This window comes from Euprymna scolopes, chromosome 3 (assembly GCF_053919585.1).
Source record: "Euprymna scolopes isolate OS-2025 chromosome 3, ASM5391958v1, whole genome shotgun sequence".
In the NCBI taxonomy this organism is placed as follows: domain Eukaryota; kingdom Metazoa; phylum Mollusca; class Cephalopoda; order Sepiida; family Sepiolidae; genus Euprymna; species Euprymna scolopes.
The window spans coordinates 118,400,325-118,472,413 of record NC_136484.1 but is presented as its reverse complement, the minus strand read 5'-3'; the positions used below and the strand labels follow the sequence as shown (position 1 = coordinate 118,472,413).

The 72,089-nt window shown below is 35.1% G+C and overlaps 1 pseudogene; it reads right to left on the bottom strand.

Moving 5' to 3' along the window:
- Positions 1–59,430: 59,430 nt before the first annotated feature.
- LOC145263739 (5S ribosomal RNA) lies at positions 59,431–59,547 on the bottom strand (annotated as a pseudogene).
- Between the last annotated feature and the right edge of the window lie 12,542 nt (positions 59,548–72,089).

Here is a 72,089-nt window from a genome sequence, read left to right as displayed (position 1 = left end):
ATATATATATATATATATATATATATATATATATATATATATATATATATATATATATATATATATCCCATCAGGAGAGTACCATGGCATTTAATTTAATAAAAAAAAGAAATGGTAAGAAGTTTAAATTAGGATGAAAATGAAAGGGACATATTTACAATTACCTTAAAATTATCAAATATGTACAGGAAAGTGCATATACAATTATGATTATCCCTTTATAGTCAGCCAGAAGGTCTAATGTATTTAGGAACTTTTTACTGTCGGCAAAGAGATAAAGAGGGGCTGAGTCGTGGGATGGAGACCGATTTTTCTCAGTTTTTTTCTGGAGCCGATTGAGTAATCATTTAAAATTTCTCGAGGGGTAGGTTCGGCAGCTGCCGAAGTGATGCGGGCAGCGATAATTGAAGAATCGTACAGCCCGTGGAATTTTCCCGATAGTTTTAGTGAAAAAGAAAGATGGTAGTAGGAAATGCTGTATAGATTTTAGGGTTCTGAATGAAATCACGGAGATGTATGCCCGGGCATTACCAGTTATTTATGATATATTAGCTTCTATTGGGTCAACAAAATACTTCTCGAAATTAGATTTGATTTAGGTTACAAGCAGGTAAAACAGAGAACGATAAAAAGAAAACTGCATTCACCTGTCACTTAAATGTAATGCTGTTTGAACTCGCAAACGTCCGTAGGATCTTCCAGGAATTAAGGTCCATAATATTACAGGGGAAAGAAGCGTATGCGTTAGTGTATTTAGATGATATTCTATAATTCTATGATAGACCATATAAACCACATAGATAATCTATTAAGTATTTTGGAAAAATATAATCTCAGGTTTAAAGGTTTGAGTTCTTCAAAAAAGAATTCAGTATCTGTGATTCAAAGTTAGTGAGAGAAGTATACAAGCAGACTTGGACAAAGTCAAATCTATAAAACCACTCTGAGGCAATTGATGGATTTCATCGGTATGCCTTCCTAGACATTTTTCCGATATTGGCGAGACTCTAGTTCGTTTAACAAGAAAGCATACAGGTTTACAATGGGACGACGCATGTTAGTCTGCTTTTTATAGCCTAAAAACGAAGTCTAAAGTGGTGATAATACTGTATTATCCTGGTCTAGATAAGGACTACGGATTGTATACAGATGACTCCGATCATTCGATTCGGACATGTTTGTCACAAATGATCTATGATCAGAGAGAGCGAAAAGATTTAGAACAATTTCCTTTCACACGCATACTGGTTCAGAAATTAAGGACACTACATGAAAGGCGTATTCAAAACATGGAAATACGTATCTACGAAGCAGAAATGTCAAAATGGATAATGAAAGGACAACCACACTGGTATAAAACACATGGAAAAGGCAACCGCAACAAGAAAGTCAAACCCCATAACACGCTTTCCTACAATGTGGAAATACAAGCAGCACAACTGAGAGAACAAATTTACAACTCCCTTTATAATCGTGGACTACTTTCCGATGGAATCAAAAAGTCATGCTAAACAGTAAAGTGAGGATCACATGATCTGCTATGCATAAATGAAAACGTCTTGAAGTAAAAAGTAGAAACATGAATATACCTTGGAATTAATCGACTACATGGCTATAGAAAATAAAATATAAACAGAGAAACTGGAACCCTAATAACAGCCGCACAAGATATCGTGCTTAGCACCATCATCATATGAAAGTAACCAATAATCCGATTTTTTGTGATCGGAAAGAAGTTATATATTTACAAGATGCTAATAAGTAACAATCTTCTTAATTTTAAGCATGAGATTTACGAAATCGACGATTGGGGGGACTTAGTAGGATAGGATTACTGCTGGTCTCGTAGTTATATTGTGTTTTGGGTTTGTTTTACTGTTTTATTTTCTAAAAAACTATTGTCTATCTAATAAAAAATGAAATAGATTTCTCACTTTTGACCATGCCATTTGTTATGCTAGAATTAAATCATGGGATTATCCACAATGATCGTTTCACAATATTTCTTTATTGTTCTTCATAGAAAACTGAATATTTTTTATCACTGAACATTTACTCGCTACGTTAATAGCGCAACACGATCGTTTGTATAGAAACGTTCTTGGCAACATTTTTAATTTGTGCATTTTATTTTATTCGTTTTTCATTTGTCTTTACTCATACATTTCTAAAGATTCTTCATAATCTTGCTTTACCGAAATGTTGGTCATCGGCAAATATTTTTGTGTATTTCGCCATCAGCAAACATATTTAATGAATGGAAAATGAAAATAGAAGAGCAGCCGCAAAAAAAATGAGAAGGGGGAAAAGGAAAAGAAAAAGAAACTTTGCTTTAATAATAATAATAACATTAATAATAATAATAATAATAATAATAATAATAATAATAATAATAATAATTAGCAGAAATTGGAATAAGAGGAATACCTGCAAAAGTACAACGACTATCGATAATGAAAACGACTGAAATATTAAGGAAAACCCTAGAATGCGGTGAATAATACAAGAAGACAATATAACGAATAAGCGTTACAGGGAATGAGAACACCGAAGCTGCATATCTACAAGTTCTACACCCCCATTATGTATCCCCCCCATTGTTTTATCACTGCCCCCCAATAGAAAAGTGATACCAAAGAGCCGAGAAGAGTCAAGGAGGATGGAAGGACCGAGGAGAGAGCGCTGGGCAGACCTCCGCTGGACAAGCGCGAAGAAAAATGGGATCTTGGGGAAGCTTAGTGCCACTCAAATTCTAGTATAAACCAATGGCCACTACCAGCGAGAAATCAATGGTAAGCGGCTGTTGCGATGACGCAAATTTACTTGCAAATGTTATCGAAGGAGATGGAGAGAGCTAGACGTCTGGGGAGATTTGTTGTTAATCAGTTTCCAGAGAACACCACATGTCTCCAATCAGATCGTTTGTTGACTTGTGTGAAAGCGCCATGTGAGCTAATAATAATAATAATAATAATAATAATAATAATAATAATAATAATAATAATAATAATAATGGAACGTGCGAAATTGCTTAACACAACCCTAATATACATGCAGGCTATTGGAATATAATTTGAAATGGGAAATGTGCACTACTAGAGCTGAAAAGGGCAAAAATAAGAACATCAAACGAAATTAAACTGTCCAACTAACCAACTAAAAGAAGATGCGAGCGCTCGGTAAACATGAGACTTCCGAATATGTGGGGTTCTGGAAGCCGACACAATCAAATCTACGGAAATAAAAAAAGAAGATTGGATAAGAATACTTGAGGAAAACAAGGAACCTCTTAGAAACAAAATTTTAGAGTAGAATTCTAATTAAAGGAATAAACATTTTAATAGTATCACTAGTAAGCTACTCTGGACCATTCAGGCTGGACGAAAGAAGAATTTAGAAAATGGCCATGCATAATGTATTACACTCGAAAGTGAAAAAATGTGTAGTGGAACGAAAGCGGATAAATGTAGAAAATTGATAGAAAACCAAAATAAACTTGGAAAAATGCATAACGCGGAACACAGAGATTAATCACCGCAATGATAAATACCGGTAAGATTAACAATACAGGAAACGATGAAGCTAGAAACAATCAGAGAAAAGAAATGTGGGAAGAGAAAGAGCTAGATGGACGATTACTAAAAGTGACAAAAGAAGTGCATTACGAAGCAACTTTAAAAGCGAAAACCGCAAATTTTGGGGAAACAGAGAGGAACAAACTCATCCACGCTTGAAGAGCATACGTAATACTAACCAACAAGAAAGAAAGAAACTTGAATTGCAGATTTTTCTGTTCCGGGAGACCACATGGTTTAGATCTTAAGAGACGGGAAAGCGACACAAAGATGCGGAAATTGCCAGAGAACTGAAAGGAATAATAAACACGAAGAAAATCAATATAATACGAATTATTGTGATCCCAGAGAATTTGGAATAAGGACTAAGAGAAATCGGAATTAAGGAGAAAACCGAGATTATACAACAGACGATAATCTATCTATATATCTATAAAAGTGAACGTGTCTGTGTATCTGTCTGTGTGTCTTCTGTCTGTGTACATTTTCCTACGCAATAACTCTGTCAATTTTTAGTCTACAGATTCAAATTTTGATATATAGGGTACTGAGATTTGAGAAAATTTATGTGATCGGTTTTCGGCCAGAAATTTGGCTGTTAATTGACCATTTTTTTTTTTTTTTTTTGCTCAACATACACTTCCAAACACCCGGGTAACGCCGGGCACCTATGCTAGTATATATATATATATATATATATATATATATATATATATATATATATATATATATATATATATAAGTGAACGTGTCTGTGTGTTTGTCTGTGTATCTGTGTATATTTTCCAACTCAATAACTCTGTCAACTTTCAGTCTACAGACGCAAAATTTGATATACAGGGTACTGAGATTTGGGAAAATCTATGTGATCGGTTTTTTGCCTGAAATTAGGCAGTTAAGGGGTCAAAATTCAACGATTTTACCTTTGAGAAATCTACTAAACTCCTCCGCTAATTTTGGGTCTAAACCCTTGAAATTTTAGATATAGGTTCTTTGGACATGGATCTAACTTAATAACTTGATTTGAGCCAATAACAATAAATGTAAAGGGGGCATAATAAGGGTCAAATTTAAAACCAAATTGACCTCTGCGATCTCTATCAAATTACTCAGACAATTTGTGATTAAAACATTTGAAATTTGACATAAAGGGTATTCTGAGATAGGGCAAGCTTTTTAATCGGTTTAGGTCGAAAATTTTTAGTTACCAATATATAAATGTATGCATGCATGTATGTTTGCATGACAGCCTAAATCTTTTCTAAAACGGATTTTACCAAGATCAGTATCGTTTTGAAGTCCGACCTTTCAGACGAAAAATATCGAAAAATTAGCTAAAAGCATTAATATCTTCACCTTCAACTGAGCAGTTTTCTACAGGGGGGTTTCTTTTTCGCCGATATTTTTCGAAGTCATCCTCTCCTTTCGATTGTCTAGCCTTAATTTAAATATAAATACCTTCCGGTTTGGCGATGGTCGTAACAGCAAGGCGTCAGGTTTTGTCCCCGTTCTTTTCCTCCTTCGCGGTACGGGTTCGAGCCTGCCTTCCTACTACCACCCCTTTTTTTTTTTTTTGCTCAGCATACACATCCAAACACACGGGTAACGCCGGGCTGAAATGCTAGTACTGAAAACAACTGAAATTTTAAGTTGAACCATCCAAAGCGGAAACTAACCCAAATGGGCTACAAACGCTAACCATCTATATAGAAACTGCAACAGAAATAAAACAAAGAGATAAAGTAACATTGCATGGAATTAAAAACCTGAAACTACAGAATTATAAGTTCACTACGTCCCCGCTCCTCCTCTCCTTAGAAATTGACAGTGTCGTCATAGACTGACGTCACAGCAAATAGTCTTTAAGGGTCAAGGAGAATAGAAAAAAGTCAACAAAAGAAAGTATCGACCAAGCATCTACTGGATGAGTACGAAGAGGACTGGAACATCGGGGAGGCTTGTTACAATTAAAATTCTAATGAAGACAAATGGTCGTTGCTAGCGAGTAGTGAATTGTAAGGTGTTGTGTCGATAACGCAAAAACGCTTGCAAGCTTGTGATTAAAAAAGGTGGAAATTATTGGAAATTAGGGGAGACTTGCGGTCACGAAGATTCCAAGGAATACTACCGGCTGTGAGTGAGTAATACCTAATGATCCAGTGAGTACTAGTACTACTACCACTACTACTACTACTACTACCAATAATAATAATAATAATAATAATAATAATAATAAAGGAAGAAGAAGAAGAAAGAGAAGGAGGAGGAGGAGGATTTTCGGGATGTTGAGAAAAGGACAATTCGTTTCCCTCTGAATAAAAGAGTTCTTTTAAAGGGACCTGTGGGACGTATGTTAACGTATACTTCGGAAGCTTCGTCTCGAAGATATGACAAGAAAAGTTTCAACTTGGTGCTCATATTTTAAAATTAAATTGTTATTTTAGTTTTTGTCGAATTTTGTTTGGTATTTTTATTTTGTTTCTGATGAAAGATAGTTTGGAGCATTTGATTGCTGACTGCGGAAGGAGCAGAGGAAAATGCGTATATATATATATATATATATATATATATATATACTTTTTACTTATTTTAAATAAGCACGTATATGTCGCTACACATTCAGGAGCATGTTTCAGTCAGCCAGTTACGAGTAACTAGAGATCTCTTCAGGATATATTACTTATACAAAATTGGTAATATTTTTAAATACTGGACAATAATCCACACAAGTGACGATTTTTATTTAGATTCGTAATAGTATTGCATCTGGCATCCTAAAGGGTCTACATGTGAAATTAATGTAATGGAGAAGTTTTTACCGACACTTTTTCTTCTTTTTCTTCTTCTTCTTCTTCTTATTATTATTATTATTATTATTCTTCTTATTATTATTATTATTATTATTATTATTATTATTATATGCATGCATTCATGTCATGGATATAAAAACAAGAAAAGTTTTAGCAATGTTTGGTATATTTCACATTCGAAGTAGCGTAGCAAGACTGTATCAAAAGAGGAAAGACGATGGGCGATGATTAAAAAGTGTAAAAGATTGTGTTAGAACTGAGATTTCATTGAAGGAGCATGTGGTTAGAAGTGAAGAGTGGATGCCTAAGGTTGTGGCCAATGAACTGGAGGTATGTGAGACCAAGGCTGATTATGTGAAATGTATGGATAGAGAAAAGGCAGAGGAAGTGACTAGGAAGAAAATGCATGGAAGGTTTTTCCAGGATATAGCAGAAGTGGCTGATGAAAGGTCATGGCAATGGCTTTGAGCTGGTTATCTCACTAAGAGTGCTGACGCTTTTGTTTGTGCAGCACAAGAGCAGGCATTAGGAACACGATTGTTCAAAAAAGTGGTTCTAGGAGAGGAAGTTGCTGCAGAATGCTGGATTTGTGTTAAGACCTTAGAGTCAATTGCGCACCTTGCAGCAGAGTGTAGTGAACTGGCCCAGAGAGAGTACCGCAAAAAACACGATCGCATAGGGCTGCTGATATATTAGGAGGGGTGTAAGAAGGTTGGGGTGAAGTGTGCTGAAAAATGGTTTGAGGAGGTGGCTGATGAAGTGAGAATAAGTGAGGATAGCAAGGTAGGGGTATAGTGGGACAAAAGTATCATAACGACCAAGCAATTGAAAGATAATCGTCCAGATTTGGTCGTCATTGACAAAGTCTCAAAAACTTGCAGATTGTAGACTTTTCAGTACCCTGGGACAGGAATATGAGAGAGAAAAAGAATGAGAAGTGGAGCAATTATGCTCCATTGGCCTTGGAGATAAGACGTATACACGGAGTTAAAACACAAATAATACCGGTCGTAGTTGGTACACTAGGAGTAGTATCAAGTCGTCTGGAAGGACAATTAAAAAAACTATAAACCGCCGATGTTTTAGGTGGACTTCAGACCTCTGTAATTGTAGGTACCACCAACATCCTCAGAAAAACCCTTGATCTTTGATGCTCCTGGTTTGGAACCGGGATTGAAGGAAATCCTCTGGAAATGAGTCCCATCCCTTTCCAGAGAGATGTTGATAAACGAAATCAGAACTATTATTATCAATAGGGTGAGTCACGGGAAACGGATATTTTTAAGGAAAACAAATTGCGAATATTTAAACAAAGCAGGTTTTAAACTACCTTCCTCACTCCCTATCCCTTACTCAAAGAGAACAAGGAGTGTTCTAAAAGCATTAGTTACTCGTGACTCATCCTGTATAACATTGGTCTTCAACAGTGCTGCAGGCGAAAATTAGTGGAATATTATCCTAATTATTGCGAACTAATAGATGCTTGCTTCTGACTCACTGGGATTTCTCACACAAATGATAACCCGGTGGTGTTCTCTGGTTCTGAGTGACAGCAGGTTTTTTTTTTACACAGGTATCAACACATTATCAAGGCCAAGAGGTCACTCAAAGATAAGGGTTAAAGAGTGTACAGCAGAAACTGGAAAATATAGTAATAATTAGTAATGAAAATTCGGTAAATTTGTTAACTTATATGGAACAGCTCATCAAGAACTTATTTATGTTAGACTTGAAGACAACCATATTGTACTCAGCCGGAAAGCAGGAAAACGGAAGACAATTCCACAGGCGTGCAGTTCTAAGAAAGAAGCTTTGTTCATGGAATCTACGTTTAGGTTTAGGCACAGATAAAGCGTGGGAGGAATTATTGATAGTGTTTTCAACTAGACGAGTGTTTCTTGTGAAAGCTTAGCGTGGGGGACCATAGACTGAAGCTCAGTCGAACACTTTCCATGAAAATAACGATAAAGCAGAGACAAACTCGCAACATATCTACTGTGAGAAAGAGGTTGCAGGGAAGAGAAAAAGACATCTCCTATGGGGCAACGAAGTCTATTTTGAACTCTATCAAGGCAGGACAAGTTCTTTCTAGCAGCTCCTGCCTAGATGTGGCAACAGTATTCCATCCTTGGACGTACCTGGCTCTTATATAGATAGAGAATTGCATCAGCAGTGAGGTATCTACTGGATCGATAGAAAGATCCCACCATTTTTCCAGCAGCCTTGGCAACAGATTTGATGCACGTATTCCATTTAAGATCAGGAGTAATTGTCAAACCCAGAAGCTTGTCAAAACTTGAGGCCTCCTGAAGACGATAGCCATTCATTTCAATTGATGCCAGATGTGGATCAGATTGTTGATGATGTACAGAGAGAAGCTTGGTTTTAGATGCATTAAAAGTCACCAGCCACTCCTTTCCCCATTGTATCACGTGCTAAAGATCAGAGTAGAGAGAATCAGAGAACTTGATCGTTTACTGTCTTAGATGTGCTACCATAAATGGTAGTCTCATCAGCATAAATGTCTACAAATGATGTAAGGATGTGATTTGGAAGATCATTATGTAGATCAGGAAAAGAGTTGGGCCCAGGATGTACCCTTGAGGGACACCAGCATTAATACTGTGAGCTTCTGATTTTTGCCGCTCAAATACTACTCTTATGAACCTATCAGAAAAGAAATGATTTAATAATTGAGAAAACATTTCCAGCTATTCCATAGCTAGAGATCTTGTGAAGTAAATCTTTATGCCATAACCTATCAAAGGCCTTTGATATTTCAAGAGCAATTGCCCTAGAAAGGTTGCCTCCGTCGAGAGATTTGCTAATCCTATGAGATATAACTGTAAGCATATCTGTAGATCTAGCAGAACGGAAACCATATTGAGCGTCACTAAGAAGGTTATTTTTGTTGAGATGGTTGATTACTTCTGTATTTAACACAGATTCCAGCAACTTACTCATATCGCACAGGAGACTTATTGGCCTGTACTGGGAGGGGGATGAGCGATCACCTGAATTCTTAAATACAGGGCATACTGATGAGATTTTCCAGGGTGATGGGAAGCTATTCTCCTTAAGACAACGTTTAAACAGTTTTGTAAGTATGGGCGCTAGTTCTGGTTGAAGTTTTTTGAGTACTATAATTGGAATTCTGTCAGGGCCAGTTGCTTTACTGGAATCAATATTTTTGATTAGCTTGGCAACATCACGTACAGATATATGTATATCACATAGCGTGTTTTCTGATACAGGAGGAAATATTGGGGGTTGGCGGCCTTGGTCGCAAAGTGTAGTATTAGCTGCAAAGTTCTTGGTCCATTGATAATACCAAGTCTACCAAGATTGCATGTATTTTCATAGTTCTTTCAATACCCTTTAAAAATTATTTTGGGTTCTCACACTAGTCGCCTACCATTGGGTTCTCGCTGATAACGGCTGCTGGCTTTCTCTAAATTTTGAGCCTCCCTAGGATACAGTACTCTTCATTCTCTTCTGCTTGAAGTCTGGATATTGATCTTCATTTCCATTGGTGCCTTTATATGGACAGCCAGATGATGGTAGTGTTTTTTATATATCGATAATGGCAGTTTCAGTTCTCTTTGTTTCCTGTAATGCTCTGTCTATATTTCTAGTGTACACGCAGCGTTATTCAATTTAAATCATGGTTATTCGGTGTTATCTGGCTATAAAGTTTTGCTTCCACACTCAAGAATTTTACTTAGCATTCTATTTTGTTCGTTGGTAGAGCTTTGTATGGTCTCAATCCTCCTTTCAATTTCAATTTCTCTTAGTCATTTTTGTCAGGTGTTCGTAGCTTTTCCTAGCATATTTTTATCCATTGATAATACGCTAGTTATCTTTATCTTCCATACCCACATCTACTCCTTGATGTGTTCCGTGTATTTGTTTAGATTTTCTGCCTCCTTCAGTTTCACCCTATCTTGAGATAGCAAAATATTGTATCGGCTCGTTTTTTATTTAATACTTAATGATTATAATTACTCCCGGTCCTACTAAAAGTATGAGATTGTCCGTTTTATCTCTATGTTTCAGAGTAATGCATTTTCCCAAAAAAGATTTACCCAGTTTTTACCTCTTCCATTTATTTGCATGTTCAATTTACGATCCTTTTCACTGTTCCTTGTGGACTACTTTTTCAACCGATCATGTTTATCTTTATATTCCACTAGCCTGGGTGCCCGGCGTTGCCCAAGTGTTTGGAGGTGTGTCTTAAGCAAAAAAAAAGTGGTAGTAGGCAGGCAGGCTCGAACCCGTACCATAAAGGAGGAAAATACGGAAAAAAAAACGTGACGTTGCGCCCATCGCCAAACTGGAAGAGAAGAATGTTTAAATTAAGGCTAGTCAACTGTAATTAGGGGATGACTTTCGAAAATATTGGCGAAAAGAGCGACCCTTCCTTGTAGAAAAGTGTCCAGTTGAGGGTGAAGGAATTAATGTCTTTAGCCAATTTTTCGATATTTGTTGTCCGAAGGGTCGGCTTCATAACGATACTGATCTCATGAAAATTAGTCCCCTTTGTCGAATGTTTTAGGCAGACATACAAACATACATATATTCATTTAAACAGACAGGTGAGATTTATATTATAGACGGCGTTGCTCGGGACCCTATAAACAATGAGAAAATTGAAGCTGATTTTGAACATATTTGTTATTCTACGCATACAGGATTTTTTAATGCCTATGTATCATTAGCTTTTTTGAGCAAAAGAATATTTTACCTACCTATGACGGGAATTACTGTTCTATGATAAGTAATTTATACCATATATATGAAGTAATGTTTCCTTTGCGGGTATGAGTAATATACAACATATATTTAAAATAACTTTATCTACGGGTAATTAAAAAACATACATGAAACAATTTCACATACTATCGACAGGTATTGTACAACATGTTAAATAATTTCTCTTACCACCAAGGCTACCATAATTTTAAGAAAACTGAAACAATTTTTAGAAAGTAGATCATTAGACTTTCCAAATTAGTACATAAATACATCATCTTGGTTAAGAATTAGGCAACCATTGTTTCATCATAAATTTCAATATTACTGGGGGGTTTTTCCTTCGTCACTGTCGACACTAAAATTGTAAGAAAAATTATGACATTTTTAGCAATGTCGCAGTAGGATTTTCAAATTAATGCATAAATACATTGACACAGTTAGTGATTAGACAACCCTTGCTTCATTATCAAATTCCACATTCCTGTGTTTCATTTTAATTCCCCACTCCCGAGGCCAATTTTTTTTAAAATACTTCATTTTCTGAAGCTTACTCAGTAGGTTTTACAAACAAATACACAAATGTGTTAAATTTAGTGATTAGACAACCCTTGCTTCACTACAAAATTCCACATTACTGTGTTCTATTCCTCACGACTACTGATGCCATATTTTTAAGTGAAATGATATCATTTCTGGAACATAACTGAGCAAGTGTTCCTAGTAAGTATAGAAATGCATTGACACAGATTGTAATTAGGCAACTTTTACTTTATCACGAATTTCAATATCAATGTAGTTACTCCCTCCCATATACCAACAACATAATAGTAAGAGAAATTATGTCTTTTCTGGAATATGATTCCACAGATATTCTATATTTTTGGAATATGACATTGTGGGACATTGCTTTGTAACCCCAAAACGGACATTACTCTCTCCAAAACAACCCTAAAAGAGAACTCAAGAACTTGTTTAAAATTAACATAAATTGTTTAAGCCATTTCCAGGACAAACTTTCTACTACCCTCATAAAATGCAAGCGACGCTGCGTATTCTGCTAGTATATATATGACTTGGTGATCTACATAAAGCATTTCGTATTCCCAAGTAGTCACCCATCTGATAATGACAAAGACAATGTTGCTTAACATTTGTGATCTACATAAAGCATTTGGTACTCCCAAGTAGTCAGTCATCCGATAATGACCAAGACAATGTTGCTTAACTTTGCTGATCTACATAAAGCATTTGGTATTCCCAAGTAGTCACCCATCTGATAATGACCAGAGTACATGTTGCTTAACTTCGGTGATCTACATAAAATATTTGGTATTCCACAGTAGTCACCAATCTAATAATGACCAAGAAAATGTAGCTTATCTATGGTGATCTACATAAAGCATTTTGCATTCCCAAGTATTAATCCATCTTAAAATTATCACGACAATGTTGCTTAACTGTGGTGATCTACACAAAGCATTTTGTATTCCGAAGTATCACCCATCTGATAATGACCAAGACAATGTTGCTTAACTTTAGTGATCTATAAAATTATTTGGTATTCCCAAGTAGTAACCCACCTGATAATGACCAAGAACATGTTGCTTAACTTTGGTGATCTATATAAGGCATTTTGTATACCCAAGTAGTCACCCATCTGATAATGGCCAGGTTCCATGTTGCTTAACTTTAGCGATCTATACAAAGCATTTGGTATTCCCAAGTAATGACACATGTTATAATGACCAAGACAATGTTGCTTAACTTTGGTGATTTACATAAAGCATTTTGCCTTCCCAAGTAGTCACCCATCTGATAATGACAAGACTCCATGTCGATTAACTTTGTTGATCTACATAAAGCATTTGTTATTTCCAAGTAGTCACCCATCTGATAATGACCAAGACAATGTTGCTTAACTTTGTTGATCTACATAAAGCATTTGTTATTCCTAAGTAGTCACCAATCTGATAATGACCAAGACAATGTTGCTTAACTTTGTTGATCTACATAAAGCATTTGTTATTCCTAAGTAGTCACCAATCTGATAATGACCAGACTCCGTGTTGCTTAACTTTGATGATCTTCGTCACGCATTTGGTATTCCCAAGTAATCACAAATCTGATAATGACAAAGAGAATGTTGTTTAACTTTGGTGAACTACATAAAGCATTTGGTATTTCCAAGTAGTCACACATTTGAAAATGACCAAGACAATGTTGCTTGATTTGCTAATCTACAGAAAGCATTTAGTATTCCTAAATAGCTACCCATCAGATAATACCCAAGACAATGTTGATTTACTTTGGTGATCTACACAAAACATTTTGTATTTCCTAGTAGTCACCTATTTGTTCATGACCAAGATAATGTTGCTTAACTTTAGAGATCTATACAAAGCATTTGTTATTCCCAAGTAGTCACCCATCTGATAATGATAAGGCTACACGTTGCTTAACTTTGATGATCTTCGTAATGCATTTGGAATCCCAAGTAGTAACCCATCTGATTATGACCTGACTACATGTTACTTAATTTTGGTGATCTACATAAAGCATTTTGTATTCCCAAGTAGTCACCCATCTGATATAGACCAGGCTACATGTTGCTTAACTTTAGATATATACGTAAAGCATTTGGTATTCCCAAGTAGTCAAACATCTGATAATGTCGCTTAACTTTGGTGATCTACGTTAAGCATTTTGTATGTCCAAGTAGTCACCCATCTGATAATGACACAGATAATGTTGTTTAACTTTGGTGAACTACATAAAGCATTTGGTATTCCATAGTAGTCACCCATCTAAAAATAACCAAGACAATGTTGCTTACATATGGTGATCTACATGAAGCATTTGGTATTCCCAAATAGTCATCCATCTGATATGACCAAGACAATGTTGCTTAACTTTGGTGATATACATAAAGCATTTGGTATTTCCAAGTAGTCACCCATTTGTTATTTGCCAAGACAATGTTGCTAAACTTTAGAGGTCTATACAAAGCATTTGGTATTCCCAAGTAGTCACCTATCTAATAATGAGCTAGAACATGTCGCTAACTTTGGTGATCGACATTAAGCATTTTGTATTTCCAAGTAGTCACCCATCTGATAATGACACAGATAATGTTGCTTAACTTTGGTGAATTACATAAAGTATTTGGTATTCCCAAGTAGTCACCAATCTGATAATGACCAAGACAATGTTGCATTTTGTATTCCCAAGTAGTCACCTATCTTCAAAATTGTCAAATTGTACCTGCAGTGCAGAAGGACCTTAAAAATTATCAAGTCAGAGCCATACTGCACAAACACGTTTACAATTGTCAAATTGGACCTATCCTGCACAAGCACTTTCAAAATTGTCGAGTCGGACCTATACTACACAACCACATTCAAAATATCAAATCAGACCTATACTGCACAAGCACCTTCGAAATTGTAAAATTTGACCTATACTGTACAAAGACATTAATTTTTTTCAAATCGGATCTAAAATGCACAAGCACCTTCAGAATTTTTCAAAAAAAACCAATACTGCACAAGCACCTTCAAAATGTTTCAAATCGGATCTATACCGCAGAAGTACCTTACAAAATTGTCAAATCGGATCTATATTACACAAGCACCTTCAACATTTTTCAAGTCGGACCTATACTGCACAAGCATCATAAAATTTTTCAAATCGGTCCTATACTGCACAAGCACCTTTTAAAATTTTTCAAATCCGACCTATACTGAACAAGCACCTGCAAAGTTTTTCAAATCTGACCTATACTGTACAAGGGCCTTCAAAATTGGAAAATCGGACCTATATGCACAAGGACCTTCAAAATTGGAACATCGGAACTATACTGCACAAGCGCCTTTGAACTTGTCCAATCGGACGTGTACTGAACAAGCTATTTCAAAATTGTCATATCAGACTGATACTGCACAAGTACATCAAGATTTTCCAAATCAGACCCATACAGAACAAGTACCTTCAAAATTGCAAATAGGACCTATACTGCACAAGAATCATCAAAATTGTCAAATAGGACCTATACTGCACAAGCACTTTAAAAATTGTCAAAGTGCACATATACTGCGCAAGCACCTTCAAAGTTTTTCAAATCGAACCTATACTGCACACGCACCTTACATTTTTTCAAATTGGACGTATATGTACAAGTACCTTCAAAATTTTTGAAATCGGATCTATACTGCACAAGGACTTTAAAAAATTGTCAAATCGGATCTATACTGCACAAGGACATTCAGAATTGTCAAATAGGACCTATAGTGCACAAGTACCTTCAAAATTGTCAAATTGGACCTATACTGCACAAGCACCTTCAAAGTTTTTCAAATCCGGTCTATACTGCACAAGCACCTCTTAAAATTTTTCACATCCGACCTATAAGCACCTTTAAATATTTCAAATCTGACCCATAGTGCACAAGCATCTTAAAAAATTTTTAAATCGGAGATATGCTGCCCAAGCACCTTCAATTTTTTTTTAAATCGAATAGATGCTGCACAAGAACCTTCAAAATGTTTCAAATCTGACCTATACTGCACAAGGGCCTTCAAAATTGGCCAATCGGCCCTATATGCACAAGGACATTCAAAATTGGAACATCGGAACTATACTGCACAAGCACCTTTGAACGTGTAAAATCGGACGTCTACTGCACAAGCTCTTTCAAAATTGTCATATCGAACCTATACTCCACAAGCACCTTAAGATTTTCCAAATAAGACCCATACAGCTCAAGCACCTTCAAAATTGTGAAATAGGACATATACTGCACAAGAATCATCAAATTTGTCAAATAAGACGTATACTGCAAAAGCACCTTCAAAATTGTCAAAGTGAGCCTATACTGCGCAAGCACCTTCAAAGTTTTTCAAATCGAACCTATACTGCACACAAACTTTACATTTTTCAAATCAGACGTATATGCACAAGTACCTTCAAAATTTTTCAAATCGGATCTATACTGCACAAGTACCTTAAAAAATTGTCAAATCGGATCTATACTGCACAAGGACATTCAGAATTGTCAAATAGGACCTATACTGCAAAGCACCTTCAAAATTGTCAAATTGGACCTACACTGCACAAGCACCTTCAAAGTTTTAAAAAGCAGACCTATACTGCACAAGCACCTTTTAAAATTTTTGTATTCCGACCTATACTGCACAAGCACCATCAAAATATTTCAAATCTGACCTATACTGCACAAGCATCTTCAAAATTTTTTAAATCGGAGATATGCTGTCCAAGCACCTCCAAAATTTTTTTAAATTCGATAGATACTGAACAAGCACCTCAAATCTGACCTATACTGCACAAAGGCCTTCAAAATTGGCAAATCGGACCTATACTGCATAAGACCCTTCAAAATTGGGACATCGGAACTATACTGCACAAGCACATTCGAACTTGTCAAATCGGACGTGTACTGCACAAGCTCTTTCGAAATTGTCATATTGGACCTATACAGTACAAGTACCTTCAGATTTTTCAAATCGGACCCATAAAGCACAAGCACCTTCAAAATTGTCAAATAGAACCGGTAGTGCACAAGGACCTTCAAAATTGTCAAATCGGACCTATACTGCACAAGCACCTTCAAAGTGGTCAAATCGGACCTATACTGCACAAGCACATTCAAAATTGTCAAAGTGGACCTATACTGTGCAAGCACCTTCAAAGTTTTTCAAATTGAACCTATACTGCACACGCTACTTACATATTGTCGAATCGGACGTATAATGCACAAGTACCTTCAAGATATTTCAAATTGGATCTATACTGCAGAAGGACATTACAAAATTGTCGAATCGGCCCTATACTGCACAAGCAACTTCAGGATTTTTCAAATCGCACCTATACTGCACAAGCACCTTCAATTTTTTTAAATATTACCTATACTGCACCAGGGCCTTAAAAATTAGCAAATCGGAAGTATATGCACAAGGACCTCCAAAATTGGAACATCGGAACTCTACTGCACAACCACCTTTGAACTTGTAAAATCGGATGTGTACTGCACCAGCTCTTTCGAAATTGCCATATCAGACCTATACTGCACAAGCACATTAAAGATTTTTTTCAAATTGGACCCATACAGCACAAGCACCTTCCAAATTGTCAAATAGTACCTATACTGCACAAGGACCTTCAAACTTGTCAAATAGGACATATACTGCACAAGAAAAATCAAAATTGTCAAATCGGACCTATACTGCACGAGCACCTTCAAAATTGTGAAAGTGGACCTATACTGCGCAAGCCCCTTCAAAGTGTTTAAAATCGACCCAATACTGCACACGCACATTACATTTTTTCAAATTGGACGTATATGTGCAAGTACCTTCAATTTTTTTCAAATCGGACCTATACTGCACAAGGACATTAAAAAATTTTCAAATCGGATCTATAATGCACAAGGACATTCAGAATTGTCCAATAGGACCTATACTGCAAAAGCACCTTAAAAATTGTCAAATTGGACCTATACTGCGCAAGCCCCTTCAAAGTGTTTCCAATCGTACCTATACTGCACATGCACCTTACATTTTCAAATCAGACGTATATGCACAAGTACCTTCAAAATTTTCCAAATAGGATCTATACTGCACAAGGACCTTAAAAAATTGTCAAATCGGATCTTTACTGCACAAGGATATTCATAATTGTCAAATAGGACCTATACTGCGAAGCACCTTCAAAATTGTCAAATTGGACCTATACGGCACAATATCTCCAAAGTTTTTCAAATCCGACCTATACTGCACAATCACCTTCGAAGTTTTTCAAATCCGACCTATACTGCACAAGCACCTTTTAAAATTTTTGTATTCCGACCAATACTGTACAAGCATCTTCAAAATTTTTTAAATCAAGGATATGCTGCCCAAGCACCTTCAAAACTTTTGAAAATCTGATAGATACTGAACAAGCACCTCAAATCTGACCTATACTGCACAAAGGCCATCAAAATTGGAAAATCGGACTTATACTGCACAAGCACCTTCAAAATCGGAACATTGGAACTATACAGCGCAAGCACATTCGAACTTGTGCATTCGCACCTGTACTGCACAAGCTCTTTCGAAATTGTCATATTGGACCTATACAGTACAAGCATCTTCAGATTTTTCAAATCGGACCCATAAAGCACAAGCACCTTCAAAATTGTCACATAGAACCGATACTGCACAAGGACCTTAAAAATTGCGAAATCGGACCTATACTGCACAAGCACCTTCAAAGTGGTCTAATCGGACCTATACTGCACACGCACATTCAAAATTGTCAAAGTGGACCTATATTGTGCAATCACCTTCAAATTTTTTCAAATTAAACCTATACTGCACACGTTCTTACCTATACTGCACCAGGGCCTTCAAAATTGGCAAATCGGAAGTATATGCACAAGGACCTCCAAAATTGCAACATCGGAACTCTACTGCACAAGCACCTTTGAACTTGTCAAATCGGACGTGTACTGCACAAGCTCTTTCGAAATTTTAATATCGGACCTATACTGCACAAGCACCTCCAAGATTTTTCAAATCGGACCCATACAGCACAAGCACCTTCAAAATTGTCAAATACTACCTATACTACACAAGGACCTTCAAACTTGTCAAATAGGACATATACTGCACAAGAATAATCAAAATTGTCAAATAGGACCTATATTGCACAAGCACCGTCAAAATTGTCAAAGTGGACCTATACTGTGCAAGCACCTTCAAAGTGTATCAAATCAACCCCATACAGCACACGCACCTTACATTTTTTCAAATTGGACGTATATGAGCAAGTACCTTCAAAATGTTTCAAATCGGACCTATACTGCACAAGGACATTAAAAAATTGTCAAATCGGATCTATACTGCACAAGGACATTCAGAATTGTCAAATAGGACCTATACTGCACAAGCACCTTAAAAATTGTCAAATTGGACCTATACTGCGCAAGCACCTTCAAAGTGTTTCAAATCGTACCTATACTGCACACGCACCTTATATTTTTTCAAATGAAACATATATGCACCAGTACCTTCAAAATTTTTCAAATCTGATCTATACTGCACAAGGACATTCAGAATTGTCAAATAGGCCCTATACTGCACAAGCACCTACAAAATTGTAACATTTGACGTATACTGCACAAGCACCTTCAAAGTTTTTCAAATTGGACCTATACTGCATAAGCACCTTTTACAATTTTTTAAATCCTACCTATACTGCACAAGCACCTTCAAAAGATTTCAAATCGGAGATATGCTGCCCAAGCACCTTCAAAATCTTTTTTAATTGGATAGATACTGAACTTGTCAAATCGGACGTGTACTGAACAAGCTCTTTATAAATTCTCATATCAGACCTATACGGTCCAAGCCCCTTAAGATTTTTCAAATCGGACCCATACAGCACAAGCACCTTAAAAATTGTCAAAGTGAACCTATACAGTGCAAGCACCTTCAAAGTTTTTCAAATCGAACCTATACTGCACACGCACCTTACATTTTTTAAATCGGACCTATATGCACAAGTAACTTCAAAATATTTCAAATCAGATCTATACGGCACAAGGACCTTAAAAAATTGTCAAATCGGATCTATACTGCAGAAGGACATTTAGAATTGTCAAGTAGAACCTATACTGCACAAGAACCTTCAAAATTGTCAAATCGGACCTACACTGCACAAGTACCTTCAAAATATTTACAAAACGGACCTATACTGCACAAGCACCTTAACATGTCCTGAATCTGACAAATACTGCACGAGCGCCAGAAAGATTTTCAAATCGGACCTATAATGCACAAGCACCCTGAAATTTTTCAAATCGGACCTATGTGCACAATCACTTTCAAAATTGTCAAATCAGACCTATAGCACAAGCACCTCCAAATTGTATAATCTGACCTATACTGCACAAGCGCCTTCTACATATTTGAAAGCGAACCTATACTGGCACAAGCACCTTAAAATTTTTACAAATCTGACCTATACAGCACAAGCTCCTTCAAAATTTTAACATCGGCACTATACTGCACAAGTACCTTAAGATTTTTCAAATCGGACCTATATTGCACAAGCATCTTCAAAGCTTTTCAAATCCGACCTATACTGCACCAGCACCTCCAAAATTTTTCAAATCTGACCCATACTGCACAAGCATCTTCAACATTTTTCCAATCGGAAATATGCAGCACAAGAACCTTCAAAATGATTCAAATCTGACCTATACTGCACAAGGGCCTGCAAAATTGGCAAATCAAACCTTCAAACTTGTCAAATCAGACGTGTACTGCACAAGCTCTTTCGAAATGGTCATACCGGACCTATACACCACAAGCAGCTTAAGATTTTTCAAATCAGACCCATACAGCACAAGCACCTTCAAAATTGTCAAAGTGGACCTATACTGCGCAAGCACCTTCAAAGTTTTTCAAATCGACCCTATACTGCACACACATATTACATTTTTTCAAATCGGACGAATACTGCACAAGTACCTTCAAAATATTTCAAATCGTATCTACACTGCAAAAGGACCTTAAAAATTGTCAAATCGGATCTATACTGCACAAGGACATTGAGAATTGTCAAAAATAAACTATACATCACAAGCACGTTAAAAATTCTAAAATTGGACCCATACTGCACAAGCACCTTCACAATGTTTCAAATCTGACCTATACTGCACAAGGGCCTTTAAAATTGGCAAATTAGATCGATACTGTACAAGAACCTTCAAAATTGAAACATCGGAACTATACTGCACAAGCAACTTTGAACTTGTACAAATCGGACGTGTACATCACAAGCTCTTTCGAAATTGTCATATATGACCTATACTGCACAACAACCTTAAGATTTTTCAAATCGGACCCATACAGCACAAGCACCTTCAAAATTGTCAAAGAGAACCTATACAGCACAAGGACCTTCAAAATGGTCAAATAGGATGTATACTGCACAAGCACATTCAAAATTGTCAAATCGGACCTTTACTGCACAAGCACCTTCAAAATTGTCTAAGTGGACTCATACTGTGCAAGCACCTTCAAAATTGTTCAAATCGAACCTATCCTGCACACACACCTTACATTTTCTAAAATCGGACTATACTGCACAAGTATCTTCAAAATATTTCAAATTTGATCTATACTGCACAAGGACCTTACAAAATTGTAAAATCGGACCTATACTGCACGAGCACCTTCAAAATTTAAAAAATCGGACCAATACTGCACAAGCATCTTTGCAATTTTTTCTAACCCGACCTATACTGTACAAGCACCTTTGCAAATTTTTCAAATCTGACCTATACTGCATAAGGGCAGTGAAAATTGGCAAATCGGACCTATATGCACAAGGACCTTTAAAATAAAAACATCAGAACTATACTGCACAAGCACCTTTGTACTTGTCAAATCGGATGTGTGCTACACAAGCTCTTTCGAAATCCTCATATCTTACCTATACTGCACAAGCACTTTAAGTTCAAATCAGACCCATACAGCACAAGCACCATCAAAATTGTCAAATACGACTTATACTGCACAAGGACGTTCAAAATTGTCAAATAGGACCTATATGCACAAGCACCTTTAAATTTTCCAAGTGGACTTATACTGTGCCAGCACCTTCACAGTTTATTAAATCGAACCTATACTGCACACGCGCCTTACATTTTTTACAATCGGGCGTATATGCACAAGTACCTTCAAAATTTTCAAATCGGATCTATGCTGCATAAGGACCTGAAAAAATTGTCAAATCGGATCTATACTGCACAACGACATTCAGAATTGTAAAATAGGACCTATACTGCACAAGCACCTTCAAAGTATTTTAAATCCTACCTATAGTGCAAAAGCACCTACTAAAATTTTTCAAATCTGACCCACACTGCACAAGCATCTTCAAAATTTTTCAAATCGGATAGATACTGAACAAGCACCTTCAAAATCTTTAAAATCTGACCTATACGGCACAAGAGCCTTCAAAATTGGCAAATCGGACCTATACTTCACAAGTACCTTCAAAATTTTTCAAATCGCATCTACACTGCAAAGGGTCCTTAAAATATTGTGAAATTGGATCTATACACAAGGACATTGAGAATTGTCAAATCTAACCTATACTGCACAAGCAGCTTCAAAATTCTAAAATTGGACCCATACTGCACAAGCACCTTCCAAAGTTTTTCAACTCCAACCTATACTGCAGAAGCACCTTTAAAATGTTTCAAATCTGACCTATACTGCACAAGGGCCTTCAAAATTGGCAAATCGGACCGATACTGCACAAGAACCTTCAAAATTGGAACATCGGAACCATACTGCACAAGCAACTTTGAACTTGTTAAATTGTACTGCACAAGCCCTTTCGAAATTGTCATATATGACCTATACTGCACAAGCACCTAAAGATTTTTCAAATCGGACCCATACAGCACAAGTACCTTCAAAATTGTCAAAGAGAACCTATACAGCACAAGGACCTTAAAAATTGTCAAATAGGACGTATACTGCACAAGTACCTTCAAAATATTTAAAATCAGATCTATACTGCACAATGACCTTACAAAATTGTTTAATAAGACCTATACTCCAGAACCACTTTCAAAATTTTGCAAATCGGACCAATAGTGCACAAGGACCTTTGCAATTTTTACAAATCCGACCTATACTGCACAAGGACCGTTGCAAATTTTTCAAATCTGACCTATACTGCACAAGCGCTGTCAAAATTGGCAAATCGAGCTTGTCAAATCTGACGTGTACTGCACAATCTCTTTGGAAATTGTAATATCGGAATCTATACTGCACAAGCACCTAAAGATTTTTAAAAGCCGACCCATAGAGCACAAACACGTTCAAAATTGTCAAATAGGACCTACACTGCACAAGCACCTTCAAAATTGTCAAAGTTGACCTATACTGCGCAAATTACTTGGAAGTTTTTCAAATCGAACCTATACTGCACACGCACCTTATATTTTTTCAAATCGGACGTATACTGCACAAGTACCTTGAAAATTTTTCAAATCGCATCTACTCTGCAAAAGGACCTTAAAAAATTGTAAAATCGGATTTATACTGCACAAGGACATTGAGAATTGTCAAATATAACCTATACTGCACAAGCACCTTCAAATCTTTTAACTGCAACCTATACTGCACAAGCACCTTCGTAATGTTTCAAATCTGACCTATACTGAACAAGGGCCTTCAAAATAGGCAAAGCGGACCGATACTGCACAATAACATTCAAAATTGGAACATCGGAACTATACTGCACAACTTGTCAAATTGGACGTGTACTGCACAAGCTCTTTCGAAATTGTCATATATGACCTATACTGCACAAGCACCTAAAGTGTTTTCAAATCAGACCCATACAGCACAAGCACCTTCAAAATGTCAAAGAGAACCTATACAGCACAAGGACCTTCAAAATTGTCAAATAGGATCTATACTGCACAAGCACCTTTAAATTTGTCAAAGTGGACTTATACTGTGCAAGCACCTTCAAAGTTTTTCAAATAGAACCTATACGTCACACGCGCCTACATTTTTTCAAATCGGACGTATATGCACAAGTACCATCAATATTTTTAAATCAGATCTATGCTGCACAAGGACCTTCAAAATAAAAGCATCGGATCTATACTGCATTACACGAGATTCAGAATTGTCAAATAGGACCTATACTGCACAAGCACCTTACAAAATTGTCAAATTGGACCTATATTGCGCAAGCACCTTTGTACTTGTCAAATCGGATGTGTACTACCCAAGCTCTTTCTAAATTGTCATATCAGACCTATACTGCACAAGCACCTTAAGATTTTTCAAATCGGACCCATACAGCACAAGCACCTTCAAAATTGTCAAATAGGATCGGACTGATCAAGCACCTTCAAATTTTTTCAAATCGAACCTATACTGCACACGCACCTTACATTTTTTTAAATCGGATGTATACTGCACAAGTACATTCAAAATTTTTCAAATCGGATCTACACTGATCAAGGAACGTAAAAAATTGTCAAATTGGATCTATACTGCACAAGGACATTCAGAATTGTCAAATAGAACCTATACTGCACAAGCACCTTCAAAATTTTGAAATTGGACCTATACAGCACAAGCATCTTCACAGTTGTTCAAGTCCGACCTATACTGCACAAGCACCTTCAAAATATTTCAAATCGGACCCATATTGCACAAGCACCCGAAAATGTTTTGAATCTGATCTATACTGCACGAGCACAATAAAGTTTTTCAAATCGGACCTATACAGCACAATCACAATGCACAAGAACTTTCAAAATTGTAAAATCTGACCTGTACAGCACAAGCACATTCAAAATATATCAAATTGGACCTATACTGCAAAAGGACATTTAAAATTGTGAAATACGACCTATACTGCACAATGTCCTTCAAAATTGTCAAATCGGACATATACTGCACTATGCCTTCTGAAATTTTCAAATCGAACCTATACTGGCACAAGCACCTTAAAATTTTTCGAATCTGACCTATACAGCACAAGCTCCTTCAAATTTTTTAAAATCGGAACTATACTGCACAAGTACCTTCAAAATGTTTCAAATCGGACCTATATTGCACAAGCAGCTTTAAAATTTTCAAATCCGACCTATACTGCACAGGCACCTTCAAAAATTTTCAAATCTGACCCATACCGCACAAGCATCTTCAAATTTTTTTTAAATCAACGATATGCTACACAAGCACCTTCAAAATTGTTTTTTAATTGGATAGATACTGCACAAGCACCTTCAAAATGTTTCAAATCCTACCAATACTGCACAAGGGCCTTCAAAATTGGAACATCGGTACTATACTGCACAAGCACATTTGAACTTGTCATATCAGACGTGTACTGCACAAGCTCTTTCGAGATTGTCATATTGGACCTATACTGCACAAGCACCTTAAGATGTTTCAAATGGGACACATACAGCACAAGCAACTTCAGAATAGTAAAATAGGACCTATACTGCACAAGCACCTTCAATATTGTCAAAATTGACCTATACTGCGCAAGCACCTTCAAAGTTTTTCAAATCGAACCTATACTGCACACGCACCTAATATGTTTTCAAATCGGACGTATATGCACAAGTACCGTCAAAATTTTTGAAATCGGATCTATACTGCACAAGGACCTTAAAAAATTGTCAAATCGGATCTATACTGCACAAGGACATTCAGAATTGTCAAATAGGACCTATAGTGCACAAGCACATTCAAAATTTTCAAAGTGGACCTATACGGCGCAAGGACCTTCAAAGTTTTTCAAATCGTACCTATACTGCACACGCATCTTCAAACATTTTCAAATCGGACGTATATGCACAAGTACCTTTAATCAGATGTATACTGCACAAGAACCTTAACAAATGTTAAAACGGATCTATACTGCACAAGCACCTATAAAGTTGTCAAATTGAACCTATACTGCACAAGCACGTTCAAAGTTCTCAAATCCGACCTATACTGCACAAGCACCTCCAAAATTTTTCAAATCCGACCTATACTGCTCAAGCACATTCATAAATTTTGCAAATCGGAGATATGCTTCCCAAGCACCTTCAAAATCTTTTTTAATTTGATAGATACTGCACAAGCACCTTCAAAATGTTTCAAATCTGATCTATACTGCACAAGCGCCTTCAAAATTGGCAATTCGGACCAATATGCACAAGAACATTCAAAATTGGGACATGGGAACTATACTGCACAAGCACCTTTGAACTTGTCAAATCGAACGTGTACTGCACACGCACTTTCGAAATTGTCATATCAGGCATATAGTGCACAAGCACCTTAAGATTTTTCAAATCGGACTTATACAGTACAAGCACATTCTAAATTGTCAAATACAACCTATACTGCGCAAGGACCTTCAAAATTATCAAATAGGACCCATACTGCACAAGCACATTCAAAATTGTAAAAGTGGACCTATACTGTGCAAGTACCTTCAAAGTATTTCAAATCGAACCTATACTGCACAAGCACCTTACATTTTTTCAAATCGGACGTATATGCACAAGTACCTTCAAAATTTTTCATATTGGATCTATACTACAAAAGGACCTTCAGAAATTGTCAAATCGGATCTATACTGCACAAGCACCTTCAAAATTATAAAATTGGAACTATACTACACAAGCATCTTCAAAGCTTTTCAAATCCTACCTATAGTGCACAAGAACCTTGTAAAATTTTTCAAATCGATCCATACTGCACAAGCATCTTCAAAATTTTTTAAATCGCAGATATGCTACCCAAACACCTTCAAAATTTTTTTTAATTGGATAGATACTGCACAAGCACCATCAATATGTTTAAAATCCTACCTCTACTGCACAAGGGCCTTCAAAATTGGTACATCGGACCTATATGTACAAGGACCTAAAAATTGGAACATCGGTACGATACTGCACAAGCACATGTAAACTTGTCAAATTGGACGTGTACTGCACAAGCTCTTTCGAGATTGTCATATTCGACCTATACTGCACAAGCACATTAAGATTTTTCAAATCGGACCCATACAGCACAAGCACCTTCAGAATTGTCAAATAGGACCTATACTACACAAGCACCTTCAAAATTGTCAAAGTGGACCTATACTGCGCAAGCACCTTCAATGTTTTTCAAATTGAACCTATACTGCACACGCACCTTACATTTTGTCAAATCGGACGTATATGCACAAGTACCTTCAAAATTTTTTAAATCAGATCAATACTGCACAAGGACCTTAAAAATTTGTCAAATCGGATCTATACTGCACAAGGACATTCAGAATTGTCAAATAGGATCCATACTGCACAAGCACCTTCAATATCGTCAAAGTTGACCAATACTGCGCAATTACCTTACAAGTTTTTCAAATCGTGCCTATATTGCACACGCATCTTACATTTTTTCAAATCGGACGTATATGCACAAGAACCTTCAAAATTTTTCAAATCGGACCTATACTGCACAAGCACCTTGAAATTTTTAAATCGGACCTATGTGCACAATCATTTTCAAAATTGTCAAATCGGACCTACACTGCACAAGGACCTCCAAAATATGTCAAATTGGAACTTTACTGCACAAGGACCTTCCAAATTGTCAAATCGGACCTATACTGCACAAGCCCCTGACAAATTGTCAAATCGGACCTATACGGCACAATCGCCTGCTACAGCTTTGTAATCGAACTGAACTTATACTAGAAAAAGCACCTTAATTTTTTTTAATCTGACCTATACAGCACAAGTACCTTCAAAATTTTTCAAATCGGACCTATATTGCACAAGCACCTTAAACTTTTTCAAATCCGACGTACACTGCACAAGCACCTCCAAAAATTTTTGAATCTGAGATATGCAGCCAAAACACCATCAAATTTTTTTTTAATCGGTTAGATACTGCACGAGCACCTTCAAAATGTTTAAAATCTGACCTATACTGCACAAGGACATTCAAAATTAGCAAATCAGACCTATACTGCACAAGGACGTTAAAAATTGGAACATTGGACTATACTGCACAAGCACTTTCGAACTCTTCAAATCTGACGTGTACTGCACAAGCTCTTTTGAAATTTTAATATCGGTCCTATACTGCACAAGCACCTCAACATTTTTCAAATTGGACCCATACAGCACAAACACCTTCAAAATTGTCAAATAGGACCTATACTGCACAAGCACCTTCAAAATTGTCAAAGTAGACCTATACTGCGCAAGCAACTTCAATGTTTTTCAAATCGAACCTATACTGCACACGCTTCTTACATTTTTTCAAATCAGACGTATACTGCACAAGTACCTTCAAAATTTTTCCAATCGCATCTACACTGCAAAAGGACCTTAAAAAATTGTCAAATCAGATCTACACTGCACAAGGACATTCAGAATTGTCAAATAGAACCTATACTGCACAAGCAACTTTAAAATTCTAAAATTGGACCCATACTGCACAAGCACCTTCAAAGTTTTCAACTCCAACCTATACTGCACAAGCACCTTCAAAATGTTTCAACTCTGATCTATACTGTACAAGGGTCTTCAAAATTGGCCAATCGGACCTATACTGCAAAAGAACCTTCAAAATTGGAACATCGGAACTATATTGCACAAGCAACTTTGCACTTGTCAAATCGGACCCATACAGCACAAGCACCTTTAAAAATTTTCAAAGAGAACCTATACAGCTCAAAGACCTTCAAAATTGTCAAATAGGTCTATACTGCACAAGCACATTTAAAATTGTCAAATCGGACCTATACTGCACAAGCACCTTCAAAATTGTCTAAGTGGACCTATACTGTGCAAGCACCTTCAAATTTGTTCAAATCGAACCTATCCTGCACACACACCTTACATTTTCTCAAGTCGGACGTATACCGACCAAGTACCTTCAAAATTTTGAAAATCGGACCAATAGTGCACAAGCATCTTTGCAATTTTTTCAAATCGGACCTATGCTGCACAAGCACCTTTGCAAAGGCTGACCTATACTGCACAACGACATTCAGAATTGTCAAATAGGACCTATACTGCACAAGCACCTTCAAAATTGTCAAATTGGACCTATACTGCACAAGCACCTTTGTACTTGTCAAATCGGATGTGTACTACACAAGCTCTTTCGAAATTGTCATATCGGACCTATACTGCACAAGCACCTTAAGATTTTTCAAATCTGACCCATACAGCACAAGCACCTTCAAAATTGTCAAATACGACCTATACTGCACAACGATCTTAAAAATTGTCAAATAGGACCTATACTACACAAGCACCTTCAAATTTGTCAAAGTGGACTTATAATGTGCCAGCAGCTTCAAAGTTTTTTCAAATCGAACCTATACTGCACACGCGCCTTACATTTTTTCAAGTCAGACGTATATGCACCTTCAAAATTTACAAATCGGATCTATGCTGCATGAGGACCTGAAAAAATTTTCAAATCAGATCTATACTGCAAAATGACATTCAGAATTGTCAAATAGGACGTATACGTACAGGCACCTTAAAAATTGTCAAATTGGACCTATATTGCACAGGCACCTTCAAAGTTTTTTTAAATCCTTACTATAGTGCACAAGCACCTTGTAATATTTTATCGAATCTGACCCACACTGCACAAGCATCTTCAAAATTTGTCAAATCAGAGATATGCTGCCCAAGCATCTTAAAAAATTTTTTTTAAATCGCGTAGATACTGCACACGCACCTTCAATATACTTCAAATCTACCTATACTCCACAAGAGCCTTCAAAATTGTCAAATCGGACCTATACTGCACAAGAAACTTTGAACTTGTCAAATCGGACGTGTACTGCACAAGCTCTTTCGAAATTGTCATATATGACCTATACTGCAAAAGCACCTTAAGATTTTTCAAATCGGACCCTTACAGCACAAGCACCTTCAAAATTGTCAAAGAGTACCTATACTGCACAAGGACTTTCAAAATTGTCAAATAGGACGTATACTGCACAAGCACATTCAAAATTTTGCAAATCCGACCTATACTGCACAAGCACTTTTGCAAATTGTTCAAATCTGACCTATACTGCACAAGGGCCTTCAAAATTGGCAAATCAGACCTATATGCACAAGGACCTTCAAAATTAAAACATCGGAACTATACTGCACAAGCAACTTTGTACTTGTCAAATCGGATGTGTACTACACAAGCTCTTTCGAAATTGTCATATCGGACCTAAACTGACAAGCACCTTAACATTGTTCAAATCGGACCCATACAGCACAAGCACCTTCAATATTGTCAAATAGGACCTATACTGCACAAGCACCTTCAAATTTGTCAAAGTGGACTTATACTGTGCCAGCACCTTCAATGTTTTTCAAATCGAACCTATACTGCACAAGCACCTTACATTTTTTTCAAATCGGACGTATATGCACAAGTACCTTCAAACTTTTTCAAATCGGATCTGTGTTGCATAACGACCTGAAAAAAAATTCAAATCGGATCTATACTGCACAAGGACATTCAGAATTGTCAAATAGGACCTATACTGCACAGGCACCTTCAAAGTTTTTTTAATCTATACTGCACAAGCACCTTCTAAAATTTTTCAAATCTGACCCACACTGCACAAGCATCTTCAAAATTTTTCAAATCGGAGATATGCTGTCCAAGCATCTTAAAAAAATGTTTTAATCAGATTGATACTGCACAAGCAGCTTCAAAATGGTTCAAATGTGACCTATACTGCACAAGAGCCTTCACAATTGGCAAATCGGACCTATACTGCACAAGCACCTTAAGATTTTACAAATCGAACCCATACAGTACAAGCACCGTCAAAATTATCCAATAGAACCTATACTGCCCAAGGACCTTCAAAATTGTCAACTAGGGCCTATACTGCACAAGCACCTTCAAAATTGTCAAATCGAACCTATACTTCCCAACACCTTCGAAATTGCCAAAGTGGAACTATACTGTGCAAGCACCTTACATTTTTTTTTAAATCGGACGTATACTGCACAAATACTTCAACATTTTTCAAATCGGATCTACACTGCACAAGGACCTTAAGAAATTGTCAAATCGGATCTATACTGCACAAGGACATTCAGAATTGTCAAATAGAAACTATACTGCACAAGCAAATCCAAAGTTTTTCAAGTCCGACCTATACTGCACAAGCACCTTCAAAATATTTCAAATCGGACTTATACTGCACAAGAACCTTGAAATGTTTTTCATCTGACCTATAATGCAAGAACAGCATAAAGTTTTTCAAATCGGACCTATACTGCACAAACACCTTGAAATTTTTAAAATCTGACCTATGTACACACTCACTTTCAAAATTGTCAAATCGGACCTATACTGCACAAGCACTTTCCAAATTGTAAAATCTGACCTGTACTGCACAAGCACCTTCAAAATATGTCACATTGGACATATACTGCAAAAGGACCTTCAAAATTGTGAAATAGGACCTATACTGCACAAGGACCTTACAAAATTGTCAAATTGAACCTATAATGGCACATGCACCTTAATATTTATCAAATCTGACCTATACAGCACAAGCTCCTTCAACTTTTTTAAAATCGGAACTATACTGCACAAGTACCTTCAAAATTTTCGGCATTAAATAACCCGAAAAGGGTTGATATGCCGTAAAACAAAAACAACCAACTAACCAACTAACCAATACTAAGAGTGGCTTTCTGAATAATAATGGTTTTATTTCAGAATTTGGAATCAGCAGTTTAGCGATATGTGATGTTTGGAATATGACATCTTGTCTTAATATAATATACGATGAATATAAAATATGCATTTTTTTTTAACTTGGCCTTTTGACCAAGATCAAAGTGGACTTATACTGTGCCAGCACCTTCAAAGTTTTTCAAATCGAACCTATACTGCACACGCGCCTTACATTTTTTCAAATCGGACGTATATGCACCTTCAAAATTTTTCAAATCGGATCTATGCTGCATAAGGACCTGAAAAATTTTGTTCCAGCAGATACTGCAAGCAAAGACAATATGTGCGGGAACCCCCACATCTAAGACCTTAGTCAATGTAGGGGCAACCCTTCATACCAATTGTCACTATCCAGCTCCCCTACTCCCCGGGGAGTTGGTCCCCATTTCCCCTTCACTCCTCACTTTAAAAATCGGCCTTGTGCCTAATTTGCTCAGTGGGGGAGCAAATAAATACCTCAAAGTGTAGTATCTGTTCCGGCAGATATTGCAAGCAAAGATCATATGTGGGGGAAACTTTACATATAAGACCTTGGTCAATGTAGGGGCAACCCTTCATACCAATTGTCACTATCCAGCTCCTCTACTCCCCGGGGAGTTGCTCCCCATTTCCCCTTCACTCCTCACATGAAAAATCGGCCTTGTGCCTAATTTTCTATGTGAAGGAGCAAATAAATACCCTGTTCTTAGAATTCAAGCGGTTTCCTCTTTCGCCCCCCCACCCCCACTAAGAAAATAAGGAGGAGGCTATGTTTTGCATGTCAAGCTTTAGAGAAACAAACGTCACTCGAAAGTAAGGCCGCCTAAATAATAATGTTTTTAGTTCAGATGTGATTTTTGGAATATGACATCTTGTGTCAATTTATGACGAGATCCCTGGCGACACCAGATGATCTTGCTTTTCAAATAGAGGAAGAGAAGATGGGAGAGGATGAGGTATGGTTGGATGGGGGGGGGGGCATGCTCACACTTGGTCAAGGAAAAACAGATGTTTATGAGATTCCTGTCCACCAGAGAAAAAATAGTAAATATTTTAACGAGGAAAAAAATATATAAATAAATATGATAATAGATATTAGTTGTTCTTAAGCGGTTTTAATTTCCATTTTGTACTTATGTAGCGATAGGAAGAGACAAAAATGTCCAGAAGAAATAAAATATTTCAATAGGGGAAAAAAAATAAATAAATATGATAATGAGAAGGTTCGGGACAAAAGAGAGAAGGAGAGTAAATTAATAGGGAACGAAGAGAAAGAGAGAAAGGGAAGAGAAAAGAAAGAATAACTCTAGAAAGGTGGAAAGGGAATTTCTGATTTGATAAAAACCATTGTTTTTTTTAGAGTTAGGGTCTTTTTTACTGGCTGGCCACATCGCTCTCACCCCACCTGGGGGGGGTGAAACCCCCACAAGAGCTAAGTTGAAAAGCTCTTGTTCTTAGCTGGGAAATTAATTAGAGGAACAAGTTATACAACCTGCATCATGAAGCTTGGATAAAGGAACTCGACTTTTAAACAAGTGTAGAACGATTTCTGAATAATTATTTTGTTGATTTTTACGAAAATGAACCAGAGTTTTTCTTTCTTTCTCGATTGCCGGCCTGAAAGAAGATGCAGTTTATTTCATGTATGCCCTGACGCCAGATGATGAAAGAAATAGACTGGGTCCAGTACGAAGCCAGAGTGACTGCTGAAATCGACAGTGTTGCCACACAGACTTAGGGTCATGCACATTTCGCGTGCCCTGAGCAGCAGAAAGATATTTTCCAGTGACCAGTGAGAGTTTGGTCACCCTTGAGGGGTACACCACTAGACAAGTAAGAATGTAGCCCTGCTGGGTTGCATCTATGGTCCTGTGAGCTGGGAGCGACGAACACGGCCAGAAGTACATCACAAGTATGCTCCGTTAACCAGGATAGTGACGGATGCGGCCCAGCCCTTGGACAAGAGAGGGTGTTAGGGTTATAAATTTAGTAATCGATAAATATAAATTATGCATCTATTTTATAATAGAAGATAATGCTCGGTAGAAAATTAAGCTGTATAAGACGGTTACTTGGTCTTTTGGCTAAGATCAAAGTGTAGTATCTGTTCTTAGAATTCAAGCGATCTCATCTTTCGCCCCACCCCTCCAACCAAGAAAATAAGGGGGAGGTTATACCTGGGATCTCAAGCTGTAGAGAAACAAACGTTACTCGAAAATAAGGAGGATTTATGCTTGGGATGTGAGCAAATCCATGCATTGTTTACATTTTAAAACATAGTAAAACGAATCTCGTTTTCTGTCTAGACATCTCTCTCTCTCTCTCTCTCTCTCTTTCTCTCTCTCTGTGTTTGTGTGTGTGTCTCCCTCTCTCTCTCTCTTCATCTTCCTTACTCTAAAGAGAAATAGCGTTACTAAAAATGAAAATGGCGTTTGGCTTTGTATTTTTGTAAAAACATCGATCGTTAATATTTTTTAAGCGTTTTTTTTTTTACTTAACATTTTTGGCTTGTTATTTTTCGTTTAACTATCGTATCTAACTATTTTTAACCTGCTAATAACTTTGGTCACGTTTTCATAACGTATAAGTTAATATTTTAATTTGTATGAGAATCGCCTTTTTATCGATAACAATCTCTTATTGTATGCAATGTTTTTATATACAAACCGCCATTACAGCTTGCTGACGTCAAGGTCACATGAGATGACTCAGCGTTTATTAAATTACGTATAAATATCGTTAAAATGTCACTTTTTGGGGGCCCCCTGTAGAAAAACAATCAGCTGACTAACTTAGAGTGGACCTTTTGAGCCAAAAATTCAATATTTGCCGTCTAGACCAAATTTGTGAATTTTTGTTCTGTCTGTCGAAAGTTTTTGGCGGACATACAAACACACATACATACATACATACATGACGATGATTGCAACGTCTCATACATACATACATACATACATACATACATACATACATACATACATACATTTTCGCTTTTATATGTATGGATTTACCGTTCTGCACTATCATGCAAAAATGGCATTTCGTCTCTTTGGGCACATAGTAAATATTTATTTATTTCCTGAATTTGTCTGCCTTGTCTTATGGGCACTTGACTTTATCGCATTGTTTGGGTGACTGCAAATAGTGATTCAGTTACCCTTTTCAAACGTCCTTTCTGTAGCCGTGTCTATGTTTTACCTACTTCGTCTCATAAATAGACAATGTAACAGCCTCTTTTTCTTTTGTCATTCCTTTTCTTTCCCGTTTTACAGCTCTTGGTATTGTTCATCTTGCTGTTGTTTTGTTTTTTACTGTGATACCCAGTTTCTATGAATTTTATGTTATATATATATATATATATATATATATATATATATATATATATATATATATATATATATATATAATCCTATTTCAGTTGACTGGCTACTGTAATGCTGTCCAGGAATCAACACGTTGTATCCAGTCTGCATAGCAAAGAAGACCAAGAATAGAGAAGAACTTCAACTCGCCTTTTTTTTTTTTTTTTGTACAACGAGATCTAAATATATGTGACGCCTCATTCTCTCGTTATCTCAGTGACGTCCCTCACGTGATCGTGTTCTTGAACGTCATCAATGCCCATAACATGACTTCAAACGTTATTACTCTCTCTAACGTGATTTCCTTTATAAAATCTTTATATTTTCCTAGTGATGACGTCATTTCACATACATTTACATACGACGCACGTCCGCAAAGTAGTCTCTGTGTGGTGCTCTCCTCGACGAATTATGTATGTGAAGAGTAACGATGCACATATAAAAGCGTGTGTAAGAGTTAGTAGCTTTGTGACTTAGCCAGTTGAAATACTTTAGACTAATACGTATATACGCGCGGGAGTTGGCTTATTAAGTATCCATCTAGATCCCCAGCCACTATGCGGCTTTTTCTTTGAACGGTTAGTTTTTTGGTTAGCTTATTTTGCACGCAAAAAAAAAAAAGTTCATTAACTTGTTTCCCCCGCTAAAGAAATGAATATGAGAAGAACACATCTGGCATGGAGTTTTATTTAAAATTCGATATGCTACCAACATCTGTTACCAGTTTTTTCAAATCTCTAAGGAATCGCATTAACTTGTTCTTTCAATCATCCCTGGAGGAAAAAAAAGTGTCGCAAAAGCAGTTGAGAACAAAATAATGGCATATAAATAAATATGAGTAATCATCTATTTTAAACAATAGAAAGTTAAAACGGAAAAGTAGTTTGCCTGAAGCATTGCTGGTAGTGTTGATACGATTAATCTGAATCTGGAATCAAAACTTTTTAAGGTACCGGAATCGGTATCGGAATCGGTATCGGAATTGGTATCGGAATTGGAGAAATTTGTACCTATTTTCCGATGCCGGAAACGATTTTTTATTGTCGTTTTATTTGATTTTTTTTTAAGCAAAATCTTCCGCTGCTAGTATTAATGATAAAATAATAAATGTTTATTGATTTTAAATTAACACTACAACTAAAATGTAGAAATAATCTACCACAAATCTATTTTTACTTTGCAGAAAATATATGCACATTTAACGTGTGTTTGTTACGATAATCAGGAAAAAAATAACTACTATAATTGAATATTTAGACAGTTGTAAAGAATCAGAATCGGAATCGGTAATTATATTGGAATCAAGTATGTAGTACCGAATCGGTAATTGCGTCGGAATAGAGAAAAATATTTGATTTGCCCATCACTAATATGTAAGTGGCTGGTGGCAAGGTGAAAACCAAGGTGTTATAGTGACTTAGCGTATGAACAAAAAACAGACAAAGCAGCAAACATCTTATTAAAGATATAAATCTTTGTATATCTATTTAATTTTCAAAATCATTCACATATATAAATCAGTAGATATGAATTTACTGTTTAATAGACCCGGGGTGGAATTCCACATTGCTTACATCCTTCTTATACACTTATATAATAGATGTGCATAGTCACAAGACTATGTCAATCAACTAACCGCTACTCTCACAAGGGGTTACTTGCGGTGGTTTTACAAACTTCAGAAAATGGAAAAAGTTGGCGATCACGATTCATATGAGATTGGCCGGTGATGCTTGGCTTGATCCCATGTGATGAGAAAGATTTAGTCTTATTTTTGTTTTTGGTGCGTTCAAATTATAATTAAAATAAAGCCCAGTTAATCAATGTGTGCTTCCCGAAAGACCCTTTTCCAATATATGTCAATTACATAAGATATACACTAAAATATATTATTTAATTTGGGTGTGAGTTGTGTCTAAATTAAATTTTATTTTAATTCTCTTCAATATAATTACGAATTAAATTGACTGATCTGATGTCATGTTTCTGTCTATAACTCCTTTACTCTCTTGCTGTGCATTGCTTAACCGCACATACTTGCTACAGAATTCTCCCTCTCTCTCTCTCTCTCTCTCTCTCTCTCTCTCTCTCTGTGTGTCTTTCTCCCCTCTTCCTCTCTCTCTCTCTCTGCTTATCTCTCTATCTCCCGCTCGCTTACTATGTTTATTAACACAAGAATGTAAAACAGAATGTAAAGATTAAGGCGATTTGTGAGATCCATCATGAACAAAAGGAAAATATCGACACAGTAGTATAACTATGAATGAGCCGAACTTCTATATATTAGTAGTTTGCAACGAAAACATTTACACGAAATAAAAAGCAAAACATTTTTAAGAAGGGTTTGGTAGTTTGCTTGAAGCATTATGCGAATTGTAAAAGGAGTTGTTTTGGGTGCTTATTAAAATGCAGCTAGTATGAAACACCGTAGATACGAGTTAGTAAAGAATAATGGCAACATTAAATTAATTTCAATAATAATATATTTATTTACCAACGCAATTTGTCATGCAGGATGGTAAATACGGATATCCCAAATTTTCGAGAATAAAATCTCTTCGTTCGGAGAGAAAAAAAAAGTCTGCAACTGATCACGCGAGGCTTTCTTTAGTCTTATATTTTTATTTATTAATTTTGGTATCGATGGCCACCGATACAAAAAATAAATAAGTAAGTAAGTAAAAGAGACAAGGAAAGCCTAAGCCAAACAGGTTCACACATGTTTTTCTTCCCTAAAGAAGAAATATTATTCTCGAAAATATGGGATATCAGCATCTACCATCCTGTATGACAAATTATGTTGGTAAATAAATGTATTATACAAATATTAGAAAATTATTGAAATTCAGTGAATATTGTCAATGTCCATTTTATACACAAATTCGTGTCCACGGTGTTTACCACAAGCTGAATTGTAATAGCCTTCAAACACAACTCCTGTTACAAAACGATGTTATTTTTATAACAACGACGAAATAATTTATTCAATTACCTACATCGTTCCGTATACGTGGAAAAATTTGGACATTATCAAAGTGAATAAAGGAAATACAGAACGCTGTTCGTGTGCCGAAAGTTTATGAGAAGTTATCGTCGGTCAAAGATACTTGATGTTTGAGCATTAAGTGGGCAGTTCCAGGCGCGCGCGAGAAAGAGAGAGAAAGTGAAAAGGAGAGAGAAAGTAAATGTTTTCCTCGTTGCTTGCAAGGTTCTCTCTATTATCGACCACCATTATTTCCAAGGGGATAAATGTAGTTCTTCAGACGATATATGAAATCACTGCGACCACAGTCCACTCATAAATATGGCCCCATATGTCACATTTATAGTCTGATTGAAATTTAACCTAAAAATAGTTTACAGATTGGCCGCTTAGGTAATTAAAATAAGATTTAAACGGGTGTAATTTAAAGAATTACGCTTTATTTACGTAAATAAATCTATAATATAAAACTCACCTGTCTGTTTAAATGTATCTATGTATGTTCGTATGTCTGCCTAAAACTTCCGGTAGAGGTGACGGATTTTCACTAAATCGGTATCGCTTTGAAGCACGGCCCTTCTGACAACGAATATCGAAAAATTGGCCTAAAACAGTAATTCCTTAACCCTTACCTGGGCATTTTCTGCAGGTAGGGGTCGCTTTTTTCGCCGATACTTTCGAAAGTAATCCCCTCTTTTCGATTGACTAGCCTTAATTTAAACATTCGTCATTTCCGATTTGACGATGGGCGCAACAGCAAAGACGTCAGGGTTTGGGGAGGGGTTACGTTTTTCCCCTCTTTCGATGTACGGGTTCCGCCTGCCTGCCTACTACCACTTATTTATTTATTTTTTCTTTTCTTTTTTTTTTTTGCTCAACACACACCTCCAAACACCCGGAAAACGCCGAGCACCCAGGCTAGTAATATATAAATATCAAGAGAATTTATCAGAATCTATTTTAATTTCTAAACATGTTTTCTACACAAAAATGCATGTTTACCCTTTTGTTTTTAAAATTAAAATAATAATAATCGATCAAGAGGGATCTCATTTGAATTATTTTCAAATGCGTAAGCGATGTTTTTATTTTAGAAACTCCGTATTACATATTTTTGCAAACGCAGTGTTATAAAAATGCATATTGTCCAACTCAGGCATTCATATTGTTCCAATGATTGTCTGCAACAACAGATCTAATAAAAAAAAAATTATCAGTTGTAAAATACATTTTAGGATTTCCCGAGAAAGCCACTCGCCATTCACTGTAACTTCAGGTCAGGCTTTAACAACAGGTAGTAGCGTTTTTATTTTAGTCTATTAACCATAAATCCTATTATTCCTTTATAAAGCTTGTAATTCTTATTTGCAGCAAAATAATCTCCACTATGAAATGGTTTTCCTTTAAAAGATTCATTTCGTCAACTAATAAAACACAGTTGTTAGAAAGATGACCTTTTTCCAACAGTGATTTTACTGCTGTAATTGATCCTATCTTTGAGTATTTTCGAATAAAAAAAATGATAGCAATAGACATTTCTCTAGAAATAATTTATAAGCTTGATTTGATATGTTGGGCAGTAGTATAGCATAACGCATTAAATCTGCAGAAAATGGAGGACGGTTTTTTTGTTCATTATGTTGTCCATTTGGTAACTCGTTTAAAACCAAAGTATGGCTCCTCTTCATCTATGTTTTATTTTTGTAGGTTGGATAATTTTATAGCAAGTAAAGCATTATTTCATTGAGTAATAATATAGGTTTTCCATTGTATTGACGAAAGACATGAACGTTTCAGTCAATACAAATGCATCTATAATCTATAATATAAATCTCACCCGTCTGTTTAAATGTATGCATGAATGTATGTATGTATGTTTTTATATCTCGCAAAAACTGTCGACAGAAGCGAGGGATTTTCACCAGCATTGTATCAGTTTGAAGCGCGACACTTCGGACAACAAATATCGAAAAATTAGCCAAAATCATTAATTCCTTCACCCTCAAAATGACAGTTTTCTACAAGGAGGGGTGATTTTTTCGCTCACATTTTTCGACCGTCCGTGACGTCACAACCATGGTAGGCACATCGGTAAGACAGTTTGTTTTCACCTCCAAACACCAGGGCAACGCCGAACACCCAGGTTAGTTTGTTTATAGATGGAAAATGTGTTTCAAGGTCAAAGACTCTTCTATAAATAAGAAGATAATCGTCATGGTTTTTAATTCAAAATCATAAGGACAACCTATCGTAGTCAATTGGATAAAATCCGTTATAGTGTCAGTTGAAAGAAAGTCTTGTAATTCAATATTTTTCAATCCGTCAAAAAAGTGAGAGAGAAACTTAACATTTACGTGGTGGTAGACTAGCGTTTGATTGATTAATGATTCAAATTTTAGCGAAACGGGGAAAAGAAACCGGTTGGGCAATATTAAAGCAAATCAGTTCGTTCATCAGAATTCTTGAATGCTACTATCACGGAGGCAATTCTTCTTGCTATCAGGGAAAGCATTTGTTGAAGGGTATTCCAGAAATCAGTAGTTCCTAATTTTTTTTTTAACTCAATACGTTTTTTAATCATTTCAGTATGTCTTCTCGTTGCTTATATTGAAATGAAATTGAACGAAGGAACGAAAAACTTGATAAAATAAATTTTCCGAGATCAACAGTTTAAAAGTAAATGGAGCTAAGCTTAATTAAAATGAATTGGCGCATATTATGTTATATTTATATTTTCGTATGATTTGTTTCTTTTTAGCTGTGGTATTTTTATTTCGTTATTAGTTATTATCGACTACAGCGAATACAAATGGGGCGATGGATGCAGTTATGAAGGAAACAATCAATTTAAGATGACAGTCTTCTGGAGTTAGAAAGTTCCTCACTAAAGGAGATACTAATTAAGAATAAAATATAAATTACACGAGAATTTAAACCCATATTCGTCTGTCGGGATGAGAACTGTGTACCCCCGTTGTTTAAATAAAAAATTCAGCTCGAAATTATCTTTAGATTCCCAGCTTCGACATAAAGATTTCGATTTCGAGGGAAGAAAGTCGAAAGTCACCTCGGCCTAAACGTTGTCAGAATAACATCGAAGATGACAACAGTAGTTCACATAATCGAAATATGATAAATTATTAATTCTCATACTATACGCCCCTGAAATATTGTTAGGACTATTCAAAATGTCTGCATTATAGAGTAGGATAAGCCGTTAAATATGCTCGATCCCCTTCCCCACATTGTTGATAGCCTTGTGCCAATTTGTTAGTTTATTATATGTTTCTATTGTGTGTGTGTGTGTGTGTGTGTGTGTGTGTGTGTGTGTGTGTGTGTGTGTAAATAAATAACTCAAATGTGTTATCTTTTCTGTTTTTGGTTCCAAGAGGGAAAATAATTATAGACTATGAGGATTCAAAATAATTATATTATTGTCCAAATCCTGTGTGTACCTTTTGGATGGAGCTGGATCCCGACATTATAAACTTACCTTGTGTCTAACTTATGGAGAGCGGGCAAATAAATAGGTACTAATCATTATACTGCATTAAACACGCTTGTCTTTAACTAATAAGTAGGGCTATGACAACAGCATATTCTCTTCACTGTTTTAACTCCCGAGTGTGTATCTGTTGATATCTTGTATGCTTTTAAATAGAGTTATGTGGTTTTCGGTTGATTCTGTGTGTAACTGTGTCGGACATATACTCGAGAGTCAAAACAATGCAAAGAATATGCTGTTTTCATAACCCTACTAATAAGTACGAAACCTTCATAAAATGAAGTGATTAATGAATATCATAATTTATTTCCTTTTGTGAAAAACAACGCCGACAATGTTTTTTTTTTTTATTATTTTACTTCAGTCGAAGTTCTCAGAAATCAAGGGGCCCAACAACCCGGGGATAACAATTGAACTCTATATGAGATACATAGATATTCGAATGTTCCATTTAAGTTCTTTATTTCTCAAACACTGAATTAGTAAAGAAATTGAGAACATAATTTTCCTCTCCCCAATTAACCATTGTCATATGTTGTAGTATATCTTTCATTTTGGACTTGGTTTTACTGGATTCCGGGACAAGAATTTATCTAGTCTGGTTGAGTATCCAGCTTCGTGCTATTACTTGAGGCAACATCACTTGGAGAAGGTGCACCATTCCTCGTAAAAGCTAATGTGGGTTAGCGATAGGAAGGAGGTCTTATTTGCGCAGCGAATACTATGTGATTTTGAATATTTGGTCAGGGTTTACTACTATTGAAAAGGTTCCTTATTACAGGTTGTTCTGACAAATCCCTGTACAGAGAGACCTTAGACACTCGATGAAAGTGTCTAGTAGACATTCAATGGAAGCCTTTGCTATCTGTTAAATTTTAATATTTAGTCCGGAACTCTTAAAAATAAAGGCAGTCATGATCAGCATACGTATCAAGTTATAAAACTGTTCTGTCATATTTAGTTGCTTTCCCACGAGTGTATACTTAGACAGAAAACGGGGTTTTAATCTAGGAGATATCTAGCCGTCTAAAAAGTGACATAAACATAAACATTTTCCCCGTTAATAACGATTCTCTTTTTTTAATTGAGAACAGAAGATATGCTATACTCTAATCCATTGAAGACGTGGAAATGCAATCTTCTTCGAACTGTTTGTTATAAACATTTGTTTTCTAAAAACTGCGTCTTTGAAAAAAGACGAACACAAACTCATGTACGAGGGAGTCTTAGTAAGTATAGATGTACATATTAAATCGTGAAACACAGTTTTCAGATGTCTCAAGGAAGATCCTAAGTGATGCCTTGCCCTCATAGTCAATTTCAGGTTCCACATCATATCAGCTCAAAGTAGCAACTCCGACATGACTTCAGACCCGTCAGATCGTCTTCTTGCAAGTTATCAGCTCTGTGAGTCGATATTGCAAAAAATGTGTCCTGACAATCTTCAGCACTTTTTTTAGTGACACATCAGCGGACATCAAATAATGAGCTTAAGTACACGAGTTTTTTCTTCGTAATGACTAGTAATTAGATACATTTTACTGAAATATGCAACTATACACACATAAACTAACTCACCACATAAACTATATTAGACTAAATGTCAGTTTACAAAATGTTTTATTTCCCTGATGTATCGCGCCTATATTCTTAAATAACACTAAATAGCGTTCAAATATAGTTTATGTTTAAAGAAAATGTTTTAATTTTTCTAATTAACTGCACGGTTTAATTAACTAAACATGTAACCAATTTGTGAGAATTTAGAAAGAAGCGAATATTTTTATTCAGCATTGACATATAATTTACATTGACAAAAATTTTAAATATCTTGACGTAGAAGGATTTCTCATTCATGATGCGATAATAGAAAATATGAAATATAGTATCGGAGCATATATTACACTTTATACCAAGCCAAAGGCTCAAGAAATAATAATAATAATAATAATAATAATAATAATAATAATAATAATAATAATGATAATAATAATGATGATGATGATGATGATGATGATGATGATGATGATGATGATAATAATAATAATTTTGTCGTTCCAGCAAACAACAGAATGAAAATCAAGGAGACTAAAAAGCGGGGCAAATATACGGAATTGGCCAGAGAGCTCAAAGCTATCTGGACAATGAGGAAAGTAAAAATAACACCACTAAGTAAGAGCGCTAGGAACGATACCAAAAACAGTTGAAAAAAAAAAGAATGGGAGAGATTGGTTTCAGAAGGATGGCGGACAAAATACAACGACTTTAAATAATGAAATCTGCAGAAATATAAAAGAAAACCTTTGAATATGGAGACTAACACCACACAACTAACACCACACATAAACTAACACCACACATAAACTAACACCGCACCGCACATAAACTAACACAGAACCGCACATAAACTAACATACCACATAAACTAACACACCACAAACTATACACACATAAACTAACACCGCACCGCACATAAACTAACACCACACATAGATTAACACACCACAAAACTAACGCACCACATAAACTATACACACATAAACTAACACCGCACCGCACCGCACATAAACTAACACACCACATAAACTAACACAACACATAAACTAACACACCACATAAACTATACACACATAAACTAACACCACACATAAACTAACACACCACAAAACTAACGCACCACATAAACTATACACACATAAACTAACACCACACAACAAACACACCACATAAACTATACACACATAAACTATACACAAGCTGGATAAAGAAACAGCTACAGATGTAAAATACAGAGTAACATCACATGAAATCATGAAAACTGAAACTGTATAAATCAAAAAAACTGCGTTCACCTTTTTTCTATTTTTTTTTTTTTGTGATTTATTGTTTTTTCTCCCCCCCCCCTGTGAGTGTCACCAGAAACAGGCACCATACCAAATAATGGGGGTCAAGGAGGAAGGGAAGACCGAGGAGAGAAAGCACTAGCCAGATCTCCGCTGAAGATGTGCAAAGAGGACTGGACCTTGGGGAGGCTTATTGCCATCCAAATTCCAATGAAGACCAATAATCGCCGCCAACGAGAAATCAATGGTAAGCGACTGTTGCGTAAACGCAAATTCTTTTGCAAAGGTTATCGAAAGAGGCGGAGAGTACTGGAAATCTGGTGAGACTTGCTGTCACTCAGACTCCAGAGAAAACAACAAGTTGTTCTCCAAGAAAATCTTTGATGATGACTTGTGTGAATACTCCTAATGAGTAAATAACAACACCAAAAACAACAATAATATACCCCCCCTAAAAAAAACAGTAGTCGGCATCGACTGGTGCCACAGCAAATAGTTTTGATGGGTCAAGTGAAAGACCAAGGAGGACAAACACTAATAAGGAATCCACTAGATAAGTGCAAAGAGGACTAGGACTTGTTACTTCCTAAATTCTTCTGAAAGCCAATGGTTGCTGCTAGCGAGACGTTAATCGGCGATTGCGATAACGCAAATTTATTTGCAAAAGTTAGCGAAAGTGGTGGAAAGCACTGGAAGACTTATTGTCACCCAAACTCCAGGAAATACCACTTGTTGTTGTCAGTGAGTCGACTCTCTGTTGTCAGGAGTGGGAGAACTCCTAGTGAGTGGAAATAATAATAATAATAATAATAATAATTATAATAATAATAATAATAATTATAATAATAATAATAATAATAATAATAATAATAATAATAATTAAAGAGACATGTTTTTGTAGCAAGAAGAATGATATAAAAGATGTCGTCCAGTTTATGATTTTTCGAATGAAACTAAACTAGAATACATAGTGGTAATAGTTGTGACCCAACGAATCACAGGTACATCTAGATTGTGTGTATGACTATGCTTTGCCTAAAGTAAGAAGCATTGCTATTTTTAGTATCTGAAGGAGGTAAATACTTTACCGAAATGTTATAAGAGAATCATTCCACATAAACGAAACCACTGCAATTTATTATTTTTCAATCACACAAGCCATCATCAAAAAATTATCTTTGATAAAAACTTGTGGTGTTCCCCGGAGTCTCAGTGACAACAAGTCTCCTCAGACTTCCAATACTCTCCAACTCTTTCGATATCATTTGCAAATAAATTTGCATTATCACAGCCGTTTACCATTGATTTCTCGTTGGTAGCGGCCATTGGTCTTCATTGGAATTTGAGTGGCAATAAGTCTCCCCAATGTGTCAGTACTCTTCGCACTCATCCAGTGGAGGTCTGGTTAATGCTTTCTCTCTGTTTTTTTGGGGGTTTTTTTTTTATCCTTCTTGACCCTTCGACTATTTTGTTCAGTGCCAGTCGTGTTTCCGCCATTTCTTTTTTTTTTTTTGGGGGGGGGGGAAGCAAACAAGAGAGAAGGAAAAGAGGTAGAATGAGGAGGGAGAGGGGGATTAGACACCTTTCACGTTTGGTGTACTAGTTCTCTTGGTTGTCTCTTCTGTTGCAGTTTATACATGCACGATTAGAATTTGTCACTCATGTGGATTAGTTTCTGCACTCAAACGTTTTCCTTAAGATTTCAGCAGTTTTCGGCAGTACCGTTCGTTGCGTAATATCTGCCTTCCAGTCGATTATTGTTGTTATTATTATTATTATTATTATTATTATTATTATTATTGTTGTTGTTGTTGTTGTTGTTGTTGCTGTTGTCATCATCATCATCATCATCGTCATCGTCATCGTCATCGTCATTATTATTATTATTATTATTATTATTGTTATTATTATTATTATTATTATTATTATTATTATTATTATTATTATTATTTAAACAGACCACCATCATTAAAGAATTCTCTTTGAGAACAACCTGTAGTGTTCTCTGGAGTCTGAGTGACAACAAGTTTCCCAAGATTTCCGAGTACTCTCCACCTCCTTCGATAATATTTGCAGATTGATTTGCGTTATTGCAACAGCCCATACTATTGGTTTCTCCTTGGTAGCAACCATTAGTCTTCACTGGAATTTTGGGTGGCAATAAGCCTTCTTGGGGTCCCAGTTTTCTCTCCAATCATCCAGTGGATGTCTGGTTAGTGCTTTCTCTCCTCTATCTTTCCATCCTCCTTCACGTCATTGTTGTTGCTGTTGTTGTCGTTTGTCTTCTTCTTCTTCCTCCTCCTCCTCCTCCTCCTCCTCTTCCTCCTCCTTTTCTTTTTCTTCTTCTTCTTCTACGTATTATTATTTTTTTTTTTACTAACTTTCAATTGTTAAGGGATAACGGCGCAGACTATAAGATTCTCAGCTAAGATGAATTAAAATCGAATTGGATCTACTGCAAACAATATAATACAGTAAGGAAAACTATGAATCCCCTATTATTAGTTAAAAATATTATTTGTTTGACGTCAATAAATAACACGAAAATGTTTGAGATGTCGCAAAAATATATATTTCGTAAAAAGAACGAAAACCTTACACGTTTGTATGTTTAAATTATTAAATTATTAGTCTCGCAAGTAACTGCGAGACAAACAAAATGTTACTTCGAGACTACTATTGAGTAATCCAACGTAGGGTACCGGTAGAAAAAATAAAAAATTAATTTTCTTGAGACATACTTATTGAACATTTTCTGAAATAGTACAATAATTACCTTGACATTCTTCTGTTTAGTTTAAGATATCATTTTCAGATATTTTGATACTAATACCGTTATTAAAAAAATAAAAATTGCCGGATTTTAGTTTCATCAGAGTTTTCCACGACAACCTAAACAAACCACTATTCGTACTACCATAATAACAGCAACACAGAGAGAGATGGAGAGAGAGAGAGAGAGAGAGACAGACAGACAGACAGACAGACAGACAGACAGACAGACAGAGAGGGGGGCTACTGTTCAGTATTTGTGTAAAATATTACATAACTGATTTTTCCCCTATTTTTGATTATCCGTTATATTACTACCGGTGATTTTGTGGCCTGTCAAGATTATATTATGAATATATTATTATCATTTTTAATTTTGTAACTGGCTGTAACATTTTCTTGCATTATTTACAACTTTTTGTAAATAATGCAAGATATATTTTCAACTACAACGTAAACAAACCACTATTCGTACTACCATAATAACAGCAACACAGAGAGAGAGGGAGAGAGACAGACAGACAGACAGACAGACAGAGAGGGGAGGGCTACTGTTCAGTATTTGTGTAAAATATTACATGTAACATTTTCTTGCATTATTTTCAACACGTAAGCGTACTATTTTTTTTTGTTGTTGTTTGTTTACAAATACTGTGTCAATAAAATTCTTACTTTCTTTTATATTATTAAGAAAATAATAGCGTGTTACAATTAGTGTATGAGCACCAACATTTTTACTATAAGGGACTTACGTAGGACTCCTGGGACTTAGAAGAACAATGCAAAATTATCCAATTATATCAATAAATATTAGTAAATTGTGTAAATAAATCTTGAAAAAAAATGATTATTTAGTAAATTGATTTTAATTTATTGTTCATTTAAAAAAATATTCAAATATTTTAAATCACTTAATTGTCAGCACATTTTTTCATTATCAAAAAAGATTATTGGATTATTTTTAATTTGCAAAATAAAAACCGGCAATGAAAAAATCGTAAATCAGCAAAAATTAATAAATTGTTTCATTATAAAAAATATTTATATACTACAGATATAATCTATGTTTAATTAATTTTAATCAAGTAAAACAAATATTTTCTTATCAATAGCATTGAAATAAAACAATCGTTTTTGTTATGATAAAATTTAATGAATTCGCTGATTCTGGATGTTTTAACTGTACTTCTATCTTTCCAAATTAAAATTAATCTAATAAATGTATTATTATGACAAACTTTATTGATAATTTAGTGACTTTAGATTTATCTTATGATTTAAAAATTTGTCTTCTAATGTTTTTTATGCAATTCATTTTATTTCTTCTGTCAAAAAATTATAATCAATATAATAATCGTTTTTTATAATGAGAAAATTTATAAATATTTAAAATCTTAAAAAGTTCAACAAAATGCCAATTGCATTTTTATTAGTGCATAAGGCACATCTGATTGAGTTGAAATAAAATATTTTTTGCTTAAATTCTAGTATCTTTCTTTTTATAGTTTAATATTAATAGTTTTTGGTAAATTTTATGGTTAAACATTTTGTTGAACATCTTTCTGTTGAGGCCGAAATCCTTTTTCAAGAAAATATAAAATATTAATGTTAAATGTAAATTATTAAAAATTAGATGTCATTTAGAAACAAAGTAAGTTGATCGTTTAAATAATAAGCGAAGATGAAATAACGCATGACTACCATTACTTTCATATCGAATTGTTTATTTTTAACTCAAAAACTAACAACTTTCTTATATGGCCAACAATGCAAGGGAAATAACTCTCACGGAAAATTCACCGATTATTGCCCTTGCACTGTTCATCACTAGCTAGGAAATGTATCTTATTCTTTGTCAGTCTGTCTTTTACATTGCATCATATATACCACTTAACGTAAACTATATTTAAATAATGTTATCTTACGAATGTAAATTGTCCAAAAATATAAATTTCGCTGTAGGTTTCGGTGGTGGAGCATTAAGAGTTCTGATTTATGATTAAAGTTGGAAGTGATTTAACGATCGCGTTTCGAATCTCACTCGTCGTAAGGCAGGCAGTGAGAGTAGATTGAGATTCGAAACCGGATTCGAAGAATCACATCAAATAACTCACATACGCACACACATATATATGTGTGTGTGTGTGTGTCTCTCTCTCTCTCTCTCTCTCTCTCTCTCTCTCTCTCTCTCTCTCTCTCTCTCTCTCTCTCTCTAAATATATATATATATATATAATTTGTGTTTGTGTGTGTGTGTGTGTGTTTTGTGTGTGTGTGTGTGCAGTGATCTTAGTGATTATATACTAGCAGGGAAACAAGACGTTGCCCGGGATTGAATGATGATAAACAGATGTTTCACATTCCCATATTTTTATTGCCACCGAAATCTGTGAAGTCGCCCATTTTGTCAATCAAATTGGTTAATTGCCCGCTCTCTCTAGTCAAGGACCCATCGCAGTGCAAGTGCCCTGGGAGAAAGTTTCACATGCCTCCTCGCAGTGACTAAGCCCACAATACATTGTAGTCTACGTTGCACTGTAGATTTTACTAACGGGAGGTTGCCCCGGTGTTTGGAGGTGTGTGTATGTAGCGGGTAGGGCTAAAGAACTTCTTAAAAAATCGGAAAAACCCAAACAAAAACAAAAAAAACAGCCAACGAACGTAAAACTTCTTTTAAAAAATCGGGAAAACAAACTCCGGCCCCCCACCCCCACCCCAAAAAAGAACGACTTAGCCCGGGTGTTTGGAGGTGTGTATGTGGGGGGGGGGGATTACGCGAATTAATAACCCTGTTTAAACTTTTTAAAAAATCGGAAAAAAAAACAAAACAAATAATACAGCGAACGGACGTAAAACTTCTTTAAACAAAAAGTAACCCAAAAAAAGGAGAAAAAAAAAAAATCCACAGCGAAAAGCTAAAAAAAATGGTATTAGCGGGGATACCCGGCGTTGCCCTGGTGTTTGGAGGTGCGTTCGTGTGTGTGTGGGGGGTGAAAGTAGGTCGGTTTTTATAACATTTAAAACGAATTCAATGTGCAACGTCTTTTGCGCGTAATGACGCATGCGTAAAGCCATCTTGTCATGAAGATACCGTTTTTTTCACCCCCTCCTTGTAAAAAAGAGAGCCGTTAAGGATGAAGGCATGAACGTTTTTGCCCAATATTTCGATATTTGCCGTCCAAGATGTGGATACCGAACTCGTGAAAATCCGTCGCCTCTGTCGAAAGTTTTTGCGTGACATACAAACACACAAGGGCTTAAATTAAAGTTTAAAATGCAAAAGTTATGTACCAATATGTGCTCTAAACAGAAACATTCATATCGAATGCGCCCTTTTCATATTAAAGAACCTACTGTTCATTTTATATGCTGGGCCTTTCAGCTTGTGGGGTAATAAAACTTCTCAAATGCATTCGTGATGTTTGGCTGTGTAAGGTGTTAGCTTTGGGCAAAATCGCCTGTTATGTTTTTCATTGAATTGTTTCGATTATCGATACTTATCGAAGGCATTCCGACACAAAAACTATCTAAGAACAGTGCCAGGCACATAAAGTGCCTTCGTGTAAAAATTCATAAAAATCGTCCCAGCCGTTTTCGAGTCCATAGGGAACGAACTCACACACACACACACACACACACACACGCGCAAACACACACACACACACACACACAAACACAAACACACACACACACACCGGCACACACAGAAACACAGTTTCTTAGTAAAGATAGAAATAGCTGTTATTGAACACAGATGACATTAGTGTCTTTAAAGTGTGTTTAAGCTGCGACTGTCAAAACTATGAGGATCTGCAACATTCGTTTCATCTAAGAGTCAGCAAATGCTAAAAAAATCTCTAGTGAATTTACCGCTCCTGTTTTTAATTCTAGTGCACCTGCGTTTTACGCCTTACCATTTCATCCTTTTGTTTGTTTTGTTGTTGTTATTATTATTATTATTGTTGTTGTTGTTGTTGATGGATTGTTTAACTTCTTTTTTTTTTTTTTCTGAGTAGAGGAAGTAATATATTTACGAGCTCGCGCAACCATCTCACTAAAACTAGAATCTCGCAGTCTTCTTATATAACTCGCTTTATTTTTTATTTTTTATTTTTTATTATTGTGTATAGGGACATAAAATGTTTAACGAAAATGCAGATGCAAGGGAGATAAGTAGAGACGAGTTGCTTTTCTTGATTATCATGAATCTGAAAATACCCATGTGTTGTCGTAGTAAAAGCTCTTTTTGTCATTACTTTTATTTCTAATTAAATCGTTACACCACTCTTCTCGTTGCATAATCGTAAGCATATAAACGTGGGCGTGGCGTATATATATATATATATATATATATATATATATATATATATATATATATATATATATATATATATATATATATGGCAATTAAGCTACACAGAATATTCCGCGTTACATCCACGCTAGGATGAATCCTCGCTCGCCTGGATGAAAGGCGGAATATTCTGTGTAGCTTAATTGCCATATATATTTTATAACTTATCCTAACGTGGATGAAACGTGGAACATTCTGTGTAGTATGGACTGCCAAAATTCACCACAGAATTAATTACCCCGCCCTATATGTAACACGATGTAACTTCATTATAAATTAATATTATCAGTAAAACTTTTGTACCATTTAAAAGAACGAGGGTAAAATAAACCAGTAATAATTTTTTTCAATGTTTTTCATCGAACGAAAATAATGAAATTGCGAGACGAAAATCGTGTTTACATAATTGGCGCTTTAAAATAACGTTCCCATATAGTAGACATTCCGAACGTGAAAACATACCCGTATTTAATAAATTTAGCAAAAATCAACTAATGGTCAGATCTTCGTGAAATGTTCTGTACTTATCCATTTTAGAATGAAATTACATATAAACTGGAGTTTCCGTAAAATTTACGAGGGGAAATATTTTTTAGTGCGTACCCCCCACCCCCACCATACTTATTTTTTTCGAAATTCGAACACAATATATTTAAATCTATCGAAATTTCTATTTATTATGAAACATAATAGTTCATATAAGAAAAAAGGTAGTTTTTTTTTAATTTAAATACACATATTTAACAAAAATTTACCTTGAAGTTGCAATTAAAAAATTGATATAAACTTAAGATTATTATGTTTTCTTTTTAAAATAGCGTTTTGTTTTTTATCGAATTAATATATACTATAATCAGTTGAATTGCCAAGAAAAAGAAATTTCGTAAACATTAATTGATTTTTAACAGATTAAAACGTTTAAAATCCTATTATTTCAAAATGTTCAGTTACAACATAGATTTTTAATTTATTGTGTTTAAATGTTTTTTTTAATATTAAGTTTTTATATAAACATGACTCTTGTCAGCTATTTTTTCGCCAGATTAAAACCAATTTGACAATATTATTGCACAAATATTAAGCATTTTGTAGGCCCCCTCATATTTTGTTTGTCTCTTTTTAGCGGATAAAATATGGAACTCCGTAAGTAACTAAATGAACATTCAGTAAAACCGTATTTCATATTTAATAATACAAATGTTTATAATATTGTTAATCGTTAAACTGTAAATCTTAAAACCTAACAAAATTATAACAAAGATTAATTATTAATTGCAGTTTGAAGAAGATAAACAAAGGTTTTAAAAAATCATTAAGTCGCTTCTGCTTTTCCATAGTTCGTATGGTTAGCACAAATCTGACGTCACAGAAACATGCGGTCCATTTTTCACAATTGTTTGGTAGACAATTGTGTAGCTGTATTGCGATATATATTTCATAACTTACTACCTAGCTCTACCTACGTATTGAGCACTGTTGAAGTAAATCCTTAAAGTTTACGCATAAATTTATACTTTCGTATATTAATTTATGTGATTAAATTAAGTAATCAGGAACCGATCGTAAAATATTTCAATATTAGGTACGGGAAAACTGGCCGAATAAAGATAGGGGGTTATAGTTTTGAAAGCCGATTTATCATTATTATGTTGTAAGTTTCCGGCTACTTTGGGATTGTATTTGAAAGATGAAAGATTAAATGTAATTTCCCAAACGGAAAAGAAAATATTTGTACATGTGAAAAACAAAGTAATGAAAAATGCTTTCACGGTGAGTTAACCAGTTCAGCTAAATTTTGAAAGTTAAATAAATTCGTTGTTAAAATCCTTTGAAAGATAAATATTAGTTTTCTGGGTCTATTTCAAAGATAATTAGTAAAATAAATTCCTAAGATATTGAATTAATTTTTTTTTAAATATCCTGTTTGTATAAAAAAAAATATAGCTTCATTAGACCCACAAATCAAGAGATTCTGCCCTTCGCAGAATCGCAGCAAACGGAAGTTTCGTAAACATCGAAAATACGGAAGCTCCAAATCTGAGACAGTCGAAAGGCTGTCTGAAAATGACGCCATGTAATTAAAAAGAGGTAGGAGTGCTGGTTTTCCTTGTTTCCCCCAGACGTGCATTTCTATTCTGAATGTTTGTATCATTTTTACCACTTTTAATTTAATTATTTTTCTATGTTCCTGTTTTTAAATTAATTTTTTTTTTTCAAGATTATGTAAAAATTATGTTACGCCGAAAGTTTCCCATTCATGCAAGCAAGGAAAATATTAGAATCTTACATACAAAAATTATGCGAAACCTGTAATTTTTTTAAAAGATGTAGAAATATTTTTTGCAATTATAATATTTTGTGTGAAAATATTAATCGAACAATGTCTAATTTAATGATAATATGATATGGGATGATAATATTATTACTATTACAGATATGCATGCGTGAAGTAATAGCTATCGGTTCATATTTTAATTTTTAATTTATAGTAAACATGTTTGAAGAGTACAGCCATTGAAGTAAAAGGAAAAAGTAAATCGTAAGCTTAAGGTTTTGGTTTCGATTCTCGGTGGTGGCGCACGAGTCATTTTTTTTTTTTTTTTTTTTTTTTTTTTACTTTTTAAATCATTACGATATATTGAGTTCAATATAATATTAAAATACATACGCATTATGCATTAATCAAAATATCATATTTAAATGTATTTTACGACCGGCCTATGCCGAGCGGCCTGCTAGTATATATATATATATATATATATATATATATATATATATATATTATCCTCTTTGTGTGTGTGTGTGTGTGTGTGTGTGTGTATTGAGACCATGGGATTGCATACATCTGCAAAACAGCTAGCTAATTTGCCTATTCTTTTAAACATTCATTTTAATTAATTCCCTATTAGTTTTTTTTCGGTTTTCGTCTGTGATGATCATCTTTAGTTAACTACTAGACTACCCATGACCCGTTGGGTCAGTATGTCATATTAGCTATGGAATTCATGTATGAGCGTGACACTTGTGACGTAAAGAAATAGTTGGGTTTTTTTTTTTTTTTTTTTTTTTTTTTTTTTTTTTTTTTTTGACATAACAGAAACATTTCTATGAAAGTATATTAAAATGAAAAATCACGGACGGATCACTCAAACATGAAAAAAATCCTTCCTATTCGTGTAAAGTTACCTATTTTTCCGGATAATCGCTCAAAAATCAAAAATTAAACATGATTTTCCTACGAATCGAATGCTGACGAAAGTCATTTAGCAGTAAAAACGCACATGAACCTACCGATGAGAAAAATAAGAATGAAAAACCCATATTGGAATCCTTCAACCAAGTTATAAAAATTTTAAATATTAAAAAAAAATAATAATATAACCTGAAGCAAAAAATAAAACCTAAATAAATAAAATAAAATAAAACTAATATTGAAACAGATTAGTAAATGTGTCAACAAATTCACCGTTCTCACACAACTATTTTGTATCTAGAAATGTAAACAAAAAATAAAAAAGAAGGAAGGAAGGAAGGAAAAGAGACGGATAGAGAGTAGTAGTAGTAGTAGTAGTAGTAGTAGTCTTGGCTTTATTACAATTGTTCTTATGTTTGTCAACGGGTTAATGTTGCTTAGTTGTAAGAAAATAGCGACAGTATGGTTGTAATAAAGAATAGTTTCAAAACACCCCCACTCTTCCCATATTAAATAATAATTTCGAAATAATAACGTTAATATTTCAGTGGGCAGGTCAAAATCTGCAAAAGAATCGATTTGTGTTTATTTGATTACGTTGTTATGGGTTAATGTTTAAAACCGGAAAGTGGGTTGCATCACTCGTTACAAGGTCATTTGAGTTTTATAATTATATAGATTACATATAAGTACATCCATGCAAATATTCTACATGTATTATACTTGCATAATATTTGCGTAAAAACGTTATAGTAAACAGAAACCTCTTTCTATATATATTTATTATGCGTATATATATATATTTGCTTTAAAAAAATTGCCTACTATACTCCTCTGTCAGTTTTCGATCTACAGACATGAAAATCCATATATAGCGTATTCGAACTCATGCGAAACTTTACAATTGGGTTTTAGCCAGGGAAAATCAGTGCAAAAGTTCGAAAATTAAAGGAACGACGGCATTACGAATATGCATGTGTAACGTAGTAGCTGTTTGTTCATGTTTAAATTTTCAGCCTTACAGCAAACATATGTTCATAGCTCAGACGTTAACGTCAAAGGAAAAAGTATATGGTAAGCTAAACGTTTTGGTTTGGATTCTCCGTGGTGGCGCACGAGTCTTTTTTTTATATACTTTTTAAATCATTACTATATATTGGGTCCAATATATATATATATATATATATATATATATATATATATATATATATATATATATATATATATATATATATAAGGCAAAATGCGCGCGCGCATTTTATGTATGTCCGGCAAGGGCTTTTTCGTCAGGATTCTAGGGGGGGAGGGTACTATGACTTAGAACTTTTTATATACCGTCTAAATCATAATATCTAGGATTTTCGAACGCGCGTCGCGTCTAGATTTATTTACATTGACTTTATTAAAATCGCGGTATTTCGCTGTGTCGCCTGTTTGTTCGGCTTTTTAGTATAAATAAACTTAAAATAAATTGAAACAGTGTGTGTCCCGTCTTTTTGACGGGCTTCAAGATCAAATCTCACTCGTGTCGTATCTGTTTTGGCAGATACTGCAATCAAAGACCATATGTGGGGGCAACCCCACATATAAGACCACTGCCCTTGTAGAAATCAGTTATTGGTCAATATAGGGGAAAAACTTCATACCAATTATCACTATCCAGCTCCCCTACTCCCAGGGATCTGGTCCCTGTTTCCCCCCATTTCTTCACAATCAAAAATGGCCTTGTGCCTAATTTGCTCAGTGGGGAAGCAAATAAATATCGTGTGTGTTCTCGGCTTTCGCTGGAACGTCCAGAAAGCAATCAGCTTTTGATCAATGCGGTGGAAACCGTCATATCAGACAATTGCTTTCATTTGGGCACCCCTATTTTTCATGGGGAGCTGGTTTTCAACCCGACATCTTGGGAAAACAAAACCAAAACAAACTTGACTGCAGGATTGATGTCTGACCTAATTCACTTTTTAGTTAAGTCATCACGCTTTTTTTTTTTTTTCGCTTTAACCTCAAGGTTTCAAGTTCGAGCCTACCTCCCTCACCCAAACTTTTGTTTGGTTTTTAAAGACCCGGGCATCGCCAGACCGTTCGTATTGCATCACGTTCGTTTTTTGTTTTTTTCCCCCCTATTTTTTTAAGAAGTTTTAACATTGTTTTCTTTTAATATTTAAACAGGGCTATTACTTCGCTTTGTTTTTATTTTACCCCCCCCCACACACACACACACATTTAAACACTCGGGCAACGCCTTTTAGTTTTTGAGGTGGGAGGAGAGGTGGGTTGGATAGCTAACATATTTTGTTATCTTATTATCTATCGCCTCTTTATGTGGATCGCTCTTTCGTATATACCTGCACTTATTTTACATGATTATTTATTGGGGGAGGGGGGCACGTTGAATCCCGGCATGCGCTGAACACATGTCGTTATACCAGCAGAATGAGGAGAAAATAGCTGAGAACAAGTTTGTTCAAATCACGCCTTGTGACAATAAAACTTAACGTCTCGTTACACTTAACAAATCGGCTAATTTCTAAAAAGAAGGGGAAAAAGAAAAAAAAACATATACACGTGACGTTAAACTAAAACAGTGGCTTCGTTTACTCTGAGAAAAGCTTTTGTGGTGTGACTTTCAATTTTATCTATTTATTAACAATCGTTTGTGCGAAAACGCAGAAATCGCACCTTTATAACGATACCGAACAAAGGCGATCATATTTTTTGTAGAAATAGGGGCTTCAAACGATAAGAAGGCGGAATCGAAAATAAACACACAGCAGTCACGTGACATGTTTCCAAGTACGTCGGCAAACTAATCATTGATGTGCACTAACACTATAATTTGTTTCAGCAAAGTTAACCCGCCATGTTGCTTGGAATATATATTTCAAAATACATATATTACAAAGTACATAATGATCGCTGCATTCGTGTAGGAGATTGGCGTGCACAACGATATATATATATATATATATATATATATATATATATATATATATATACTTAATTTACTCACATAAAATTAATATACGAAAGTATAGATTTATGCGTAAACTTTAAGTATTTACTTCAAAACTGCGCAATACGTAGGTAGAACTAGTTTGTAATTTATAAAATATATATGGCGATTAAGCTACACTGCTTAACCGTCATATATATTTTATAAATTACTATACATATATATATATATATATATATATATATATATATATATATATATATATATACACACACACACACACACATATATATATATATATATTATATATAAAGAAATGAAATCAAAAGGATGTAGTGTTTACCTGATATACGCAATGCTAAACTTCAATCTAATATATATACTAGTATTTATATATAGATAATTTAATCCCAACCGAATAAAAAAAGCTCAATACGCAATAGAGATTAGAGCTTATTATAAGAGAAAGAAAATTAAAACTCTAAGTTGAACTTTACAATCAAAATTCATTGTTCGACTGAATACGCCAAAAAACAATTTACAAAGTCATTGTTCCGCGGAGTTTCAAAGGATGCTATTCTTGAAATTCTTCTCATCAGAGGACTGAAAGAAATCAGCAAATTATAATTGTAACAATGCTAGAATTTACTGGTTATGGCATTAAGTGAAACGGCAATTTATTATAGTCATAAATTGCCAAGAAGATCAAGTGAAAAAATGTTGCAAATGTAAAAAAAATATATATAAAAACAAACCGCCCATTATATTTCATCTTGCATTAAGATTCTCTCAAGGTAATCCGAAAGACGAAAATATTTCTTCAGAGAGAATGAAGTACAAAATTAAATACAGTGTGATGTTAATAGTCCTAGTCCCGTTGGAAAGTTTTAAAAGCAGTTGAAATAATGGAAATGTTTTTTTATTTTCGGACAGTGCAATAGCCCAAAGAAAAGTTGATTTCTAGTCAAGTGGGGGTCGCAAAATAAAAAGGACAGCAAACGCAGCATGTCATCTTTCATCGCTAGCTTAATTATATATATATACAACAGCGTCCAAAACTAAGGGACAAAATTTTAAAATCTAATATTTGTTTGTGATCTTAGTTAAGTTTCGTCTCAGAATATTCCCGATAATTACCGATAATTGATAATCGAATTCTTTATTTTAATTTATCTTTATCATCGCTGATGTCATTTTTGCCATGTCGTCGCTTAGTAACAATGATAGAACAATATGGCCGTTAAGATTCTACTGTAGTTAAGTTGATAACGTATTTATTTTTGTTGGGTTTTTTGTTGTTTTTTTGGGGGATGTTTTTTTTTTCATTACGTGGTCTGAATGTTCAACCTCCGCACGTAAATTACTTAATTATTTTTCATTAACTGCAAAGAATTTTATAAGAGTTGAAAATGTACGTGTTTTTTTTTTTTTGTTTTGTTTTGTTTTGTTTTTTGCATGACGTGGTCGTAGGTTCATACACCGCACATATATCTTATACTGTTACTGTATGAACGCATGTGAAGCTTACCTCCGGGCGATTTAACGGATTTCGATGACAATAAAAATATAGGCGTGTGAAATATTCGTTGGTCATCATTCTGGCAACGTCGGATCTCCCTGCTAGTATGTATATATATATATATATATATATATATATATATATATATTAGCATATATATATATATATATATTAGCATATATATATATATATATATTAGCATATATATATATTAATATATATATTTGCATATATTATATTATATATATATATTAGCATATATATATATTAGCATATATATATATATATATATATATATATATATATATATATATACACACAAGGGCTTCCTTCAGTCTTGACATACTATGGATACCCACTATAAGAGTGCCTGCATGTAAAATTTATGTGGCAAGAGTTGCGCAACCTCCAACCACGCCTCTCCTGAGTCAACATTGTTGCATACCAGTGGCAAGTTGAGGTACAAGACGACTGGAAACAATGCCGAGATGAGCGGAGAGCACATACAGCGCCTAGAATTCCCAAATGGTCACCCATCTTGTATTAGCCAGGCTCAACGTTACTTAACTTCGGTGATCTGACGAGAACCGGTGTGTCAACGTGATTATGCCGTGTGTATGTGTGTGTGTGTGTATATATATATATATATATATATATATATATATATATATATATATATATATATATATATATATATATATATATATATATATATATATATATATATATATATATATATATATATATATATATATATATATATATATATATATATTAGCAAAAGTACCCGTCGTTGACTGGGTTACAATTGATTTATTAAAGTATGATAGGTTATGAAAAGGAAGGGTTGTAAAGAGTTAGCTTCGAATTCGGGGATATCAAAGCCAAAACAAAATATGATGAAAGTAAAATTAAAATAGATAAACCCCATAATTTATTATGCCATACCTGTTCACACTGAAACATAATTATCAAAACTTTAATAAATACTTTTCATATCAAAATGCGTAAGGCAGATTGATATGAAAAGTCTTTATTAAAGTTTGTGCCTATTTCCATTCTATGGAGACAAGGCGCGAACGCAGACCCCAAAATTTTATTATACCATCCCTATTTAAGTAAAAACATACTTATTAAAGTATTCTTATGTACATCTATATCAAAAACACTTGTAAACGTTTTTTTTTTTTTTAATTTTTAAATTTTTTATTTTCATACTTTTTGGACCCCACAATTTTAATGAACCACCGTTCTTCAGGATCAAACATATCCATCTTCTATCAGTATATGTAATCAATTTTTTTAAATAGTCAATCATATAGGAGCCTACTCGTGACCAGACACACGCACACACACACACATTCAGCTTTATATTATATATATATATATATATATATGTATATATATATATATATATATATATATATATATATATATATATATATATATAACAGCACGCCACCAGGCGTTACCCGGCGTAAAATACGCTTAAGTATGATATTTTAATTTATGCAATACTCTATTGATCCTGGTATTGTACCCAAAATATTGTCCATAAACGATATCTCTAAGTAAAATTTTATTACCTATTATTCAAATGGCAATGTATTTATTGATTTGCGAATATCATCTAATGGTGTTATTCCCCCCCCTATTTTACGACATATCAACCCTTTTTGAATGATGTAATGCCGAAACCAAATATTTATTTTTAACGAGCGAGTTGAACAGATGTCCTTATTTTACTCGAAGATGTTACGAAATGGTGGTTTATACGTTTCCCGGTTGTGACAGAACCGAAAAACCAAAGCAAACCTTGTATGATTTAATTAAGACGGTTTATGATGTGTGTTTTTGTCGGTAACCTTGACTATTGTGAGCGAATGACCACTTCTAAAAATGTCAAGCATCTTGTGTCATTTGAAAGTAAATAGTGTTGTTCTTGCTCGTCTGCACATCAACAATAACTCTTTATCTTCAAGGACCTTTTCAATTTAACCATCTGCTTGTCTGGGAGATAAGCTCAGAGAAGACAATAACCGAACAACAGAAATATTTATTTGTCCAATAGATTTCTGTGAATTAGTACATATAAGCTCAATCAATACTGATAAACTTATGAAACACGTGCTTTTGAATTTTATAGAAGACTAGCCTGGGTGCCCGGCGTTGCCCGGTTGTTCGGAGGTGTGTGAATAAAAAGTGGTAGGCAGTCTCGAACCCGTACCGCGTAGGAGGAAAAGAACGTTAAAAAAGAAACGTGACGTCTTTCTGTAACGTTCATCGCCAAACCGGGAGTGGTGATGGTTTAAATTAAGACTAGTCAATTGGAAAGAAGCGATGACTTTCGAAAATATCGGCGAAAAAAGCGACCCCTCCTTGTAGAAAAGTGCCCATTTGAGGGTGAAGAAATGAATGTTTTTAGCCAATTTTCAATATTTGTCGTTCGAGGGGTGGAGCCTCAAAGCGATTCCAATCTCGTAAAAATCCGTCGCCTCTGTCGAAAGTTTAAGGCATACATACAAACATAAATGCATACATACATACATAGTGGTGATTGCAACGTCTTGTCAGACGAGTGCCACTCCCTCAGACACTTAGTCTATGGGCCCCAAAAATGACTTTTTTTTTAGTCCTACCAGTGAATTCACACGCTAAAACAGGAATGACACTGAAGACGGTCATTGAAATGAATTATTACATGCTTCCAGGATTTCAAGCCTCCACACCTTACAACTTTTTCTATCGCCACAGGACCATTTTTATAGACAAATGCCTTAGGGAGTATCTATACACAGATGATGTTACAGAGTCTTAGCTTTGTACGACAGCTAAGTCTCTCTCTCTCTCTCTCTCTCTCTCTCTCTCTCTCTCTCTCTCTCTCTCTCTCTCTCTCTCTCTCTCTCTCTCTCTGTGTTCAAAATGTTGAGATCCAGCAACAAGCAAGAGCAAGATAGCCAGCAACAACTTAAACTGCAGACCAGCTTAATGCGGGTAATGGTCTCCTGTTTTATGTTTTTTTTTTAAATCAGAGATTTGTTTCTCCTAGAAAGATTGCCTTCACCACGGCTTACGGGAGCCCTCTCCACCCCAACACACACATACATACACACAAACACACACGGTGCTAGTTAGCCGTTGACCACGAAAAAGGGTTCATACATACATACATACATACATACATTTAAACAGACAGGTGAGATTTATATTTTAGAAGATTGATAATTTGTGTCATCTGGATTATTCGCACTATTGCTCTCGTCTGGAATATCATTCTTACAACATTTCGACATTTGTCAGGCACGTTTTGTAATACTCAGTAATCTTTCTGCCAAACTCGGAATCTGTACGGAATTTCAAACTGTACCCTATATTTAATCCATAGGGTAGCTTTCTTAGAGTTTCTCACCGTCCACTACATTTACAATAGAGAGATTAAATTTTTAGGTCATGAATGCATAATTTCAGTCATCATAACAATGCAATTTGTAATTCTCTCTGAATCATTTGGATGAAATACAAAATAGGAGACATTACTTGTGGGACCTCGTCGTAACCTTAAAAATTCCATCTCTCTATTGCAGTATTAACTATGTAAAGAAAGTAACTCCCATCATGGACGTGCGTCAGAAGCAGAGATAAGTCATTAAATTCATGGTAAAAGTGCATTGAGAATGGTGGTATGTAGAAAAATATATTTTTAAGCAAAATCGGTCGCTTGGTTTAATAATTCAACTCTCGTCTTCGTAACTCTTCAACCTTTTCAGTTATAAAAAATAGGAGACATTTGCACGATCCTCATATGACAAAGTGCACTCCAGACGCCCCAGTACAGCTATCGTTATCGTTTATGCTGGCAAAATTGCATTGAGAATAGTGGTGACTATGTAAAAAAAATCAATTCTGGAGCACAAAAATAGCTCGTCGTAAATGGTACCGCTCCCGTCTTTGTGGCTTTTTAATTTTTCGAGCTCAAACAAATAGTAGATTTGACTTTTGGAATGATTCCCCTAAACCTTTGATACTTGTTTTAAACAGGAGTTGCAATTTAAAAATGTGTCAGGGGGGTTCTTTTTGTGGTAGAGCTGGCTAAGACCACACAAATTGAGATTATGATCGGCATCGGAATCGATAGACGAATTTGGACCAGCATAACGAGCGAAAGACCAACATAAAAGATATTACTTTTATATCCATATATAGATCCTCTCGAAAACCAAATAAACTGCTCAACTCCGTAATAACATTTAACTTCAAGAACATCAGTTTAGCTAAATACAACAGTTTCAGTGATTGCATACACAATCTACTGTGAAGATCCAGCGCGTTAATAATTCTGGCCATCATGACAGTGGCATGAACTCGAAAATAAAATACATTCTATTTATCGTTAAGATAAAGTCTCAAAATGTGTTTAATTCCCAAGGTATATATCAACATCAACGAATGTTCCACACTTGTAATACTTTTATTGTTATCAAAATCGATAAAAGAACCCATTTTCCAATCACGTCAATTGATAGCCTGGTCTAGCCGGGGATCCACCGTGGTGCACGGTAAATAAGTTTCACGTGTCTCTCCAATATGTTTTCGTCCATAATACATTGCAGTGTACATTAACCTGTAAATAACCTACTGTTCATTTTATAAAATTATTTTCATAATGGCGTGAATTACAGTTAAAAATGCAAAAGTCAACATAATCATTCAATTATGCTCTAAACAGAAACATTCATTTCGAACCCACCTATGTATTTTCAAAGAACATACTGTTGTTTTTCACTGTCCAGTCATTCTGCTTGTGCTATGATAAAACATCTCACATGCACATATATGATGGTTGGCTGCACAAGGGTGTTTTTTCTTCGATTATCGACGTTTGATACTTAGCAGAAACATTCCGATACAAAACCTATCTAAGAACATAAAGTACATTTGTTTCAAATTTCAATACCATTAGCCTAACCGTTTTGGAGTTGATAGGGAAAGAACTCTCAAACACACGCATACACACACACGAAGTGGTTTTATAAGTATGCCCTGTATTTAAGAATTCGGGTGATCGTTCATCCCCCTCTCAGTACAGGCCAATAAGATTCCTGTGCACCATGAGTAAGTTGCTGGAATCTGTGTTAAATAGAGAAGTAATCAACCATCTCAGGAAAAATAACCTTCTTAGTGACACTCAATATAGTTTCCGTTCTGCTAGATCTACAGCAGATGTGCTTACAGTTATATTTCATAGGATTAGCGAATCTCTCGACAGAGGCAACCTTTCTTGGGCAATTGCTCTTGACATATCAAAGGCCTTTGATAGGGTATGGCATAAAGGTTTACTTCACAAGATCTCTAGCTATGGTATAGCTGGAAATGTCTTCTCAATTATTAAATCATTTCTCTCTGATAGGTTCATAAGAGTAGTAGTTGATGGGCAAAAATCAGAAGCTCACAGTATAAATGCTGGAGTCCCTCAGGGGTCCATCCTGGGCCCAACTCTTTTCCTGACCTACATTAATGATCTTCCAAATCACATCCTTACATCATTCGTAGACATTTTTGCTGATGAACCTACCATCTATGGTAGCACATCTAAGACGATAAACGACCAAGTTCTCTCCGATTCTCTCTCCTCTGATGTTGATCACGTTGTACAATAGGGAAAGGAGTGGCTTGTTACTTTTAATGCATCCAAAACCAAGCTTCTATCTTTACATCATCAACATTTAGATCCCCATTTGGCATCAATTAAAATGAGTAGCTCTCGTCTTGGGGAGGCCTCAAGTTTTGACAAGCTTCTGGGCTTGACCTTTACTCCTGATCTTAAATGGAATACGTACATCAAATCTGTTGCCAAGGCCGCTGGAAAAATGGTCGGATCCTTCTATCGATCCAGTAGATATCTCACTGCTGATGCAATTCTCTATCTATATAAGAGCCAGATACGTCCAAGGATGGAATACTGTTCCCACATATGGACAGGAGCTGCTAGAAAGGACTTTTCCTGCACTGATAGTTTTCACAATAGACTTCGTGACCTGGTGGGAGATGTCCTTTACTCTTCGCTGCAACCTCTATCTCACAGAAGAGATGTTGCGAGTTTGTCTCTGCTTTATCGTTATTTTCATGGAAAGTGTTCGACTGAGCTTCAATCTATGGTCCCCCCTCACCAAACTTTCACAAGAAACACTCGACTAGCTGAAAACACTATCAATAATTACCCCCACTCTTTATCTGTGCCTAAACCTAAACATAGATTCCATGATCAAAGCTTCTTTCTTAGAATTGCACGCCTGTGGAATTGTCTTCCGTTTTCCTGCTTTCCAGCTGTCTATAATATGGTTGTCTTCAAGTCCAACGTGAACAAGTTTCTGAATAGCCGTTCCACTTAAGTTAACAAATTTACCGAACTTCCATTACTATCGATCACTATATAGTCCTTTTGACTACTGTACACTCTTTAACCCTTATCCTTGAGTGGCCTATCGGCCTTGATAAGTGGTGACGCCTATGAAAAAAAAGTATGAATTGCCGACTATCAACTAGATAGTTAAAGGTTAGCTATATGGTTCGGAATGTGTGCTAGTCTAGGCGCACTAAAGAGCTGTGATACAGCGAAGTAGTCTGTCTGTAGATGACTATATATATATATGTGTGTGTGCGCGCGTGTGTGTGTGTGCGTGTGTGTGTTCGTGTGTAAATTAAAGGATGACCAAAACTTAATACATTTTCCAGAAAATAATTAGATTTCGGTTTCGTCTCTGTATTATTTCAGATGTGAAATAACCCGGAAAAACTATCTCTTCATTGTATACGATGTATTGAATGCAAGGTGCTCATAGTTGGGGGAGAATTACATATAATTTCCATTGATTATAATGCCTAATAGAATTTGATAGGATTTTAAGTCGGCAAAATCCGTAAACGTCAGTGCATTCCTACTTCTCTGCAGTTTACAATATGACCATCTAATATCAAGAGTTTCCTATCATAAATGGTGGCACAAATATTCTAACTTAGCACGTTCCATCAATCATTTTCAATCCTCACATGATATTCTTATCCTTGAGTAGATTTTTACCTTGATAAGTGGTGATTCATTTAGTGAACAAAAAAAAACTTATCTGCTACGCCAATCACTCACCTTCTATCAATGCCATCTGTTTATCTCGTTAATAAATTTATATTTCTTTCCATCTGTCTATTTTCGATTCAGAAACAACTGGATGGATTCCTGCGAAATTTCGCATGCGAAATCTCGCATGTGGTTATCCTTACTCTATTTTACACGATTTAAATTAGATGTCGGTCAAATGTGACGCTTATGAAAGGTCGATAATCCATTCTCATTGAAATAAGCGTGCATTTGAAAAAAGTCCTTATTGATCTGCTGCAAACGAGGTCAGAATTAGACACGAGGTTAGTGGTTAAAGTAAAGAAAATCCAGCTCCCCAAAATCAGACACTCTAGATAGAAGCAAATAAATAAAATTTCCTCGTTCTGCAAGGATTTCTTCTTCACTAACAGAGAATAGAAAAGATGAAATGCAGTATCAAAACAAATACTACACTTTGCTCCTAGCCAAAATGTGCTTACAGCGTGTTTAACCATAACCCACAGGTGGCAAACATCAGTTTATGTTTATATCAGACGAATTCATTCAGCATCAAATCTGTTCATCCTCATCATATCGCATGGATCCGAATATTCTATTGTTGGCATTGATATTCCTGATATTTTTCTAGTCAGAATTCTTTCTAGAAAGGTATTCAGTACTTACGGGGGGAACTACGAGAAGGTTGCCAATATCCTAAGTGAAAGCGATTTTTGTGGAACGAAATGGATTCGAACTTAAGACGCCCAGGTCGTCAGTTCGTGTCATAAGCCACTGAATTACCGTCACCCCCCCCCCCCTTCGACTCCAAATTTGTTGTCATATACTGAACACAATTTCTGCCACGATCTAACCAGTGAAACGTGAACATTAAGATAATCGGCTAAGCCCAGTCGGTGTGACAACCGTGACACTACAACAGTGCCAGCAACTTCAACTGAATAGGAATTCAAATATTCATACACGTACAAAGGGAGAAAATGCCACAAAGATTTCAAGGGAAGATAAAACTGTGAGAGTCGTATGAGAGGTGATTCCTATTCTTATTTCTTCGAACAAAGAGACACACTTGAGAGATTGTCTGTACATTTTAAATATATGACAAGTAAACGAATGCCACGCTTCTATATATCTATGTTCTATTGAACCTTTGCTTCTTTTTTTACCTTCCCAATTAAATTGTCCTTTCGTGGTATTTAGATTATTCATACGACTATTCTCGCACCTTGGTTGTCAGATTTATGTCGTCTCAGTCTATATAATCCGTGACCTTCTTCGTTCGAGTGCATCTTTACGAATTTCAGAACGTTCTAATTGAATTTGTTGAACTCGAAAATCTATACGGAATTTCGAACTGAATCTTTTATTTGTTTTATTTAACCAAATGGTAAGGTTTGAAGGCCCGACAAAATTATTGTTTCCTCTTTGATCAACATGAAATATACTTATACAAATTCCTTGGGTAATGCAATTTCAGAACACGCGCGCGCATACATATATATATATATATATATATATATATATATATATATATATATATATATATATATATATATATATATGAGAAACTACGTATAATATAAGTTTAGAAAGCCAAATCACAACGCAGAAATAAATAATATTTTACTTGTTTGAAATGAAAATAAACACTATTTTACTTGTTTGAAATTTATATATTTCGGAGCTTCTCCATCTTCAGAATTTTTTCTTCTTCTTTCTTGCCATGCTGTTGATTTGGAGTAAAAAAGAACCAGTCTCTTCGGAACTATGCGTAGCTGCGCAAGATTTACATGAGTGGCTTCAGTTCCTTTATGGGAGCGTTGATTAAATTTGAATAAAAGAAAATACGTATCGTATACGTTTAGAAAGACAAATCACAACGCAAAAATAAACAATATTTTACTTGTTTGGAATTTATATATTTCGTCAGCTTCCAAACTTATACATATATATGGTCTATATATATATATATATATATATATATATATATATATATATATATATATATATATATATATATATATATATTTCATAGAATATATATTATATTTCATAGAATATATTTGTTGTTTTTTTTTAAGTCGGTTTTTCTTTAACCCATAGTTGAGACCCTAACAGGTACTACCACTTCTGGTCAGAGTGGACCTGGGAGTAATGCCAATTATAGGGGTGGCTCCACATTCCCCAAAGCCCGCAAGCTGGGGCCTCACTATCATATATAATTTAAGGTCATATCCAGGACCCTATATATATATATATATATATATATATATATATATATATATATACATTTTTGGAAGTTGACGGAAGTGAAACTGAATGTAACCGGAAGTACCATTCTACGATAAATATCCGCTCATCGTTTGTGTAACAGGTCATGATGATTTTAATACATTTACTCTAGATGTTCTAAACAATTTTTAAAATATATATTAACAATTAAGGAAATTATGACTTTTTTTATCGGTTAGCTTTTTTTCGGATACCCTGAATAAACAAGCATTTAGTGTCCTTCCAATATGACATCTACTAAATTATTGTTATTCCAATATATAATCTAATTAGCTGTTAGATTTAGGGATAGAGTTTGTTTAGCTAGGATTTTAATTTTGTTGGAACTACTGCGAAGTAATTGTCTAGATAAAGGTAGAAGTGTTAATTTTGGGTTATTCTTTATTAATATCGCCTTAAGTAACGAGTGAATCTTCAACCTCAATAAAGAAGTTTGCTTAGTACTTATGTTTAACAATGGAGCTGTGGACAAGTCATGTATGAATTTGGCGAGCATTAAACGTCATCATGCCGAGCACTATAGTATTATTATTTATTACTAAAAGAATTACTGTTATTTATGTTTTTAATAAATGGCACCATGCAATGTTCAGTATAGATTTTTGAGTTCGTCATAAGGACCCCAGAGTTCAACGAGAATGGCATCTTCAGTTCGGAAGTATACACGTCAAAAAGAAAAGAGTGGGGTATAGGGAAGCCGAAATGTTATGAATATAGGTATGACTATAATAAAGGTGCTATATTACACCCCAGAACAAATAATAGCAGTAAATACTAATAAAATCAAAGTGATTCATTGTAATTCTTGCAGTATTCGCAAGAAGAACGGTTCTAAAAAATTTGTTTTTTTACTCCTCGTGAAACCGATGGATTTTCAAAAAAAATCCTCGCATAATTAAAAACGGGAAAAACGGAACAGAATGTTATTACGACACATTTTAACGTAAACAATGAAAACAAGGCGATTTTTTAAATTCTCTCACAATAAAATAATTGATGAATTTCGTTCATTTTTTACAGACTTATTTTAAAAAAAAAAAGGGGTGGGGTCTGAATAATATATATAAACTGAAATAAAATAATATACAAAATGTATTCTCATATTTTGACTACCACTACCGCGATTTAAGCAGAATTTTTGTTTAGGAGAGTGATTTACATCTTAATTTTTTTTTACATATTAATATATACTTGAATAATAAAATAAATATATTTAATTTGGGGCCACCAGCGTAGCGGATTTATACGATTTTTATCGATTTTTTTCGGAAAACAGAAGTTGGAAAATAAATTAAAATTATTTAAGTTTTACGAATTTCTTTTTAATTATATACAGGGTGACCCCCCCCCCAAAAAAAAGGCCAAAGACCCTAGTGTTTTGATATAATGTTTTGGATATAATAAACTAGTTATGACCAAAGTTTAATTTCATTCGGACAAAACACTAAGAAACGGGGCCTAATTAAAGTTGGGGCCCGTTTTTTAGGGATCACCCTGTACTATTTACATTTGACAGATTTACCTGTGTGATTTTAAACGATTTCCGAAATTATTTCTTATGTTTTTAATGATTGAATTTTTCAAGGTTCGTGAATGAAACTGTGGAGGATTGCTTCTTAAAACTTACTATGAACTAGCAGGACCCGTTAACCAGCGTTGCCCAGTGTAAGCCTGCCCCCCCCCCATCCCTGCAAAATAGTAAATTATGGTTGTTGTCGGCTGCTGTCCCTAAACATATGCGAACACTCGTGGCCATGGCCGTAATGAAATAATCTGGCTTTCACTGGCGATTCTTGATGGTTTGGGTGGATAACATGCAGGCAATGTTGGAATTTTAAAAAAGAAGCAATTAAGGGAATGCGTAAATTAGTATGAATTAATAAAATTACGAAAAATAATGAAACGAATAAACAGCAGTTTTATAGGTAAGCGATTCTCACAGTGTATGGGATGTTTAGAGTGATCGGAATCAGTAGTAGCAGTACTAACTCTTTTTTCAACTCTTCCACCAATAGTATTAAATTAAATTCCAGTTTTACGTTGTCTTTTTTGACGTGTAAAACAAAACAATTGCGACTTTTTTTTACTTTACTTCTTTGTGTATTGTCATGTTAAGAATAGCGTTTGGAATAGACACCACAAACTCTCCATGTTAAGAACGAAAATTGACAAGCAAAATAAGAATAGTAGTCCGAATAATCTTAATAATGCATATTATCCATTTTCATTAGGAACATTACGGGACATAAAATTGTTCATCTTTGATAGTTTTATTTTGTTTTGGTTTTGTTTTTTACGAGGTTTTTTTCTTCCTTTAAATTTCCTAACTTTCTTTTGTCACCGCTTATCATACTCCTTTATTTTATCCTCTGTCGTTTCCTTTTCCTATTTATTTTAATCATTGTGTTTCTTTAAAATGTTATATCATGCTTTCTCGTTTGCACTCATCAGTAATTGTTACGATCATATTGTTCCTCTATCCGTTTTATTTAAGTACTCTATCTACTTTTTTCTTTCTTTCTTTCTTTCTTTCTTTCTTTCAAACTTTTCTTTATTAATTTTATTCTATCTTTCAGTTAACGCCTTCGTCCTCTCCCACTCTCTCTATTTCCCATTCCCTCTTTCGCTCTTTCTCTCTCACTCACTGTCTCTTTTCCCTCTCTGTCACTAATCCGACGAACTTCCGTTTTAAAAAAATACAATTTTGAAAAATACAATTTGCGAATTACTTAGGGCCTCTATCCAGTCATGACTGACGGAACTAGAGCGCGCTACCCCCGTGAGGTAAATAAAGGGTTCCGCTTAAAATTCCGTCCAAATCCCCGAGTTCGACAGGAACAATTCGACAAGATACACCTGAAGAAGGTTGGAGGTTACATTGACCGAAACGTTGTAAAAATCACACTGAAGATGAGAATAATAATCCGATGAAACCTAAATAATACGAATTTCATTTTAAAATTAATCTTATCTAACAACGTCTTTTCTATTTGTTTATATTCTTTTTAAACTTTTTTTCAATTTTTTCTATTTTGTATCTTTTTTTGTTCTATAACTTTTTAAATACAGCATCCATTTCGTTTAATACTTTCAAACAAGCCGGCTCAACTTGCTTAGGGTGAATATCCCTCCGGGCAAGATGTATTCATGTCAGTAATGTGTAAGTGAACACAGTTCGATCCGCGTCCATAATCTCCGAAGGTATCCATTGAGCCGATCTTATACCCCACACGCCTAATAAATTTAAGATTGATATGCCGAATCAGCATTATCATAGCGTATGAATCCTAAGAGTCTGCTGTTGGTATTGGTTTTTCCGATATTTTTCTAGAATTCTTTTTAAAAGATATCAGGTATTTATAGGAGGTGTCACGTGAAGGTTACCAACATCCTTAGTAACGAATAAATTTGTTGAAGGAACTGAATTCGAACTTGTAACCTTTAGGTTGTTAGTTCGTGTTGTTAATCGCTTGTCCACCATCACCTGTCGAGATGCCGAACAAATGAACATCTAATCGGAATTGTATCGACAATGTCTTTCATTTTCTTTTTCTTTATTCAGCTCATTTTAATCTTTAGAATGAAAAAGTGTTTCTTCTTTTATTCATTTTTTCCATTTTTTGTCATTACTCCATTTCTTTTTCTTTCTTTCCTTTGTGATCCATGCTTTTCTCTGGCCGTTTTTTTTTTTTTTTTTTTTTTTTTTTTTTACTTTGAAACAAGATAAATGCTGTCAAATACGAACTGAAATGCATT